We start from the raw sequence: 71840 nt of genomic DNA, 5'->3' as shown, positions 1-71840 counted from the left end.
GGAGTGTGATGGAATACTCTCCACTTGCCTGGATGAGTGCAGCTCCAACAACACTCAAGAAGCTCGACACCATCCAAGATAAAGCAGCCCGCTTGATTGGCACCCCATCCACCACCCTAAACATTCACTCCCTTCACCACCGGCGCACCGTGGCTGCAGTGTGTACCATCCACAGGATGCACTGCAGCAACTCGCCAAGGCTTCTTCGACAGCACCTCCCAGACCCGCGACCTCTACCACCTAGAAGGACAAGAGCAGCAGGCACATGGGAACAACACCACCTGCACGTTTCCCTCCAAGTCACACACCATCCCGACTTGGAAATATATCGCCGTTCCTTCATTGTCGCTGGGTCAAAATCCTGGAACTCCCTTCCTAACAGCACTGTGGGAGAACCTTCACCACATGGACTGCAGTGGTTCAAGAAGGCGGCTCACCACCACCTTCTCAAGGGCAATTAGGGATGGGCAATAAATGCTGGCCTCGCCAGCGACGCCCACATCCCGTGAATGAATAAAAAAAAAAATATGGTGGGTGGGTTATTGTTGCAGGATATGTGGGTGGATTATTGACGCAGTATATGTGGGTGTGTTATTCGTGCAGGATATGGGGGGTGGGTTATTGGTGCAAGAGTTGGGGGCTGGGTTATTGACGCAGCATAGAAGGGTGGGTTATTGCTGCAGGATAAACGGGGGTGGGTTATTGATGCAGGATATGGGGGTGGTTTATGTGTGCAGGATATGTGGGTGGGTTACTGGTGCAGGATATGGGGTTTGGGTGCTTAGTGCAGGATATGGGGGTGTGTTATTGGTGCAGGATATGGGCGGTGGGTTATTGACGCAGCATATAGGCGTGGGTTATTGGTACAGGGTATGGGGTTTGGGTTATTGTTGCAGGATATGGGTGTGGATTATTGACGCAGGATATGGGTGTGGATTATTGACGCAGGATATGGGGGTGGGTTATTGGTGCAGGATATGGGGGCGGATTTTTGACGCAGGATATTTGGGGTGGGTTATTGGTGTACGATATTGGGTGGGTTATTGTTGCAGGATACGGGGGGCGGGTTATTGACGCAGCATATGTGGGGGTGGGTTAATGGTGCAGAATATGTGGGTGGATTATTGACGCAGGATATGTGGGTGTGTTATTCGTGCAGGATATGGGGTGGTGGATTAATGGTGCACGATATGCGGGCGGGTTAATGGTGCAGGATATGGGGGGTGGGTTATTGGTGCAGGATATGGGGGTGGGTTATTTGTGCAGGGTATGGAGGTGGGTTATTGACGCAGTTTATAGGGGTGGGTTATTGGTGCAGGATATGCGGGTGGATTGATTACGCAGGATATGGAGGTGGGTTATTGGTGCAAGATTTGGGGGCTGGGTTATTGGTGCAGGATATGGGTGTGGATTATTGGTGCAGGATATGGGGGGTGGGTTATTGGTGCAGTATATGGGGGTGGATTATTGGTGGATGATATGGGGGTGGGTTATTGGTGGATGATATGGGGGTGGGTTATTGGTGCAGGATATGGAGGTGGGTAATTGCTGCAGGATATGCGGGTGGATTATTGACGTAGGATATGTGGGGTGGGTTATTGGTGCATCATATTGGGGTGGGTTTTTGTTGCAGGATATGGGGGGTGGGTTATTGCTGCATCATATTGGGGTGGGTTTTTGTTGCAGGATATGGGGGGTAGGTTATTCATGCAGCATATGGGGTGGGGGTGGGTTATTGGTGCAGGATATGGTGGTAGATTTTTGGTGCAGGAAATCCGGGTGTGTGTTATTGGTGCAGGGTATGGGGGTGGATTTTTGATGCAGGATATGGGGGCTGGGTTATTGACGCAGGATATGGGGGTGGGTTATTCGTGAATGATATGGGGAGTGGGTAATTGGTGCAGGATATCGGGGGTGGGTTATTGGTGCAGGATAGTGGGCTGGGTTATTGATGCAGGATATGGGGGTGGGTTATTTGTGCAGGACATGGGGGTGGATTATTGACGCAGCATATAGGGGTGGGTTATTGGTGCAGGATATGGGGCGTGTGGGTTATTGGTGCAGGATATGGCGATGGGTTATTGGTGCAAGATATGGGGGTTGGGTTATTGTTTCAGGATATGCGGGTGGGTTATTGGTGCAGGATATGGCTGTGGATTAATGGTGCAGGATAGTGGGGTTGGGTTATTGACGCAGGATATGGGGGTAGATTATTGGCGCAGGATATGGTGGGTGGGTTATTGGTGCAGGATATGGGGATGGGTTATTGGTGCAGGATAGTGGGGTGGTTTCTTGATGCAGGATATGGGGGTGGGTTATTGGTGCAGGATATGGGGGTGAGTTATTGGTGCAGGATATGGGTGTGGTTTATTGACGCAGCATATAGGGGTGGGTTATTGGTGCAGAATATGGGGGGTGTGGGAAATTGGTGCAGGATTTGGCGATGGGTTATTGGTGCAGGATATGGGGGTTGGGTTATTGACGCAGGATATGGGGTGGGTTATTGGCGCAGGATATGGGAGTGGATTATTAACGCAGGATATGGGGGTGGGTTATTCGTGAATGATATGGGGAGTGGGTAATTGGTGCAGGATATGAGGGGTGAGTTATTGGTGCAGGATAGTGGGGTGGGTTATTGATGCAGGATATGGGGGTGGGTTATTGGTGCAGGATATGGGGGGTTTGTTATTGGGGGTGGGTCATTGGTGCAGGATATGGGGGGTGGGATATTGGTGCAGGATATGGGGGATGGGTTATTGGTGCAGGATATGGGGGGAGAATTATTGGTGCAGGATTTTGGGGTGGGTTATTGGTGCTGGATATGGGGGTTGGATTATTGATGCAGCATATGGGGTGGGTTATTGGTGCAAGATGCGTGGGGGTGTGTCATTGATGCAGGATATAGGTGTGGGTTATTTATGCAGGATATGGGTGTGGTTTATTGACGCAGCATATAGGGGTGGGTTATTGGTGCAGAATATGGGGCTGGGTTATTGGTGCAGGATATGGGGGTTGGGTTATTGACGCAGGATATGGGGGTGGGTTATTGGAGCAGGATATGGGGGTTGGGTTATTGACGCAGGATATGGGGGTGGGTTATTGGTGCAGGATATGGGGGTTGGGTTATTGACGCAGGATATGGGGGTGGGTTATTGGAGCAGGATATGTGGGTGGATTATTGATGCAGGATTTTGGGGTGGGTTATTGGTGCAGGACAACACAGTGTGCTGAGAGTTCGGTACGTGTGGGAGTTGAAGGGTTAATCTCTTTAAATCTAGTGCATATTGCTTCAACTGTTTAAGGTCAATTTAAAAGTTTAAATTTCTAAGTTTCTGTCAGGCTTCAGCAGAGAGCTGCTGTGGTCAGTTAATTGGTTAGCGAGATTCAATTGGTCCCTGAAGGTGGGGCAGGCCTGACTCATCTGAGTCTCAACTGTAGAAATACAGGGGCCTGTCAGTGCGGACAGCACGGTGTGAGGACAACACAGTGTGCTGAGAGTTCGGTACGTGTGGGAGTTTGGTGAAGTGGGGGAAGGAGGTGCTGCTTTGCCTTGCTTTTCCTGCAGAGCGGTAGTGGACCTGAGAGCGGTGAGCGGCGGGAGAGAGCGAGACCAGAGCGGGGATAAAAACAGCGCGGAGAGAGCGAGAGTTCAGTCGGTGAGCGGCGGGAGAGAGCGAGACCAGAGCGGGGATAAAAACAGCGCGGAGAGAGCGAGAGTCCAGTCGGTGAGCGGCGGGAGAGAGCGAGAGCAGAGCGGAGATATAAACAGCGCGGAGAGAGCGAGAGTTCAGTCGGTGAGCGGCGGGAGAGAGCGAGACCAGAGCGGGGATATAAACAGCGCGGAGAGAGCGAGACCAGAGCGGGGATATAAACAGCGCGGAGAGAGCGAGACCAGAGCGGAGATATAAACAGCGCGGAGAGAGCGAGACCAGAGCGGGGATATAAACAGCGCGGAGAGAGCGAGACCAGAGCTTACTCTGAGAGCGAGACTCTGAGACCAGCGGCAGTTCGGGGTGACGTCACCTGTCAGAAAGTGACGCGGCACAGGGGAGGCAGCTGATTGGTGAGTAGGTTCAGGTGAGTATTTCTACCATTTTACTGTAAGTAAAGTAATAAGAAAGGGAAGATCTGCAGGTTTTATAGCAGATAGTGTTTTTTTTTTAGTGAATCTAGGTCCCTAGTATAGTTAACATTTTCTAATTTCAACGTAATTTAAAAGGGGTAACTCAGCTAAGGCAAGTCATGGCAGCAGACCTCGCACCCGTGATATGCTCCTCCTGCAAGATGTGGGAAGTCATGGACACTACCAGTGTCCCTGCCGACCATGTGTGCGGGAAGTGTGTCCACCTGCAGCTACTGACCGATCGTATCTCGGAGCTGGAGCTGCGGGTGGACTCACTGTGGAGCATCCGCGATGCAGAGAAACTCGTGGATAGCACGTTTAGCGAGTTGGTCACACCGCAGGTAAAGGGTATACAGGCAGGAAGTGAATGGGTGACCACCAGGAAGAGTAAGAGATGCAGGCAGGTAGTGCAGGGGTCCCCTGTGGCCATCCCCCTCTCAAACAGATATGCCACTTTGGATGCTGTTGGGGGGGATGACTTATCAGGGGAAGGCAGCAGCAGCCAACTTCCTGGCACCACGGGTAGCTCTGCTGCACAGGCTGGGAGGAAAAAGAGTGGCAGAGCTATAGTGATAGGGGACTCAATTGTAAGGGGAATAGACAGGCGTTTCTGCGGCCGCAACCGAGACTCCAGGATGGTGTGTTGCCTCCCTGGTGCAAGGATCAAGGACGTCTCGGAGCGGCTACAGAACATTTTGGAGGGGGAGGGCGAACAGCCAGCTGTCGTGGTGCACATAGGCACCAACGATATAGGTAAAAAAGGGGATGAGGTCCTAAAAGCAGAATATAGGGAGTTAGGAGGTAAATTAAAAAATAGGACCTCAAAGGTAGTAATCTCAGGATTGCTGCCAGTGCCACGTGCTAGTCAGAGTAGAAATAGGAGGATATTTCAAATGAATACGTGGCTAGAGGAATGGTGCAAGGGGGAGGGATTCAAATTCCTGGGACACTGGAAACGGTTCTGGGGGAGGTGGGACCAGTACAAACCAGACGGTCTGCACCTGGGCAGGGCCGGGACCGCTGTCCTAGGAGGAGTGTTTGCTAGTGCTGTTGGGGAGGGTTTAAACTAAAGTGGCAGGGGGTTGGGAACCTGAGCAGGGAGAGAGAGGAAAGCGTAACAGGAAGGGACAGAAGGTATGGAGTAATAGGTAAAGTGTTAAAAAAGGAAAAAGCAGGAACTAAGCGTCACAAAACAGATTTGAAAGTTCTTTATCTGAATGCACGTAGCATTCGTAATAAAATGGACGAGTTAACGGCACAAATAACTACGTATGGGTATGATCTTGTGGCCATTACAGAAACATGGCTGCAGGGTGACAACGACTGGGAATTAAATATGCCAGGGTATTTAACAATCAGGAAGGACAGGCAGGAAGGAAGGGGAGGTGGGGTGGCTATGTTAATAAAGGAAGGAATCACTGTAATACAGAGAAATGATATTGGGACAAAGCATCAAGATAATGAAACAGTTTGGGTGGAGATAAGGAATAATAAGGGAAAAAAAACATTAGTGGGCGTAGTATATAGGCCTCCTAATAGTTGCAACTCTGCTGGAAGAAGTATTAATCAGGAGATAGTCGGGGCATGTAATAAGGGAACAGCCATAATTATGGGGGATTTTAATTATCATATTAACTGGACAAATCAAATTGGGCAGAGCAGCCTTGAGGACGAGTTCATTGAATGCATCAGGGATGGATTTCTTGAGCAGTATGTAACTGATCCTACAAGGGGGCAGGCAACCTTGGACCTGGTCCTGTGTAATGAGTCAGGATTAATTAATAATGTCCTAGTTAAGGATCCCCTTGGAACGAGCGACCACAACATGGTTGAATTCCATATCCAATTAGAGGGTGAGAAGGTTGATTCTCAAACAAGCGTACTGAGCTTGAATAAAGGAGACTATGATGGTATGAGAGCGGAATTGATTAAAGTGGACTGGGAAAATAGATTAAAGGGTAAGACGGTACATGAGCAGTGGTGTTCATTTAGGGAGTTATTTTACAACTTTCAAAATAAATATATTCCACTGAGGAAAAAAGGGTGTAAAAGAAATGACAGCCATCCGTGGCTAAGTAAAGAAATCAAGGATAGTATCCGACTAAAAACAAGGACATATAAGGTAGCCAAACTTAGTGGGAGGATAGAAGATTGGGAATTCTTCAAAAGACAGCAAAAAGTAACTAAAGGATTGATTAAGAAAGGGAAGTTAGATTATGAAAAGAAATTAGCAAAAAATATAAAAACAGATAGCAAGAGTTTCTATAGTTATATAAAAAGAAAAAGGGTGGCTAAGGCAAACGTAGGTCCCTTAGAGGATGAGACCGGGAAATTAATGGTGGGAAACATGGAGATGGCAAAAATGCTGAACAAATATTTTGTTTCAGTCTTTACAGTAGAGGACACCAAGAATATCCCAACACTGGACAAACAGGGGACTCTCGGGGGGGAGGAGCTAAATACGATTAAAATCACTCAGGAGATGGTACTCAGTAAAATAATGGGACTCAAGGCGGATAAATCCCCTGGACCTGATGGCTTCCATCCTAGGGTCTTGAGGGAAGTGGCAGTAGGGATTGTGGATGCTTTGGTGATAGTTTTCCAAAATTCCCTGGACTCAGGAGAGGTCCCGGCAGATTGGAAAACTGCTAATGTAACACCGTTATTTAAAAAGGGTAGTAGGCAGAAGGCTGGAAATTATAGGCCAGTTAGCCTAACATCTGTGGTGGGTAAAATTTTGGAGTCTATTATTAAGGAGACAGTAACGGAACATTTAGATAAGCATAATTTAATAGGACAAAGTCAGCATGGCTTTATGAAGGGGAAGTCATGTCTGACAAACTTGCTTGAGTTCTTCGAGGATATAACGTATAGGGTGGATAAAGGGGAACCAGTGGACATAGTGTATTTAGACTTCCAGAAGGCATTCGACAAGGTGCCACATAAAAGATTATTACTTAAGATAAAAAATCACGGGATTGGGGGTAATATTCTGGCATGGGTGGAGGATTGGTTATCGAACAGGAAGCAGAGAGTTGGGATAAATGGTTCATTTTCGGACTGGCAACCAGTAACCAGTGGTGTTCCACAGGGGTCGGTGCTGGGTCCCCAACTCTTTACAATCTATATTAACGATTTGGAGGAGGGGACCGAGTGCAACATATCAAAATTTGCAGATGATACAAAGATGGGAGGGAAAGTAGAGAGTGAGGAGGACATAAAAAACCTGCAAGGGGATATAGACAGGCTGGGTGAGTGGGCGGAGATTTGGCAGATGCAATATAATATTGGAAAATGTGAGGTTATGCACTTTGGCAGGAAAAATCAGAGAGCAAGTTATTTTCTTAATGGCGAGAGACTGGAAAGTACTGCAGTACAAAGGGATCTGGGGGTCCTAGTGCAAGAAAATCAAAAAGTTGGTATGCAGGTGCAGCAGGTGATCAAGAAAGCCAACGGAATGTTGGCTTTTATTGCTAGGGGGATAGAATATAAAAACAAGGAGGTATTGCTGCAGTTATATAAGGTATTGGTGAGACCGCACCTGGAATACTGCATACAGTTTTGGTCTCCATACTTAAGAAAAGACATACTTGCTCTCGAGGCAGTACAAAGAAGGTTCACTCGGTTAATCCCGGGGATGAGGGGGCGGACATATGAGGAGAGGTTGAGTAGATTGGGACTCTACTCATTGGAGTTCAGAAGAATGAGAGGCGATCTTATTGAAACATATAAGATTGTGAAGGGTCTTGATCGGGTGGATGCAGTAAGGATGTTCCCAAAGATGGGTGAAACTAGAACTAGGGGGCATAATCTTAGAATAAGGGGCTGCTCTTTCAAAACTGAGATGAGGAGAAATTTCTTCACTCAGAGGGTGGTAGGTCTGTGGAATTTGCTGCCCCAGGAAGCTGTGGAAGCTACATCATTAGATAAATTTAAAACAGAAATAGACAGTTTCCTAGAAGTAAAGGGAATTAGGGGTTATGGGGAGCGGGCAGGAAATTGGACATGAAGCTGAGTTCGGATCGGTCAATGCCCTGTGGGTGGCGGAGAGGGCCCAGGGGCTATGTGGCCGGGTCCTGCTCCGACTTCTTGTGTTCTTTAGATTTGTGGTTGGGATCAGATCAGCCATGATCTTATTGAATGGCGGAGCAGGCTCGAGGGGCCGATTGGCCTACTCCTGCTCCAATTTCTTATGTTCTTATGTTCTTATGATAGTGGGGTGGATTATTGATGCAGGATATGGGGGTGGGTTATTGGTGCAGGATATGGGGGTTTGGTTATTGGTGCAGGATATGGGGGGTTTGTTATTGGTGCAGGATATTGGGGGTGGGTCATTGGTGCAGGATATGGGGGGTGGGATATTGGTGCAGGATATGGGGGAGGAGTGGAGTTTTGGTGCAAGATATGAGGGTGGGTTATTGGTGCAGGATATGGGGGGTGGGTTATTGATGCAGCATATAGGAGTGGGTTATTGGTACAGGATATGGGGGTGGGTTATTGGAGCAGGATATGGGGGTGGGTTATTGGAGCGGGATATGGGGGTGGATTATTGATGCAGGATATTGGGGGTGGCTTATTGTTGCAGGTTATCGGGGTGGATTATTGATGCAGGATATGGGGGATGGGTTATTGGTGCAGGATATGGGGGTGGCTTATTGTTGCAGGTTATCGGGGTGGATTATTGATGCAGGATATGGGGGATGGGCTATTGGTGCAGGATATGGGGGGAGAATTATTGGTGCAGGATTTTGGGGTGGGTTATTGGTGCAGGATATGGGGGATGGGTTATTGGTGCAGGATATGGGGGGGGGTGGGTTATTGTTGCAGGTTATGGGGTGGGTTATTGCTGCAGCAGATAAGTGTGGTTTATTGGTGCAGAATACGGGGGGTGGGTTATTGATGCAGGATATAGGGGGGTGGATTATTGACGCAGGATATTTGGGTGGTTTATTCATGCAGGATATGTGGGGGTGGGTTATTGTTGCAGGATATGGGGTGTGGGTTATTGAAGCAGGATATGGGGTGGGTTATTGACGCAGCTTAATGGGGTGGGTTATTGGTGCAGGATATGGGTGTGGATTGTTGACGCAGGATATGGGGGTGAGTTATTGTTGCAGGATATGGGGGTGGGTTATTGGTGCAGTATATGGGGGTAGATTATTGACGCAGGAAATGGGGGTGAGTTATTGCTGCAGGATATGGGGGTGGGTTATTGTTGCAGGTAATGGGGATGGGTTATTGGTGCAGGATATGGGGGTGGATTATTGTTGCAGGATACGGGGGGCGGGTTATTGACGCAGCATATGTGGGGGTGGGTTAATGGTGCAGAATATGTGGGTGGATTATTGACGCAGTATATGTGGGTGTGTTATTCGTGCAGGATATGGGGTGGTGGATTATTGGTGCACGATATGTGGGTGGGTTATTGGTGCAGGATATGGGGTGGGTTATTCACACAGCATATTGGGATGGGTTAATGGTGCAGGATATGGGGGGTGGGTTATTGGTGCAGGATATGGGGGTGGGTTATTTGTGCAGGGTATGGAGGTGAGTTATTGACGCAGTTTATAGGGGTGGGTTATTGGTGCAGGATATGCGGGTGGATTGATTACGCAGGATATGGAGGTGGGTTATTGGTGCAAGATTTGGGGGCTGGGTTATTGGTGCAGTATATGGGGGTGGATTATTGGTGCAGGATATGGGTGTGGATTATTGGTGCAGGATATGGGGGGTGGGTTATTGGTGCAGTATATGGGGGTGGATTATTGACGAAGGTTATGGGGGAGTGGGTTATTGGTGCAGGATATGGGGGTGGGTTATTGGTAGATGATATGGGGGTGGGTTATTGGTGCAGGATATGGAGGTGGGTAATTGCTGCAAGATATGCGGGTGGATTATTGACGTAGGATATGGGGGGTGGGTTATTGGTGCACCATATTGGGGTGGGTTTTTGTTGCAGGATATGGGGGGTGGGTTATTCATGCAGCATATGGGGTGGGGGTGGGTTATTGGTGCAGGATATGGTGGTAGATTTTTGGTGCAGGAAATCCGGGTGTGTGTTATTGGTGCAGGATATGGGGGTGGATTTTTGACGCAGGATATGGGGGCTGGGTTATTGACGCAGCATATAGGGGTGGGTTATGGGTGCAGCATATGGGGGTGAGTTATTGGTGCAGGATATGGGGGGTGTTTTATTGGTGCAGGATTTGGGCTGGGTTATTGGTGCAGGATATGGGGGGGTGGGTTATTGACGCAGCATATAGGGGTGGATTATTTGTGCAGGATATGGGAGTGAGTTATTGGTGCAGGATATCAGTTTGTGTTATTGTTGCAGGATATGGGGAGTGGGTTATTGGTGCAGGATAAGGGGGTGAATTATTGACGCAGGATATGGGGAGTGGGTTATTGGTGCAGGATATGGGACGGTAGGTTATTGACGCAGCATATAGTGTTGGGTTATTGGTGCAGGATACGGGGGGTGGGTCATTGACGCAGGATATGGGGATGGGATATTTGTGCGGGATATGGAGGTAGTTTATTGGCGCAGCATATATGGGTGGGTTATTAGTGCGGGATATGAGGGGTGGGTTATTGGTGCAGGATATGGGGGTGGGTTATTCGTGAATGATATGGGGGGTGGGTTATTGGTGCAGGATATGAGGGGTGGGTTATTGGTGCAGGATAGTGGGCTGGGTTATTGATGCAGAATATGGGGCTGGGTTATTGGTGCAGGATAAGGGGGGTGGGTTATTGGTGCAGGATATGGGAGTGGATTATTGATGCAGGATATGGGGGTGGGTTATTCGTGAATGATATGGGGAGTGGGTAATTGGTGCTGGATATGGGGGGTGGGTTATTGATGCAGAATATGGGGCTGGGTTATTGATGCAGAATATGGGGCTGGGTTGTTGGTGCAGGATATGGGGGGTGGGTTATTTGTGCAGGATATGGGGGTGGATTATTGACGCAGAATATTGGGTTGGGTTATTGGTGCAGGATACGGGGCGTGTGGGTAATTGGTGCAGGATATGGGGGTTGGGTTATTGTTTCAGGATTTGTGGGCTGTGTTATTGGTGCAGGATATGGCTGTGGATTAATGGTGCAGCATATGGGGTTGGGTTATTGACGCAGGATATGGGTGTGGTTTATTGACGCAGCATATGGGGGTAGATTATTGGCGCAGGATATGGTGGGTGGGTTATTGGTGCAGGATATGGGGGTTGGGTTATTGGTGCAGGACATGGGGGTGGGTTATTCATGAATGATATAGGGGGTGGGTTATTGGTGCAGGATATGGGGATGGGTTATTGGTGCAGGATTTTGGGGGATGTGTTATTGGTGCAGGATATGGTGGGTGGGTTATTGGTGCAGGATATGGGGTGGGTTATTGTTGCAGGATACGGGGGGTGGGTTATTGACGCAGCATATGTGGGGGTGGGTTAACGGTGCAGAATATGTGGGTGGATTATTGACGCAGGATATGTGGGTGTGTTATTCGTGCAGGAAATGGGGGTGGATTATTGGTGCACGATATGTGGGTGGGTTATTTGTGCAGGATATGGGGTGGGTTATTCACACAGCATATTGGGATGGGTTAATGGTGCAGGATATGGGGGGTGGGTTATTGGTGCAGGATATGGGGGTGGGTTATTTGTGCAGGATATGGGGGTGGGTTATTGACGCAGTATATGTGGGGGTGGGTTAATGGTGCAGAATATGTGGGTGGATTATTGACGCAGGATATGTGGGTGTGTTATTCGTGCAGGATATGGGGTGGTGGATTATTGGTGCACGATATGCGGGTGTGTTATTCGTGCAGGATATGGGGTGGGTTATTCACACAGCATATTGGGATGGGTTAATGGTGCAGGATATGGGGGGTGGGTTATTGGTGCAGGATATGGGGGTGGGTTATTTGTGCAGGGTATGGAGGTGGGTTATTGACGCAGTTTATAGGGGTGGGTTATTGGTGCAGGATATGCAAGTGGATTGATTACGCAGGATATGGAGCTGGGTTATTGGTGCAAGATTTGGGGGCTGGGTGATTGACGCAGCATAGAAGGGTGGGTTATTGATGCAGGATAAACGGGGGTGGGTTATGTGTGCAGGATATGTGGGTGGGTTACTGGTGCAGGATATGTCGGGGTGGGTTATTGGTGCAGGATATGGGGGTGGATTATTGACGCAGGATATGGGGGTGGGTTATTGACGCAGCATACAGGGGCGGGTTATTGGTGCAGGATATGGTGGTGAGTTATTGGTGCAGGATATGGGGGGTGTGTTATTGGTGCAGCATATAGGGGTGGGCTACTGGTGCAGGATATGGGGGATGGGCTATTGGTGCAGGATATGGGGGATGGGCTATTGGTGCAGGATTTGGGTGGTGGGTTATTGTTGCAGGATATGGGGGGTGGGTTATTGGTGCAGGATATGTGGGGTGGGTTACTGGTGCAGGATATGGGGTTTGGGTTATTGGTGCAGGATATGGGGGTGGGTTATTGGTGCAGGATATGTGGGGTGGGTTACTGGTGCAGGATATGGGGTTTGGGTTATTGGTGCAGGATATGGGGGTGGGTTATTGGTGCAGGATATGTGGGGTGGTTTCTTGGTGCAGGATATGGGGGTGGGTTATTGGTGCAGGATATGGGGGGGTGGATTATTTGTGCAGAATATGTGGGTGGGTTACTGGTGCAGGATATGGGGTTTGGGTGCTCAGTGCAGGATATGGGGGTGTGTTATTGGTGCAGGATATGGGCGGTGGGTTATTGACGCAGGATATGGGGGTGGATTATTGGTGCAGGATATGGGGGTGGATTATTGTTGCAGGATATGGGGGTGGGTTATGTGTGCAGGATATGTAGGTGGGTTGCTGGTGCAGGATATGGGGTTTGGGTGCTCAGTGCAGGATATGGGGGTGTGTTATTGGTGTAGGATATGGGCGGTGGGTTATTGACGCAGCATATAGGCGTGGGTTATTGGTACAGGGTATGGGGTTTGGGTTATTGTTGCAGGATATGGGTGTGGATTATTGACGCAGGATATGGGGGTGGATTAGTGGTGCAGGATATGGGGGATGGGCTATTGGTGCAGGATATGGGGGATGGGCTATTGGTGCAGGATATGGGGGTGGGTTATTGGTGCAGGATATGGGGGGTGGTTTATTGGTGCAGGATTTTGGGGGTGGGTTATTTGTGTAGGATATGGGGAGTGGGTTATTTGTGTAGGATATGGGGATGGGTTATTGGTGCAGGATATGGGGGATGGGCTATTGGTGCAGGATATGGGGGGGTGGGTTATTTGTGCAGGATTTTGGGGGATGTGTTATTGGTGCAGGATATGGTGGGTGGGTTATTGGTGCAGGATATGGGGGTGAGTTATTGGTGCAGGATATGGGGGTGGGTTATTGCTGCAGGATATGGGGGGTGGGTTATGTGTGCAGGATATGTGGGTGGGTTACTGGTGCAGGATATGGGGTTTGGGTGCTCAGTGCAGGATATGGGGGGGTGTTATTGGTGCAGGATATGGGCGGTGGGTTATTGACGCAGGATATGGGGGTGGATTATTGCTGCAGGATATCGGGGTGGATTATTGTTGCAGGATATGGGTGTGGATTATTGACGCAGGATATGGGGGATGGGCTATTGGTGCAGGATATGGGGGATGGGCTATTGGTGCAGGATATGGGGGGGGGGGTGGGTTATTTGTGCAGGATTTTGGGGGATGTGTTATTGGTGCAGGATATGGGCGGTGGGTTATTGACACAGCATATAGGCGTGGGTTATTGGTAAAGGGTATGGGGTTTGGGTTATTGTTGCAGGATATGGATGTGGATTATTGACGCAGGATATGGGGGTGGATTATTGGTGCAGGATATGGGGGATGGGCTATTGGTGCAGGATATGGGGGATGGGCTATTGGTGCAGGATATGGGGGTGGGTTATTGGTGCAGGATATGGGGGGTGGTTTATTGGTGCAGGATTTTGGGGGTGGGTTATTGCTGCAGGATATGGGGGTGGGTTATTGCTGCAGGATATGGGGGGTGGGTTATGTGTGCAGGATATGTGGGTGGGTTACTGGTGCAGGATATGGGGTTTGGGTGCTCAGTGCAGGATATGGGGGTGTGTTATTGGTGCAGGATATGGGGGTGGGTTATTGCTGCAGGATATGGGGGGTGGGTTATGTGTGCAGGATATGTGGGTGGGTTACTGGTGCAGGATATGGGGTTTGGGTGCTCAGTGCAGGATATGGGGGTGTGTTATTGGTGCAGGATATGGGCGGTGGGTTATTGACGCAGGATATGGGGGTGGATTATTGCTGCAGGATATGGGGGTGGATTATTGTTGCAGGATATGGGTGTGGATTATTGACGCAGGATATGGGGGATGGGCTCTTGGTGCAGGATATGGGGGTGGGTTATTGGTGCAGGATATGTGGGGTGGGTTACTGGTGCAGGATATGGGGTTTGGGTTATTGGTGCAGGATATGGGGGTGGGTTATTGGTGCAGGATATGTGGGGTGGTTTCTTGGTGCAGGATATGGGGGTGGGTTATTGGTGCAGGATATGGGGGGGTGGATTATTTGTGCAGAATATGTGGGTGGGTTACTGGTGCAGGATATGGGGTTTGGGTGCTCAGTGCAGGATATGGGGGTGTGTTATTGGTGCAGGATATGGGCGGTGGGTTATTGACGCAGGATATGGGGGTGGATTATTGGTGCAGGATATGGGGGTGGATTATTGTTGCAGGATATGGGGGTGGGTTATGTGTGCAGGATATGTAGGTGGGTTGCTGGTGCAGGATATGGGGTTTGGGTGCTCAGTGCAGGATATGGGGGTGTGTTATTGGTGTAGGATATGGGCGGTGGGTTATTGACGCAGCATATAGGCGTGGGTTATTGGTACAGGGTATGGGGTTTGGGTTATTGTTGCAGGATATGGGTGTGGATTATTGACGCAGGATATGGGGGTGGATTAGTGGTGCAGGATATGGGGGATGGGCTATTGGTGCAGGATATGGGGGATGGGCTATTGGTGCAGGATATGGGGGTGGGTTATTGGTGCAGGATATGGGGGGTGGTTTATTGGTGCAGGATTTTGGGGGTGGGTTATTTGTGTAGGATATGGGGAGTGGGTTATTTGTGTAGGATATGGGGATGGGTTATTGGTGCAGGATATGGGGGATGGGCTATTGGTGCAGGATATGGGGGGGTGGGTTATTTGTGCAGGATTTTGGGGGATGTGTTATTGGTGCAGGATATGGTGGGTGGGTTATTGGTGCAGGATATGGGGGTGAGTTATTGGTGCAGGATATGGGGGTGGGTTATTGCTGCAGGATATGGGGGGTGGGTTATGTGTGCAGGATATGTGGGTGGGTTACTGGTGCAGGATATGGGGTTTGGGTGCTCAGTGCAGGATATGGGGGGGTGTTATTGGTGCAGGATATGGGCGGTGGGTTATTGACGCAGGATATGGGGGTGGATTATTGCTGCAGGATATGGGGGTGGATTATTGTTGCAGGATATGGGTGTGGATTATTGACGCAGGATATGGGGGATGGGCTATTGGTGCAGGATATGGGGGATGGGCTATTGGTGCAGGATATGGGGGGGGGGGGGGTGGGTTATTTGTGCAGGATTTTGGGGGATGTGTTATTGGTGCAGGATATGGGCGGTGGGTTATTGACACAGCATATAGGCGTGGGTTATTGGTAAAGGGTATGGGGTTTGGGTTATTGTTGCAGGATATGGATGTGGATTATTGACGCAGGATATGGGGGTGGATTATTGGTGCAGGATATGGGGGATGGGCTATTGGTGCAGGATATGGGGGATGGGCTATTGGTGCAGGATATGGGGGTGGGTTATTGGTGCAGGATATGGGGGGTGGTTTATTGGTGCAGGATTTTGGGGGTGGGTTATTGCTGCAGGATATGGGGGTGGGTTATTGCTGCAGGATATGGGGGGTGGGTTATGTGTGCAGGATATGTGGGTGGGTTACTGGTGCAGGATATGGGGTTTGGGTGCTCAGTGCAGGATATGGGGGTGTGTTATTGGTGCAGGATATGGGCGGTGGGTTATTGACGCAGGATATGGGGGTGGATTATTGCTGCAGGATATGGGGGTGGATTATTGTTGCAGGATATGGGTGTGGATTATTGACGCAGGATATGGGGGATGGGCTCTTGGTGCAGGATATGGGGGTGGGTTATTGGTGCAGGATATGTGGGGTGGGTTACTGGTGCAGGATATGGGGTTTGGGTTATTGGTGCAGGATATGGGGGTGGGTTATTGGTGCAGGATATGTGGGGTGGTTTCTTGGTGCAGGATATGGGGGTGGGTTATTGGTGCAGGATATGGGGGGGTGGATTATTTGTGCAGAATATGTGGGTGGGTTACTGGTGCAGGATATGGGGTTTGGGTGCTCAGTGCAGGATATGGGGGTGTGTTATTGGTGCAGGATATGGGCGGTGGGTTATTGACGCAGGATATGGGGGTGGATTATTGGTGCAGGATATGGGGGTGGATTATTGTTGCAGGATATGGGGGTGGGTTATGTGTGCAGGATATGTAGGTGGGTTGCTGGTGCAGGATATGGGGTTTGGGTGCTCAGTGCAGGATATGGGGGTGTGTTATTGGTGTAGGATATGGGCGGTGGGTTATTGACGCAGCATATAGGCGTGGGTTATTGGTACAGGGTATGGGGTTTGGGTTATTGTTGCAGGATATGGGTGTGGATTATTGACGCAGGATATGGGGGTGGATTAGTGGTGCAGGATATGGGGGATGGGCTATTGGTGCAGGATATGGGGGATGGGCTATTGGTGCAGGATATGGGGGTGGGTTATTGGTGCAGGATATGGGGGGTGGTTTATTGGTGCAGGATTTTGGGGGTGGGTTATTTGTGTAGGATATGGGGAGTGGGTTATTTGTGTAGGATATGGGGATGGGTTATTGGTGCAGGATATGGGGGATGGGCTATTGGTGCAGGATATGGGGGGGTGGGTTATTTGTGCAGGATTTTGGGGGATGTGTTATTGGTGCAGGATATGGTGGGTGGGTTATTGGTGCAGGATATGGGGGTGAGTTATTGGTGCAGGATATGGGGGTGGGTTATTGCTGCAGGATATGGGGGGTGGGTTATGTGTGCAGGATATGTGGGTGGGTTACTGGTGCAGGATATGGGGTTTGGGTGCTCAGTGCAGGATATGGGGGGGTGTTATTGGTGCAGGATATGGGCGGTGGGTTATTGACGCAGGATATGGGGGTGGATTATTGCTGCAGGATATCGGGGTGGATTATTGTTGCAGGATATGGGTGTGGATTATTGACGCAGGATATGGGGGATGGGCTATTGGTGCAGGATATGGGGGATGGGCTATTGGTGCAGGATATGGGGGGGGGGGTGGGTTATTTGTGCAGGATTTTGGGGGATGTGTTATTGGTGCAGGATATGGGCGGTGGGTTATTGACACAGCATATAGGCGTGGGTTATTGGTAAAGGGTATGGGGTTTGGGTTATTGTTGCAGGATATGGATGTGGATTATTGACGCAGGATATGGGGGTGGATTATTGGTGCAGGATATGGGGGATGGGCTATTGGTGCAGGATATGGGGGATGGGCTATTGGTGCAGGATATGGGGGTGGGTTATTGGTGCAGGATATGGGGGGTGGTTTATTGGTGCAGGATTTTGGGGGTGGGTTATTGCTGCAGGATATGGGGGTGGGTTATTGCTGCAGGATATGGGGGGTGGGTTATGTGTGCAGGATATGTGGGTGGGTTACTGGTGCAGGATATGGGGTTTGGGTGCTCAGTGCAGGATATGGGGGTGTGTTATTGGTGCAGGATATGGGCGGTGGGTTATTGACGCAGGATATGGGGGTGGATTATTGCTGCAGGATATGGGGGTGGATTATTGTTGCAGGATATGGGTGTGGATTATTGACGCAGGATATGGGGGATGGGCTCTTGGTGCAGGATATGGGGGTGGGTTATTGGTGCAGGATATGTGGGGTGGGTTACTGGTGCAGGATATGGGGTTTGGGTTATTGGTGCAGGATATGGGGGTGGGTTATTGGTGCAGGATATGTGGGGTGGTTTCTTGGTGCAGGATATGGGGGTGGGTTATTGGTGCAGGATATGGGGGGGTGGATTATTTGTGCAGAATATGTGGGTGGGTTACTGGTGCAGGATATGGGGTTTGGGTGCTCAGTGCAGGATATGGGGGTGTGTTATTGGTGCAGGATATGGGCGGTGGGTTATTGACGCAGGATATGGGGGTGGATTATTGGTGCAGGATATGGGGGTGGATTATTGTTGCAGGATATGGGGGTGGGTTATGTGTGCAGGATATGTAGGTGGGTTGCTGGTGCAGGATATGGGGTTTGGGTGCTCAGTGCAGGATATGGGGGTGTGTTATTGGTGTAGGATATGGGCGGTGGGTTATTGACGCAGCATATAGGCGTGGGTTATTGGTACAGGGTATGGGGTTTGGGTTATTGTTGCAGGATATGGGTGTGGATTATTGACGCAGGATATGGGGGTGGATTAGTGGTGCAGGATATGTAGGTGGGTTGCTGGTGCAGGATATGGGGTTTGGGTGCTCAGTGCAGGATATGGGGGTGTGTTATTGGTGTAGGATATGGGCGGTGGGTTATTGACGCAGCATATAGGCGTGGGTTATTGGTACAGGGTATGGGGTTTGGGTTATTGTTGCAGGATATGGGTGTGGATTATTGACGCAGGATATGGGGGTGGATTAGTGGTGCAGGATATGGGGGATGGGCTATTGGTGCAGGATATGGGGGATGGGCTATTGGTGCAGGATATGGGGGTGGGTTATTGGTGCAGGATATGGGGGGTGGTTTATTGGTGCAGGATTTTGGGGGTGGGTTATTTGTGTAGGATATGGGGAGTGGGTTATTTGTGTAGGATATGGGGATGGGTTATTGGTGCAGGATATGGGGGATGGGCTATTGGTGCAGGATATGGGGGGGTGGGTTATTTGTGCAGGATTTTGGGGGATGTGTTATTGGTGCAGGATATGGTGGGTGGGTTATTGGTGCAGGATATGGGGGTGAGTTATTGGTGCAGGATATGGGGGTGGGTTATTGCTGCAGGATATGGGGGGTGGGTTATGTGTGCAGGATATGTGGGTGGGTTACTGGTGCAGGATATGGGGTTTGGGTGCTCAGTGCAGGATATGGGGGGGTGTTATTGGTGCAGGATATGGGCGGTGGGTTATTGACGCAGGATATGGGGGTGGATTATTGCTGCAGGATATCGGGGTGGATTATTGTTGCAGGATATGGGTGTGGATTATTGACGCAGGATATGGGGGATGGGCTATTGGTGCAGGATATGGGGGATGGGCTATTGGTGCAGGATATGGGGGGGGGTGGGTTATTTGTGCAGGATTTTGGGGGATGTGTTATTGGTGCAGGATATGGGCGGTGGGTTATTGACGCAGCATATAGGCGTGGGTTATTGGTAAAGGGTATGGGGTTTGGGTTATTGTTGCAGGATATGGATGTGGATTATTGACGCAGGATATGGGGGTGGATTATTGGTGCAGGATATGGGGGATGGGCTATTGGTGCAGGATATGGGGGATGGGCTATTGGTGCAGGATATGGGGGTGGGTTATTGGTGCAGGATATGGGGGGTGGTTTATTGGTGCAGGATTTTGGGGGTGGGTTATTGCTGCAGGATATGGGGGTGGGTTATTGCTGCAGGATATGGGGGGTGGGTTATGTGTGCAGGATATGTGGGTGGGTTACTGGTGCAGGATATGGGGTTTGGGTGCTCAGTGCAGGATATGGGGGTGTGTTATTGGTGCAGGATATGGGCGGTGGGTTATTGACGCAGGATATGGGGGTGGATTATTGCTGCAGGATATGGGGGTGGATTATTGTTGCAGGATATGGGTGTGGATTATTGACGCAGGATATGGGGGATGGGCTCTTGGTGCAGGATATGGGGGATGGGCTATTGGTGCACGATATGGGGGTGGGTTATTGCTGCAGGATATGGGGGGTGGGTTATTTGTGTAGGATATGGGGAGTGGGTTATTTGTGTCGGATATGGGGATGGGTTATTGGTGCAGGAGATGGGGGATGGGCTGTTGGTGCAGGATATGGGGGGGGGTGGGTTATTTGTGCAGGATTTTGGGGGATGTGTTATTGGTGCAGGATATGGTGGGTGGGTTATTGGTGCAGGATATGGGGGTGAGTTATTGGTGCAGGATATGGGGGTGGGTTATTGCTGCAGAATATAAGGGTGGGTTATTGCTGCAGGATAAACGGGGGTGGGTTATTGATGCAGGATATGGGGGTGGGTTATGTGTGCAGGATATGTAGGTGGGTTACTGGTGCAGGATATGGGGTTTGGGTGCTCAGTGCAGGATATGGGGGTGTGTTATTGGTGTAGGATAATGGCGGTGGGTTATTGACGCAGCATATAGGCGTGGGTTATTGGTACAGGGTATGGGGTTTGGGTTATTGTTGCAGGATATGGGTGTGGATTATTGACGCAGGATATGGGGGTGGATTATTGGTGCAGGATATGGGGGATGGGCTATTGGTGCAGTATATGGGGGATGGGCTATTGGTGCAGGATATGGGGGTGGGTTATTGGTGCAAGATATGGGGGGTGGTTTATTGGTGCAGGATTTTGGGGGTGGGTTATTGCTGCAGGATATGGGGGTGGGTTATTGCTGCAGGATATGGGGGGTGGGTTATGTGTGCAGGATATGTGGGTGGGTTACTGGTGCAGGATATGGGGTTTGGGTGCTCAGTGCAGGATATGGGGGTGTGTTTTTGGTGTAGGATATGGGCGGTGGGTTATTGACGCAGGATATGGGGGTGGATTATTGGTGCAGGATATGGGGGTGGATTATTGTTGCAGGATATGGGTGTGGATTATTGACGCAGGATATGGGGGTGGATTATTGGTGCAGGATATGGGGGATGGGCTATAGGTGCAGGATATGGGGGATGGGCTGTTGGTGCAGGATATGGGGGTGGGTTATTGGTGCAGGATATGGGGGGTGGGTTATTTGTGTAGGATATTGGGATGGGTTATTGGTGCAGGATATGGGGGATGGGCTATTTGTGCAGGATGTCGGGGGTGGGCTATTGGTGCAGGATATGGGTGGTGGGTTATTGTTGCAGGATATGGAGGGTGGGTTATTGGTGCAGGATATGGGGGGGTGGGTTATTTGTGCAGGATTTTGGGGGATGTGTTATTGGAGCAGGATATGGTGGGTAGGTTATTGGTGCAGGACATGGGGGTCGGTTATTGCTGCAGAATATAAGGGTGGGTTATTGGTGCAGGATATGGGTGGTGAGTTATTGGTGCAGGTTATGAGGGCTGGGTTATTAGTGCAGGATAGGGGGGTGGGTTATTGGTGCAGGATTGGGGGGTGGGTTATTGGTGCAGGATTGGGGGGTGGGTTATTGATACATGATATGGGGGTGAGTTATTGGTGCAGGATATGGGGGCTGGGTTATTGGTGCAGGATTGGGGGGTGGATTATTGATACATGATATGGGGGTGAGTTATTGGTGCAGGATATGGGGGCTGGGTTATTGGTGCAGGATAGGGGGGTGGGTTATTGGTGCAGGATTGGGGGGTGGGTTATTGATACATGATATGGGGGTGAGTTATTGGTGCAGGATATGGGGGCTGGGTTATTGGTGCAGGATAGGGGGGTGGGTTATTGGTGCAGGATTGGGGGGTGGGTTATTGGTGCAGGATTGGGGGGTGGGTTATTGATACATGATATGGGGGTGAGTTATTGGTGCAGGATATGGGGGCTGGGTTATTGGTGCAGGATTGGGGGTGTGTTATTGGTGCAGGATATGGGCGGTGGGTTATTGACGCAGCATATAGGGGTGGGTTATTGGTACAGGGTATGGGGTTTGGGTTATTATTGCAGGATATGGGTGTGGATTATTGACGCAGGATGTGGGGGCGGATTATTGACGCAGGATATGTGGGTGGGTTATTGTTGCAGGAGATGGGGGCGGGTTATTTATGCAGCATATGGGGAGGTGAGTTATTGGTGCAGGATATGTGGGGGTGGGTTATTTGTGCAGGATATGGGGGTGGATTATTGACACAGCATATGGGGGGTGGGTTATTGACGCAGCATATAGGGGTGGGTTATTGGTGCATGATATGGTGGTGAGTTATTGGTGCAGGATATGGGGGGTGTGTTATTGGTGCAGCATATAGGGGTGGGCTATTGGTGCAGGATATGGTGGATGGGCTATTGGTGCAGGATATGGGGGTGGGTTATTGGTGCAGGATATGGGGGTGGGCTATTGGTGCAGGATATGGTGGATGGGCTATTGGTGCAGGATATGGGGGTGGGTTATTGGTGCAGGATATGGGGGTGGGTTATTGGTGCAGGATATGGGGGGTGGTTTATTGGTGCAGCATATTGGGGTGGGCTATTGGTGCAGGATATGGTGGATGGGCTATTGGTGCAGGATATAGGGGGTGGGTTATTGGTGCAGGATATGGGGGGTGGGTTATTTGTGCAGGATATGGGGGTGTTTTATTGACGCAGCATATAGGGGTGGGTTATTGGTGCAGAATATGGGGGGGTGTGGGTAATTGGTGCAGGATTTGGCGATGGGTTATTGGTGCAAGATATGGGGGTTGGATTATTGACGCAGGATATGGGATATGGGGGTTGAGTTATTAGTGCAGGATAGGGGGGTGGGTTATTGGTGCAGGATAGGGGGGTGGGTTATTGATACATGATATGGGGGTGAGTTATTGGTGCAGGATATGGGGGCTGGGTTATTGGTGCAGGATATGGGGGTGGGTTATTGGTGCAGGATATGGGGGCTGGGTTATTGGTGCAGGATATGGGGGCTGGGTTATTAGTGCAGGATAGGGGGGTGGGTTATTGGTGCAGGATAGGGGGGTGGGTTATTGATACATGATATGGGGGTGAGTTATTGGTGCAGGATATGGGGGCTGGGTTATTGGTGCAGGATATGGGGGTGGGTTATTGGTGCAGGATATGGGGGCTGGGTTATTGGTGCAGGATATGGGGGCTGGGTTATTGGTGCAGGATATGGGGGTGAGTTATTGGTGCAGGATATGGGGGTGGGTTATTGGTGCAGGATATGGGGGTGAGTTATTGGTGCAGGATATGGGGGTGAGTTATTGGTGCAGGATATGGGGGTGGGTTATTGGTGCAGGATATGGGGGCTGGGTTATTGGTGCAGGATATGGGAGCTGGGTTATTGGTGCAGGATATGGGGGTGAGTTATTGGTGCAGGATATGGGGGTGGGTTATTGGTGCAGGATATGGGGGCTGGGTTATTGGTGCAGGATATGGGGGGTGGGTTATTGGTGCAGGATATGGGGGTGGGTTATTGGTGCAGGATATGGGGGTGGGTTATTGGTGCAGGATATGGGGGTAGGTTATTGGTGCAGGATATGGGGTAGGTCATTGGTTTAGTTTAAATTGATGTTGATAACATCGTTCCAGGTGCTGAGAATGTTAATCTCCCGGACACTTGAAATGGAGACTAAACAACGACTGTTTGTGAGTTTACGTTGAACATTTTGTACCAAATCTCAAACCATTCCTGGATTGGTCGAAGTTTTCGATCAAAAATGAATAGTTTTTAAGAGGATCTTAAACTCAGGTTCGTTCGAAGCTTTTAATTTTGTTACACTCTTTACCAAACGCTCTGATAGTCCAGTGCTGACCTCTCATCTCCCTTTTCACCTCCCCATTACATTCCCGAAAATTCTTTGTGATTATCTTCATCCTGAACTTTTATCAGATTTCTTCTTTTTCAGTTTCAATTTGGGTTTTTCACCTCTTTATTTATCCACAGGACGCTGATTTTCGAGATACCCCCCGTGCCTTTCAGGGTTATATTTATTTTGTTCTCTACCCATCTCATATTTGAAGATTCCCCACCACTAAGCCATCATTCCAATAAGACCATAAGAAATAGGAGCAGGAGTAGGCCATTCGGCCCCTCGAGCCTGCTCTGCCATTCAATCAGATCATGGCTGATCTTTCCCGCCCAATCCCCATATCCCTTGTCTGTTTCCTAACTTTTCTGCCCAGTTAGTTTGAGCCAAATCCCAACCTGTGTCTCCGACCTTTCTTTTTTCCAGTTCCTTATCTTTGACTCATCATTATCTTTTACATTCGCCCTAAGTTGTGTTGTAGTCGTTGTTTCCCATTGGTTTTCATACTCTCGCATCAGTTCATTTGCCAGAATAAATCAAGCAAGGCTGCTTTCTGTATTGGTCTAAAAACGGACTGATTTGGGAAATAGCCCTGTCTACTTTCGAAAGAGTGTTCCCCACTTTGACCCACAAACATGACCTTTAACCTCTGAACTGATTGACTCTCACTGTGGGGAGATCTGCAGTGTCTGTGGGACTGTACCCCAGTGAGAGTCAGTGTCTGTGGGACTGTACCCCAGTGAGAGTCAGTGTGTGTGGGACTGTACCCCAGTGAGAGTCAGTGTCTGTGGGACTGTACCCCAGTGAGAGTCAGTGTCTGTGGGACTGTACCCCAGTGAGAGTCAGTGTGTGTGGGACTGTACCCCAGTGAGAGTCAGTGTCTGTGGGACTGTACTCCAGTGAGAGTCAGTGTCTGTGGGACTGTACCCCAGTGAGAGTCAGTGTCTGTGGGACTGTACCCCAGTGAGAGTCAGTGTGTGTGGGACTGTACCCCAGTGAGAGTCAGTGTGTGTGGGACTGTACCCCAGTGAGAGTCAGTGTGTGTGGGACTGTACCCCAGTGAGAGTCAGTGTGTGTGGGACTGTATCCCAGTGAGAGTCAGTGTGTGTGGGACTGTACCCCAGTGAGAGTCAGTGTCTGTGGAACTGTACCCCAGTGAGAGTCAGTGCCTGTGGGACTGTACCCCAGTGAGAGTCAGTGTCTGTGGGACTGTACCCCAGTGAGAGTCAGTGTCTGTGGAACTGTACCCCAGTGAGAGTCAGTGTCTGTGGAACTGTACCCCAGTGAGAGTCAGTGTCTGTGGAACTGTACCCCAGTGAGAGTCAGTGTCTGTGGGACTGTCCCCCAGTGAGAGTCAGTGTCTGTGGAACTGTATCCCAGTGAGAGTCAGTGTCTGTGGAACTGTATCCCAGTGAGAGTCAGTGTCTGTGGGACTGTCCCCCAGTGAGAGTCAGTGTCTGTGGAACTGTACCCCAGTGAGAGTCAGTGTCTGTGGAACTGTACCCCAGTGAGAGTCAGTGTCTGTGGAACTGTACCCCAGTGAGAGTCAGTGTCTGTGGAACTGTACCCCAGTGAGAGTCAGTGTCTGTGGAACTGTCCCCCAGTGAGAGTCAGTGTCTGTGGAACTGTACCCCAGTGAGAGTCAGTGTCTGTGGGACTGTACCCCAGAGAGAGTCAGTGTCTGTGGGACTGTACCCCAGTGAGAGTCAGTGTCTGTGGAACTGTACCCCAGTGAGAGTCAGTGTCTATGGAACTGTATCCCAGTGAGAGTCAGTGTCTGTGGAACTGTACCCCAGTGAGAGTCAGTGCCTGTGGGACTGTACCCCAGTGAGAGTCAGTGTCTGTGGAACTGTACCCCAGTGAGAGTCAGTGTCTGTGGAACCCGTACCCCAGTGAGAGTCAGTGTCTGTGGAACTGTACCCCAGTGAGAGTCAGTGTCTGTGGAACCCGTACCCCAGTGAGAGTCAGTGTCTGTGGAACCCGTACCCCAGTGAGAGTCAGTGTGTGTGGGACTGTACCCCAGTGAGAGTCAGTGTCTGTGGAACCCGTACCCCAGTGAGAGTCAGTGTCTGTGGAACTGTCCCCCAGTGAGAGTCAGTGTGTGTGGAACTGTACCGCAGTGAGAGTCAGTGTGTGTGGAACTGTACCGCAGTGAGAGTCAGTGTGTGTGGAACTGTACCCCAGTGAGAGTCAGTGTGTGTGGGACTGTACCCCAGTGAGAGTCAGTGTCTGTGGGACTGTCCCCCAGTGAGAGTCAGTGTCTGTGGAACTGTACCGCAGTGAGAGTCAGTGTCTGTGGAACTGTCCCCCAGTGAGAGTCAGTGTCTGTGGAACTGTACCCCAGAGAGAGTCAGTGTGTGTGGAACTGTACCCCAGTGAGAGTCAGTGTCTGTGGAACTGTACCGCAGTGAGAGTCAGTGTGTGTGGAACTGTACCGCAGTGAGAGTCAGTGTCTGTGGAACTGTCCCCCAGTGAGAGTCAGTGTCTGTGGGACTGTCCCCCAGTGAGAGTCAGTGTCTGTGGAACTGTACCCCAGTGAGAGTCAGTGTCTGTGGGACTGTACCCCAGTGAGAGTCAGTGTCTGTGGGACTGTCCCCCAGTGAGAGTCAGTGTCTGTGGGACTGTCCCCCAGTGAGAGTCAGTGTCTGTGGAACTGTACCCCAGAGAGAGTCAGTGTCTGTGGAACCCGTACCCCAGTGAGAGTCAGTGTGTGTGGGACTGTACCCCAATGAGAGTCAGTGTGTGTGGAACTGTACCCCAGTGAGAGTCAGTGTCTGTGGGACTGTCCCCCAGTGAGAGTCAGTGTCTGTGGAACCCGTACCCCAGTGAGAGTCAGTGTCTGTGGAACTGTCCCCCAGTGAGAGTCAGTGTCTGTGGGACTGTACCCCAGAGAGAGTCAGTGTGTGTGGAACTGTACCCCAGAGAGAGTCAGTGTCTGTGGGACTGTACCCCAGAGAGAGTCAGTGTGTGTGGGACTGTACCCCAGAGAGAGTCAGTGTGTGTGGAACTGTCCCCCAGTGAGAGTCAGTGTCTGTGGGACTGTCCCCCAGTGAGAGTCAGTGTCTGTGGGACTGTCCCCCAGAGAGAGTCAGTGTCTGTGGGACTGTACCCCAGGGAGAGTCAGTGTCTGTGGGACTGTACCCCAGAGAGAGTCAGTGTCTGTGGAACTGTATCCCAGTGAGAGTCAGTGTGTGTGGGACTGTACCCCAGTGAGAGTCAGTGTCTGTGGGACTGTACCCCAGGGAGAGTCAGTGTCTGTGGGACTGTACCCCAGAGAGAGTCAGTGTCTGTGGAACTGTATCCCAGTGAGAGTCAGTGTCTGTGGAACTGTACCCCAGAGAGAGTCAGTGTCTGTGGGACTGTCCCCCAGTGAGAGTCAGTGTGTGTGGGACTGTCCCCCAGTGAGAGTCAGTGTGTGTGGGACTGTACCCCAGGGAGAGTCAGTGTCTGTGGGACTGTCCCCCAGTGAGAGTCAGTGTGTGTGGGACTGTACCCCAGTGAGAGTCAGTGTCTGTGGGACTGTACCCCAGGGAGAGTCAGTGTCTGTGGGACTGTACCCCAGAGAGAGTCAGTGTCTGTGGAACTGTCCCCCAGTGAGAGTCAGTGTCTGTGGAACTGTACCCCAGTGAGAGTCAGTGTCTGTGGAACTGTACCCCAGAGAGAGTCAGTGTCTGTGGGACTGTACCCCAGTGAGAGTCAGTGTCTGTGGGACTGTCCCCCAGAATGAACATTGAATGGAGAAGCTGACAAGAAGATCCCACTGATGTCTAAATGGCTGTAAGTGAGGGTGAGACTGCACCCCCCACGGACACTGACCCCCGACACCGACCCCCCCCCCAATGGACACCGACCCCCCCCACGGACACCGACCCCCCCCCCCCAATGGACACCGACCCCCCCCACGGACACCGACCCCCCCCCACGGACACCGACCCCCCCCCACGGACACCGACCCCCCCCCCATGGACACCGACCCCGACACCGACCCCCCCCACGGACACCGACCCCCCCCCACGGACACCGACCCCCCCCCACGGACACCGACCCCCCCCCACGGACACCGACCCCCCCCACGGACACCGACCCCCCACCACGGACACCGACCCCCCCCCACGGACACCGACCCCCCCCCACGGACACCGACCCCCCCCCACGGACACCGACCCCCCCCCCCACGGACACCGACCCCCCCCCACGGACACCGACCCCCCCCCACGGACACTGACCCCGACACCGACCGCCATAGAGAGGAGCCGGACACAGACTGGGACTGAAGGTTTATTGAGTTTATACAATGAGTGAACGATGTGCTGTGTCCCAGTGGAACATCAGACTCTGTCGCTCCGACATCAGCCAGTAATTATCATTAATCAGAATCAGGACAGGCCCCAGAAAGTTACCCCTTCCCCATGTACATTATACAGTGCGCCCCAATACAGAGCGCGCCCCGATTCAGAGCGCGCCCCGATACAGAGCGCGCCCCGATACAGAGCGCGCCCCGATTCAGAGCGCGCCCCGATTCAGAGCGCGCCCCGATTCAGAGCGCGCCCCGATACAGAGCGCGCCCCGATACAGAGCGCGCCCCGATACAGAGCGCGCCCCGATACAGAGCGCGCCCCGATACAGAGCGCGCCCCGATACAGAGCGCGCCCCGATACAGAGCGCGCCCCGATACAGAGCGCGCCCCGATACAGAGCGCGCCCCGATAAACACAGAGACCCCTCGATCTACACAGAACCCCCCCTCGATATACACAGAGTCCCCCACCGATATACACAGAGGCCTCCCCCCCCGATATACACAGTCCGTCCGACCGACCACTGAACCCCACGACAAGTTCCCTCTCGCTCACCCCTTACCCCAGCTGCAAATATCCCCACCAATTCACCACTGGTTAAAGTTCCAAACAATAAAGCCGGCCACAATCAATGGAGCCTGGGCCTGAGCCTGGGCCTGAGCCTGAGCCTGGGCCTTTCCCGCCGTGTGTGGGGCAAAGTCACACACCCGCTGGGATGAGCTCACTCAGCACAGGCCAGGGATGGGGCCTGGACCTTTCCTGAAGTACTCCCCGTCCTACTTACTGCCAGTATGTGTAGCTGAGAGGCCAGGTTATACATTTGGGGTCGAGAAGGGGCGCTTTCCCCCGGTGTCCTGGGCCAATATTTATCCCTCAACCAACATCACTAAAAACAGATTCTCTGGTCATTTATCCCATTGCTGTTTGTGGGATCTTGCTGTGCGCAAATTGGCTGCCTCATTTCCTACATTACAATTGTGACTACACTTCACAAAGTATTTCATTGGCTGTAAAGCACTTTGGGACTTCCTGAGATGGTGAAAGGCTCTTGAGAAATGCGAGTCTTTCTTTAAGACGTTACACGGTTACATAAACTGAGAAACTCAAAGGAAGCTTAAAAATTTCAAACCCCTCCCTTTTCTAGATGCAAAAATGTGAAACAATTTCACAAATCCGATCTGAGAAGCTTCACGATGGGAACGGAGAAATAATCAAATCCAAACCGAACTTTGTTCAAGGTTAGAACGGCCGGTGAGACACCCTCGATATTAGTGGCTGGAGACGGTCACAGGTTAGTGTGAAACTCACCACTGTCTGCCCGGGGGAATCGACACACTCGCGTCGAGCGGGGGAATCGACACACTCGCGTCGAGCGGGGGAATCGACACACTCGCGTCGAGCGGGGGAATCGACACACTCGCGTCGAGCGGGGGAATCGACACACTCGCGTGGAGCGGGGGAATCGACACACTCGCGTCGAGCGGGGGAATCGACACACTCGCGTCGAGCGGGGGAATCGACACACTCGCGTCGAGCGGGGGAATCGACACACTCGCGTCGAGCGGGGGAATCGACACACTCGCGTCGAGCGGGGGAATCGACACACCCGGAACAGCCCCAGAGTCACAAACGGCCCCTCGTCACCACTTTGAGTTATAAATCAAACAGGGAAACAAATCCTGAGGATGCTTCGCTGCTGTCGGCTGTGCATCCAACGGGAACAAATGGTCACCGGGAACCGTCACCGGGCACAGGGAAACCGTCACCGGGAAACGGGAAACCCTCACCGGGAAACGGGAAAACGTCACCGGGAAACGGGAAACCCTCACCGGGAAACGGGAAAACGTCACCGGGCAAACTCGCTGTCTCGGTCTGGGCTGACAAGTAACGTGTGGGTTTATGGAATGTGTGTGTGATCGAATGGTGGCCTGTTTCACACAGCCCCTCCCTCGAACTGTGACTTTAATCGAAACACATATTTCCCACACTAACACTCGGTGCAATTTAAAGGCAGCAATTCCTTCAATCACATCGATTTGTTTTTGGTTATTATTTCAGGGAAGAGATGTGCCTTCATCTCCCTCCCCAGCTACTGCCGGCCTTCAGCTGTTTGATGACCGTATGAGAGGGGAGACGGAGGCAGTGACTCCTGGTTTACAGCCCACTATCTCTGCTCAGCAGCTGAGTCCCCACTGACTGTTGGTGTGGTGTGGGGCCAATCTTTGGGCAAATGCCTGGTGACTCAGGTCTCTCTGCAGCATCAAACGCTGGACAGACCTGAAACTCAGCAGCTCCGTCCTTTTAAGCACCTGAGCCACAGCCAGAGACCCGGACACATCATCAACTAAAGTTTCAATTGTTTCTGTATGTCGACCGCGAGCCAGCTGTAAAACCTGAGACCCCCTTCCCACTCTGTCAGGCGTACGGTTACCCAGGGGGACACGGTCAGTACAGTTCACACTTCCAATCATCACACGGCCTGGGATCAGACGACCAGCTCCCGATATGTTGCCAGTGAATGGAACTCCAGCCCAGATGTGGCCCTGTTCCCCACACTAATTATTGTTGAATTATTTTCTTAAGTTTTCCTAAAAATATTTTTTTACGCAACAAAATAAATGCACAGAATCTGACTGAAGGCCCTGATCTAATGGGATCCATGAGGCAACAGTTAACATGATTGGCCAAGTGTGAGTTTGGTGCCACTCGAACCGACCCAGAAGGCAGGGAATACCTGGCATTTAAACTGTGCTTTGAAACTGAAGAGCAAACGCATGGCATCAGACACGGAATAGAAGGACACAGAGCCTGTCTCAAAGTCCACGTACACTCCCATCACCCGGGGCTGTGGAGCACTCACAATTACCTCCCGATCCCCGTGCCAGGCAGACAACTTCAGCCCAAAGCTCTCCACACACCAGGACAGCCCGTTCCTGCCCAGGCGACTCCTGGACCCGCTGCGATCCATCCCACTGCAGGCGATCCCCACCGCCCAGAAGCTGCTCCCGTTATTAGTCACCTCCCAGTAACGCCGGCCATTTGTAAACCACTGGAGGCCCAGCACCTGGGGACAATTGAAGAATCTCTCGGGCAGCTCCGGGTAGGACTGAGGCTGGTCTGTGACTGACAGGCTGGTGTAACGCTCACTCAGGACCAGCTTCTTGTGGGCTGTTCGCTGGTTGAAGCTCACCTTGCAGTTGTCTGCAGAATACAGAACAAATCACCATTAAGCAACAGCAGGGGTCCAGAGAGGTCCCAGCGACGGGAACGATCCAGTCACACGCCTGGCTCACACCGCACAGTTAGTAAACCCAGCGCCAGGTTAGACACAGAGTTATCACAGCTCCAATCACAGCTTTTTTTTTATTCGTTCATGGGATGTGGGCGTCGCTGGCGAGGCCGGCATTTATTGCCCATCCCTAATTGCCCTTGAGAAGGTGGTGGTGAGCCGCCATCTTGAACCGCTGCAGTCCGTGTGGTGAAGGTTCTCCCACAGTGCTGTTAGGAAGGGAGTTCCAGGATTTTGACCCAGCGACAATGAAGGAACGGCGATATATTTCCAAGTCGGGATGGTGTGTGACTTGGAGGGGAACGTGCAGGTGGTGTTGTCCCCATGTGCCTGCTGCTCTTGTCCTTCCAGGTGGTAGAGGTCGTGGGTTTGGGAGGTGCTGTCGAAGAAGCCTTGACGAGTTGCTGCAGTGCATCCTGTGGATGGTACACACTGCAGCCACTGTACGCCGGTGGTGAAGGGAGTGAATGTTTAGGGTGGTGGATGGGGGGCCAATCAAGCGGGCTGTTTTGTCCTGGATGGTGTCGAGCTTCTTGAGTGTTGTTGGAGCTGCACTCATCCGGGCAAGTGGAGAGTATTCCATCACACTCCTGACTTGTGCCTTGTAGATGGTGGAAAGGCTTTGGGGAGTCAGGAGGTGAGTCATTCACCACAGAATACCCAGCCTCTGACCTGCTCTCGTAGCCACAGTATTTATATGGCTGGTCCAGTTAAGTTTCTGGTCAATGGTGACCCCCAGGATGTTGATGGTGGGGGATTTGGCGATGGCAATGCCGTTGAATGTCAAGGGGAGGTGGTTAAGACTCTCTCTTGTTGGAGATGGTCATTGCCTAGCACTTGTCTGGCGCGAATTTTACATGCCACTTATCAGCCCAAGCCTGGATGTTGTCCAGGTCTTGCTGCATGCGGGCACGGACTGCTTCATTATCTGAGGGGTTGCGAATGGAACTGAACACTGTGCAATCTTCAGCGAACATCCCCATTTCTGACCTTATGATGGAGGGAAGGTCATTGATGAAGCAGCTGAAGATGGTTGGGCCTAGGACACTGCCCTGAGGAACTCCTGCAGCAATGTCCTGGGGCTGAGATGATTGGCCTCCAACAACCACTACCATCTTCCTTTGTGCTAGGTATGACTCCAGCCACTGGAGAGTTTTCCCCCTGATTCCCATTGACTTCAATTTTACTAGGGCTCCTTGGTGCCACACTCGGTCAAATGCTGCCTTGATGTCAAGGGCAGTCACTCTCACCTCACCTCTGGAATTCAGCTCTTTTGTCCATGTTTGGACCAAGGCTGGAATGAGGTCTGGAGCCGAGTGGTCCTGGTGGAACCCAAACTGAGCATCGGTGAGCAGGTTATTGGTGAGTAAGTGCCGCTTGATAGCACTGTCGACGACACCTTCCATCACTTTGCTGATGATTGAGAGTAGACTGATGGGGCGGTAATTGGCCGGATTGGATTTGTCCTGCATTTTGTGGACAGGACATACCTGGGCAATTTTCCACATTGTCGGGTAGATGCCAGTGTTGTAGCTGTACTGGAACAGTTTGGCTAGAGGCGAGGCTCGTTCTGGAGCACAAGTCTTCAGCACTACAGCCGGGATGTTGTCGGGGCCCGTAGCCTTTGCTGTATCCAGTGCACTCAGCCGTTTCTTGATATCACGTGGAGTGAATCGAATTGTGATGGTGGGGATATCGGGAGGAGGCCGAGATGGATCATCCACTTGGCACTTCTGGCTGAAGATGGTTGCAAACGCTTCAGCCTTGTCTTTTGTACTCATGTGCTGGACTCCGCCATCATTGAGGATGGAGATGTTTGCAGAGCCTCCTCCTCCCGTTAGTTGTTTAATTGTCCACCACCATTCACGACTGGATGTGGCAGGACTGCAGAGCTTTGATCTGATCCGTTGGTTGTGGAATCTCTTAGCTCTGTCTATAGCATGTTGCTTCCACTGTTTAGCATGCATGTAGTCCTGAGTTGTAGCTTCACCAGGTTGGCACCTCATTTTTAGGTACGCCTGGTGCTGCTCCTGGCATGCTCTTCTACACTCCTCATTGAACCAGGGTTGATCTCCTGGCTTGTTGGTAATGGTAGAGTGAGGAATATGCCGGGCCATGAGGTTACAGATTGTGCTGATCAGAGACCCCCTTTACTCTGTATCTAACCCTGTACCTGCCCTGGGAGTGTTTGATGGGACAGTGTAGAGGGAGCTTTACTCTGTATCTAACCCTGTACTTGCCCTGGGAGTGTTTGATGGGACAGTGTAGAGGGAGCTTTACTCTGTATCTAACCCTGTACTTGCCCTGGGAGTGTTTGATGGGACAGTGTAGAGGGAGCTTTACTCTGTATCTAACCCTGTACCTGTCATGTTGCTGACACTAGCTGCCTGTGATGGAGGATCTATTTCCCAGCCTGAACCTCACTTCCCATGTTATTAGAATTTAACATAATCCCCTCTCAGAATGAAGGATTTTGGACAAGTTCATGGCTTTTAATTCACATTAATCAGACGTTGGCCTGATTTTAAAGAGACCCAGAGCCTGAAATCTGCCTCAGCTCCTCGAGGATCTGGTGGGGGGAGGAGCAGGAAAAAAAATTCTAAGGTCTCCCGTCTGAAAATGGATTCGTGCCTTCGGGGGGGATAGAGCACAGCCCTCCCCCGCCACGGAGAATATCCAACAATCATCGGGTTCACACATGGAGAACAGGCATCAGAGCGAGGGACTGCGTGGCAGCCGATACGCACGGGGCCAGACCCCCGCGCCATTCAGCGCCTTGAGGGGGGCCACAGAGCGAGATTGTTCCCTGCTGATACTCACACTGCAGGAAGTCTTGTCTGTTGCGTGGGGGGGAGGCGTTCCGGACAAACGGATTACCTGCGACGGAGAAAAAGAGAAATCATTCAGTCTCACCGTCACTGGACGGGGGTCGCTCTCAGTCTCACCGTCACTGGACGGGGGTCGCTCTCAGTCTCACCGTCACTGGACGGGGGTCGCTCTCAGTCTCACCGTCACTGGACGGGGGTCGCTCTCAGTCTCACCGTCACGGGACGGGGGTCGCTCTCAGTCTCACCGTCACGGGACGGGGGTCGCTCTCAGTCTCACCGTCACTGGACGGGGGTCGCTCTCAGTCTCACCGTCACGGGACGGGGGTCGCTCTCAGTCTCACCCTCACTGGACGGGGGTCGCTCTCAGTCTCACCGTCACTGGACGGGGGTCGCTCTCAGTCTCACCGTCACTGGACGGGGGTCGCTCTCAGTCTCACCGTCACTGGACGGGGGTCGCTCTCAGTCCCACCCTCACTGGACGGGGGTCGCTCTCAGTCTCACCGTCACTGGACGGGGGTCGCTCTCAGTCTCACCGTCACTGGACGGGGGTCGCTCTCAGACCCACCGCCACTGGACGGGGGTCGCTCTCAGTCTCACCGTCACTGGACGGGGGTCGCTCTCAGTCTCACCCTCACTGGACGGGGGTCGCTCTCAGTCTCACCGTCACTGGACGGGGGTCGCTCTCAGTCTCACCGTCACTGGACGGGGGTCGCTCTCAGTCTCACCGTCACTGGACGGGGGTCGCTCTCAGTCTCACCGTCACTGGACGGGGGTCGCTCTCAGTCTCACCGTCACTGGACGGGGGTCGCTCTCAGTCCCACCGTCACTGGACGGGGGTCGCTCTCAGTCTCACCGTCACTGGACGGGGGTCGCTCTCAGTCTCACCCTCACTGGACGGGGGTCGCTCTCAGTCTCACCCTCACTGGACGGGGGTCGCTCTCAGTCTCACCCTCACTGGACGGGGGTCGCTCTCAGTCTCACCGTCACTGGACGGGGGTCGCTCTCAGTCTCACCCTCACTGGACGGGGGTCGCTCTCAGTCTCACCCTCACTGGACGGGGGTCGCTCTCAGTCTCACCGTCACTGGACGGGGGTCGCTCTCAGTCTCACCGTCACTGGACGGGGGTCGCTCTCAGTCTCACCGTCACTGGACGGGGGTCGCTCTCAGTCTCACCGTCACTGGACGGGGGTCGCTCTCAGTCTCACCCTCACTGGACGGGGGTCGCTCTCAGTCTCACCCTCACTGGACGGGGGTCGCTCTCAGTCTCACCCTCACTGGACGGGGGTCGCTCTCAGTCTCACCGACACTGGACGGGGGTCGCTCTCAGTCTCACCGACACTGGACGGGGGTCGCTCTCAGTCTCACCCTCACTGGACGGGGGTCGCTCTCAGTCTCACCCTCACTGGACGGGGGTCGCTCTCAGTCTCACCGTCACTGGACGGGGGTCGCTCTCAGTCCAACCGTCACTGGACGGGGGTCGCTCTCAGTCTCACCGTCACTGGACGGGGGTCGCTCTCAGTCCAACCGTCACTGGACGGGGGTCGCTCTCAGTCCAACCGTCACTGGACGGGGGTCGCTCTCAGTCCAACCGTCACTGGACGGGGGTCGCTCTCAGTCCAACCGTCACTGGACGGGGGTCGCTCTCAGTCCAACCGTCACTGGACGGGGGTCGCTCTCAGTCCAACCGTCACTGGACGGGGGTCGCTCTCAGTCCAACCGTCACTGGACGGGGGTCGCTCTCAGTCCAACCGTCACTGGACGGGGGTCGCTCTCAGTCCCACCCTCACTGGACGGGGGTCGCTCTCAGTCTCACCGTCACTGGACGGGGGTCACTCTCAGTCCCACCGCCACTGGACAGGGGTCACTCTCAGTCCCACGGCCACTGGACAGGGGTCACTCTCAGTCCCACGGCCACGGGACAGGGGTCACTCTCAGTCCCACGGCCACGGGACAGGGGTCACTCTCAGTCCCACGGCCACGGGACAGGGGTCACTCTCAGTCCCACGGCCACGGGACAGGGGTCACTCTCAGTCCCACGGCCACGGGACAGGGGTCACTCTCAGTCCCACGGCCACGGGACAGGGGTCACTCTCAGTCCCACGGCCACGGGACAGGGGTCACTCTCAGTCCCACGGCCACGGGACAGGGGTCACTCTCAGTCCCACGGCCACGGGACAGGGGTCACTCTCAGTCCCACGGCCACGGGACAGGGGTCACTCTCAGTCCCACGGCCACGGGACAGGGGTCACTCTCAGTCCCACGGCCACGGGACAGGGGTCACTCTCAGTCCCACGGCCACGGGACAGGGGTCACTCTCAGTCCCACGGCCACGGGACAGGGGTCACTCTCAGTCCCACGGCCACGGGACAGGGGTCACTCTCAGTCCCACGGCCACGGGACAGGGGTCACTCTCAGTCCCACGGCCACGGGACAGGGGTCACTCTCAGTCCCACGGCCACGGGACAGGGGTCACTCTCAGTCCCACGGCCACGGGACAGGGGTCACTCTCAGTCCCACGGCCACGGGACAGGGGTCACTCTCAGTCCCACGGCCACGGGACAGGGGTCACTCTCAGTCCCACGGCCACGGGACAGGGGTCACTCTCAGTCCCACGGCCACGGGACAGGGGTCACTCTCAGTCCCACGGCCACGGGACAGGGGTCACTCTCAGTCCCACGGCCACGGGACAGGGGTCACTCTCAGTCCCACGGCCACGGGACAGGGGTCACTCTCAGTCCCACGGCCACGGGACAGGGGTCACTCTCAGTCCCACGGCCACGGGACAGGGGTCACTCTCAGTCCCACGGCCACGGGACAGGGGTCACTCTCAGTCCCACGGCCACGGGACAGGGGTCACTCTCAGTCCCACGGCCACGGGACAGGGGTCACTCTCAGTCCCACGGCCACGGGACAGGGGTCACTCTCAGTCCCACGGCCACGGGACAGGGGTCACTCTCAGTCCCACGGCCACGGGACAGGGGTCACTCTCAGTCCCACGGCCACGGGACAGGGGTCACTCTCAGTCCCACGGCCACGGGACAGGGGTCACTCTCAGTCCCACGGCCACGGGACAGGGGTCACTCTCAGTCCCACGGCCACGGGACAGGGGTCACTCTCAGTCCCACGGCCACGGGACAGGGGTCACTCTCAGTCCCACGGCCACGGGACAGGGGTCACTCTCAGTCCCACGGCCACGGGACAGGGGTCACTCTCAGTCCCACGGCCACGGGACAGGGGTCACTCTCAGTCCCACGGCCACGGGACAGGGGTCACTCTCAGTCCCACGGCCACGGGACAGGGGTCACTCTCAGTCCCACGGCCACGGGACAGGGGTCACTCTCAGTCCCACGGCCACGGGACAGGGGTCACTCTCAGTCCCACGGCCACGGGACAGGGGTCACTCTCAGTCCCACGGCCACGGGACAGGGGTCACTCTCAGTCCCACGGCCACGGGACAGGGGTCACTCTCAGTCCCACGGCCACGGGACAGGGGTCACTCTCAGTCCCACGGCCACGGGACAGGGGTCACTCTCAGTCCCACGGCCACGGGACAGGGGTCACTCTCAGTCCCACGGCCACGGGACAGGGGTCACTCTCAGTCCCACGGCCACGGGACAGGGGTCACTCTCAGTCCCACGGCCACGGGACAGGGGTCACTCTCAGTCCCACGGCCACGGGACAGGGGTCACTCTCAGTCCCACGGCCACGGGACAGGGGTCACTCTCAGTCCCACGGCCACGGGACAGGGGTCACTCTCAGTCCCACGGCCACGGGACAGGGGTCACTCTCAGTCCCACGGCCACGGGACAGGGGTCACTCTCAGTCCCACGGCCACGGGACAGGGGTCACTCTCAGTCCCACGGCCACGGGACAGGGGTCACTCTCAGTCCCACGGCCACGGGACAGGGGTCACTCTCAGTCGCACGGCCACTGGACAGGGGTCACTCTCAGTCGCACGGCCACTGGACAGGGGTCACTCTCAGTCGCACGGCCACTGGACAGGGGTCACTCTCAGTCGCACGGCCACTGGACACGGGTCACTCTCAGTCGCACGGCCACTGGACACGGGTCACTCTCAGTCTCACCGTCACTGGACACGGGTCACTCTCAGTCTCACCATCACTGGACACGGGTCACTCTCCCGTCTCACCGTCACTGGACACGGGTCACTCGCAGTCTCCCTCTCACTGGACACGGGTCACTCTCAGTCTCACTCTCACTGGACACGGGTCACTCTCAGTCTCACTGGACACGGGTCACTCTCAATCTCACTCTCATTGGACACGGGTCACTCTCAGTCTCACTGGACACGGGTCACTCTCAATCTCACTCTCATTGGACACGGGTCACTCTCAGTCTCACCGTCACTGGACATGGGTCACTCTCAGTCTCACTCTCACTGGACACTCTCAGTCTCACCGTCACTGGACAAAGGGTCACTCTCAGTCTCACCGTCACTAGACACGGGTCACGCTCAGTCCAACCGTCACTGGACACGGGTCACTCTCAGTCTCACCGTCACTGGACATGAGTCACTCTCAGTCTCACCGTCAATGGACACGGGTCACTCTCAATCTCAGTCTCACTGGACACGGGTTACTCTCAGTATCACCATCACTGGACATGGGTCACTGTCAGTCTCACTGGACATGGGTCACTCTCAGTCTCACCGTCAATGGACACGGGTCACTCTCAGTCTCACTCTCACTGGACACGGGTCACTCTCAATCTCACCGTCACTGGACACGGGTCACTCTCAGTCTCACCGTCACTGGACACGGGTCACGCTCAGTCTCACCGTCACTGGACACGGGTCACTCTCAGTCTCACCGCCACTGGACACGGGTCACTCTCAGTCTCACCGCCACTGGACACGGGTCACTCTCAGTCTCAGTCTCACTGGGCATGGGTCACTCTCAGTCACACTCTCACTGGACATGGGTCACTCTCAGTCTCACCATCACTGGACACGGGTCACACTCAGTCTCACTGGGCATGGGTCACTCTCAGTCACACTCTAACTGGACACGGGTCACTCTCAATCTCTCTCTCACTGGACACGGGTCACTCTCAGTCTCACCGTCACTGGACAAGGGTCACTCTCAGTCTCAGTCTCACTGGGCATGGGTCACTCTCAGTCACACTCTCACTGGACATGGGTCACGCTCAGTCTGAACGTCACTGGACACGGGTCACTCTCAGTCTCAGTCTCACTGGGCATGGGTCACTCTCAGTCACACTCTCACTGGACATGGGTCACTCTCAGTCTCACCGTCACTGGACACGGGACACGCTCAGTCTCACTGGGCATGGGTCACTCTCAGTCTCACCGCCACTGGACAAGGGTCACTCTCAGTCTCACCGTCACTGGACACGGGTCACTCTCAGTCTCACTGGGCATGGGTCACTCTCAGTCTCACCGCCACTGGACACGGGTCACTCTCAATCTCACTCTCAATGGACTCGGGTCACTCTCAGTCTCACTCTCACTGGACAGGGGTCACTCTCAGTATCACCATCACTGGACACGGGTCACTCTCACTGGACACAGGTTACTCTCAGTCTCACCGTCACTGGACACGGGTCACTCTCAGTCTCACCGTCACTGGACACGGGTCACTCTCAGTCTCACTGGACATGGGTCACTCTCAGTCTCACCGTTACTGGACATGGGTCACACTCAGTCTCACCGTCAATGGACACGGGTCACTCTCAGTCTCACTCTCACTGGACACGGGTCACTCTCAGTCTCACTCTCACTGGACATGGGTCACTCTCAGTCTCACCGTTACTGGACATGGGTCACTCTCAGTCTCACCGTTACTGGACATGGGTCACTTTCAGTCTCACCGTTACTGGACACGGGCCACTCTCAGTCTCACTCTCACTGGACACGGGTCACTCTCACTGGACACAGGTTACTCTCACTGGACACAGGTTACTCTCAGTCTCACCGTCACTGGACACGGGTCACTCTCAGTCTCACAGTCAATGGACACGGGTCACTCTCAGTCTCACCGTCAATGGACACGGGTCACTCTCAGTCTCACCGTCACTGTTCACGTGTCACTCTCAGTCTCACTCTCACTGGACAGGGGTCACTCTCAGTATCACCGTCACTGGACACGGGTCACTCTCACTGGACACGGGTCACTCTCACTGGACACGGGTCACTCTCACTGGACACGGGTCACTCTCAGTCTCACTGGACATGGGTCACTCTCAGTCACACTCTCACTGGACACGGGTACGGTAGCATAGTGGTTATGTTACTGGGCTAGTAATCCAGAGGCCTAGACTAAAATCCGGAGTCATGAGTTCAAATCCCGCCACGGCAGCTGGCGAATTTAAATTTAATTAAGTAAAAATCTGGAATTAAAATACAAGTATCAGTAATGGTGCCCGTGAAACTACCAGATTGTCGTAAAAACCCATCTGGTTCACTAATGTCCTTTAGGGAAGGAAACCTGCCGTCCTTACCCAGTCTGGCCTATATGTGACTCCAGACCCACAGCAATGTGGTTGATTCTTAATTGCCCTCTGAAATGGCCTAGCAAGCCACTCAGTTGTAAAATCTCGCTACGAAAAGTCATAATAAGAATAAAACCGGACGGACCACCCGGCATCGGACCACTAGGCACCGGACACGACAACGGCAAAACACCAAGCCCAGTCGACCCTGCAAGGTCCTCCTTACTAACATCTGGGGACTTGTGCCAAAATTGGGAGAGCTGTCCCACAGACTAGTCAAGCAACAGCCTGACATAGCCATACTTACAGAATCATATCTTTTAGCCAACGTCCCAGACTCTTCCATCACCATCTCTGGGTATAGAGTCATAGAGTTATACAGCACGGATAGAGGCCCTTCGGCCCATCGTGTCCGCGCCGGCCATCAGCCCTGTCTACTCTAATCCCATATTCCAGCATTTGGTCCGTAGCCTTGATGGGCTGGGTGAAGGGCTGGGTGACGGGCTGGGTGAAGGGCTGGGTGACGGGCTGGGTGACGGGCTGGGTGAAGGGCTGGGTGAAGGGCTGGGTGATGGGCTGGGTGACGGGCTGGGTGACGGGCTGGGTGACGGGCTGGGTGACGGGCTGGGTGACGGGCTGGGTGACGGGCTGGGTGACGGGCTGGGTGACGGGCTGGGTGACGGGCTGGGTGACGGGCTGGGTGACGGGCTGGGTGACGGGCTGGGTGACGGGCTGGGTGACGGGCTGGGTGACGGGCTGGGTGACGGGCTGGGTGACGGGCTGGGTGACGGGCTGGGTGACGGGCTGGGTGAAGGGCTGGGTGACGGGCTGGGTGTGGAAACCATTTTTGTAAAACAATCTAAAAAGGAAAGTGTAGTTAAACACTCCAGCATCCTGAAACTATAAGGGACAATACTGATGGTCACTCAGCATTTAACAAACAGGGTGTAGGGTGTGAAATGCTCCCTCGGTTGGTACAGACTGTGCAGCTCAGTCCAGGGCCCCGGGACAGACAGACAGACAGACAGACTGACTGACTGACCCCAGCATACTGCCTGAGATTCCAGAGGGTACGACAAAGGCTGGCACACAATCCACCCCCTGCCCTGGTCTGAGAATCGATCCACTGCTCACTCACTTTCTCGCGGGCCCTCAAATGTTAACAGTGGCATCAGTGTGGGCAGGAGAGAGACATCAGAAGCTGGAAATACATCAAACAGGCCATCACCCCTTCTCGCAGGTTTCTCTGTAAACCACATGGGAGTTGTTAGCAAATTGGAACAGTTCAGAGCTCACAGAGCAGCAGAGCCAGAATCTCAAAGAAAGTACGAGTGAAAGGACTCGTCCAATCAAATATTCAACAGCGACCAATGACCATTCGTGTCTGGGTATTGGCTCGTATTCAGGCCCAGCAGGCCGCGGGCACGGTCCCCGCCAGAGGCAGTGGGCATGGGCCCTGCTGGAGGCAGTGGTAACGCCAATGTGGGCTGCGATTGCTAAATCTCTACCCGGCTTCAGTGGACACAAAACCCGAGGGGCGTGGGGAATATCAGAGCGTTGCAGTAAGGGGTGCAGTGTACATCGGTGAGTTACGGTGAGAGACGCAGTGCGTCACGGTGAGGGGTGCGGTTTATACCGGCGCGTCACGGTGAGGGGTGCGGTTTATACCGGCGCGTCACGGTGAGGGGTGCGGTTTATATCGGTGCGTTACGCTGAGGGGCGCGGTTTATATCGGTGCGTTACGCTGAGGGGCGCGGTTTATATCGGTGCGTTACGCTGAGGGGCGCGGTTTATATCGGTGCGTTACGCTGAGGGGCGCGGTTTATATCGGTGCGTTACGGTGAGGGGCGCGGTTTATATCGGTGCGTTACGGTGAGGGGCGCGGTTTATATGTTGGACTCACTCGGAATCTCTCTCTGTTCAGCAGTCGGTGACTGGCTCTGATTGGGCGGCGGCTTCGGCTTGAGTTTCTCTGTGGAACAAAAACAGAAAAAATATTAAACTCGGGGACAGTGAGAGACCCCTCCCCTCCCCCCTCCCCTCGCCCTCCCCCCTCCCCTCGCCCTCCCCCTCCCCCCGCACTCCTCTCCCCCTCCCCTCCTCTCCCCCTCCCCTCGCCCTCCCCCCTCCCCTCGCCCTCCCCCCTCCCCTCGCCCTCCCCCTCCCCCCGCACTCCTCTCCCCCTCCCCTCGCCCTCCCCCTCCCCTCGCCCTCCCCTCCCCTCGCCCTCCCCCCTCCCCTCGCCCTCCCCCTCCCCCCGCACTCCTCTCCCCTCGCCCTCCCCCCTCCCCTCGCCCTCCCCCCTCCCCGCACTCTCCCCCTCCCCTCCTCCCTCCCCTCCCCTCGCCCTCCCCTTCCCCTCCCCCTCCTCCCCTCGCACTCTCCCCCCTCCCCTCGCACTCTCCCCCCTCCCCTCGCACTCTCCCCCTCCCCTCGCACTCTCCCCCTCCCCCCTTCCCCTCCCCCTCTCCCCCTCCTCCCCTCGCACTCTCCCCCCTCCCCTCGCACTCTCCCCCCTCCCCTCGCACTCTCCCCCTCCCCTCGCACTCTCCCCCTCCCCTCGCCTCCCTCGCACTCTCCCCCCTCCCCCCGCCTCCCTCGCACTCTCCCCCCTCCCCTCGCCTCCCTCGCACTCTCCCCCCTCCCCTCGCCTCCCTCGCACTCTCCCCCCTCCCCTCGCCTCCCTCGCACTCTCCCCCCTCCCCTCGCCTCCCTCGCACTCTCCCCCCTCCCCTCGCCTCCCTCGCACTCTCCCCCCTCCCCTCGCCTCCCTCGCACTCTCCCCCCTCCCCTCGCCTCCCTCGCACTCTCCCCCCCTCCCCTCGCCTCCCTCGCACTCTCCCCCCTCCCCTCGCCTCCCTCGCACTCTCCCCCCTCCCCTCGCCTCCCTCGCACTCTCCCCCCTCCCCTCGCCTCCCTCGCACTCTCCCCCCTCCCCTCGCCTCCCTCGCACTCTCCCCCCTCCCATCCCCCTCCCCTCCCCTCCCCTTGTCCCCTCTCCTCCCACTCTCCCCCTCCCCTCCTCTCCCCTCGGACTCTCCCCCTCCCCTCCTCTCCCCTCGCACTCTCCCCCTCCCCTCCTCTCCCCTCGCACTCTCCCCCTCCCCTCCTCTTCCCTCGCACTCTCCCCCTCCCCTCCTCTCCCCTCGCACTCTCCTCCCTCCCCTCCCCTCGCACTTTCCCCCCTCCCCTCCTCTCCCCTCGCACTCTCCCCTCCCCCTCCCCTCGCACTCTCCCCCTCCCCTCCCCTCCCCTCGCACTCTCCCCCTCCCCTCCCCTCCCCTCGCACTTTCCCCCCTCCCCTCCTCTCCCCTCGCACTCTCCCCTCCCCCTCCCCTCGCACTCTCCCCCCTCCCCTCGCACTCTCCCCCCTCCCCTCGCACTCTCCCCCCTCCCCTCGCACTCTCCCCCCTTCCCCTCCCCTCCCCTCCCCTCGCACTCTCCCCCCTCCCCTCCCCTCGCACTCTCCCCCCTCCCCTCCCCTCGCACTCTCCCCCCTCCCCTCTCCCCGCACTCCCTCCATCCCCCATCTCCTCTCTCCACACTCCCCCTCTGTGCCCCGCACTCTCCCTCCCCCTCCCCCTCCGTGCCCCCGCTCTCTCCCCCCTCTCCATTCCTCACTCTATCCCTCTCCATTTCTCTGGCTGATTTCCTCTCTCTCTAACCCAGGGGTCACTGGGACTAACTGTACGACTCACTGCCAACCTGACTTTGGAGAGCAGAGGCCAGTGTTGGAATCTCCTGCTCTGCACGGTTCGGTACCTCTCAGGGTATTGGGGACGCACACCTCCTGATTCTGACCCCCACACTCTGACCCTCCCTGTGACCATTCCCTCACTCACTCTTTTTGCTTTGTTTGCCCTCGGGAGGATTGCTTGTTTGTGGTGTTTCCGAGTCACTGGCGGCAGGTGGTTCCTTCCGACCTGGGGCGGAGCCTGTGGACACATGAGGATATTACAGGCATTACAATCTCATTACAGGCATTACAATCTCATTACAGGCATTACAATCTCATTACAGGGATTACCATCAGGAGCAGGAACCCTGGCTGATTTCCCCTCTCTCTAACCCAGGGGTCACTGGACAGTGATCGGGAGCAGGAACCCTGGTACTAAATGAATATTTCACATCCGTCTTCACTAGAGAAGAGGATGCTGCCATTGTAGCAGTAAAGGAGGAGGTAGTAGTGATATTGGAGAGGATATAAATAGATAAAGAGGAGGTACTTGAGATTGTCAGTACTCAAAGTAGAAAAGTCACCCGGTCCAGATGGGAGGCATCCTGGGTTAGTGAGGGGAGTAAGGGTGGAAGTTGCGGAGACTCTGGCCACAATCTTCCAATCCTCATTAGATATGGGGGCAGTGCCGGAGGACTGGAGGATTGCAAATGTTACACCCCTGTTCAAAAAAGGGGAGGGGGATAAACCCGGCAATTACAGGCCAGTCAGCCTAACATCGGTGGTGGGGAAACTTTTAGACACAATAATCTAGGACAATATTAATTGTCACTTGGAAAAGTCTGGGCTAATAACTGCAAGTCAGCACGGATCTGTTTAAGAAATATCATGTTTGACTAACTTGATTGAGATCTTTGATGAAGTAACGGAGAGGGTTGATGAGGGGAGTGCGGTGGATGTTGTGTATATGGACGTTCAAAGGGCATTTGGTAAAGTACCACATAATAGACTTGTCAGCAAAATTAAAGCCCATTGGATTAAAGGGACAGTGACAGCGTGGATACAAAATTGGCTAAGGGACAGAAAGCAGAGAGAGTGGTGGTGAACGGTTGTTTTTCAGACTGGAGGGAAGTTTACAGTGGGTGTTCCCCAGGGGTCAGTATTAGGACCACTGCTCTTTTTGATATATATTAATGACCTGAACTTGGATATCGGGGGTACAGTTTCAAAGTTTGCAGATGACACGAAACTCGGAAATGCAGTAAACAACGTGGAGGATAGTAACAGACTTCAGGAGGACAGAGACAGACTGGTGAAATGGGCAGACACATGGCAGCTGAAATTTAATGCAGAGAAGTGTGAACATAGAAACATAGGAATATAGGAACAGGAGTAGGCCATTCAGCCCCTCGAGCCTGCTCCGCCGTTTGATAAGATCATGGCTGATCTGTGATCTAACTCCATATACCTGCCTTTGGCCCATATCCCTTAATACCTTTGGTTGCCAAAAAGCTATCTATCTCAGATTTAAATTTAGCAATTGAGCTAGTATCAATTGCCGTTTGCGGAAGAGAGTTCCAAACTTCTACCACCCTTTGTGTGTAGAAATGTTTTCTAATCTCACTCCTGAAAGGTCTGGCTCTAATTTTTAGACTGTGCCCCCTACTCCTAGAATCCCCAACCAGCGGAAATAGTTTCTCTCTATCCACCCTATCCGTTCCCCTTAATATCTTATAAACTTCGATCAGATCACCCCTTAACCTTCGAAACTCCAGAGAATACAACCCCAATTTGTGTAATCTCTCCTCGTAACTTAACCCTTGAAGTCCGGGTATCGTTCTAGTAAACCTACGCTGCACTCCCTCCAAGGCCAATATGTCCTTCCGAAGGTGCGGTGCCCAGAACTGCTCACAGTACTCCAGGTGCGGTCTAACCAGGGTTTTGTATAGCTGCAGCATAACTTCTGCCCCCTTGTACTGTAGTCCTCTAGATATAAAGGCCAGCATTCCATTAGCCTTCTTGATTATTTTCTGCACCTGTTCAAGACACTTCAATGATCGATGTACCTGAACCCCTAAGTCCCTTTGGACATCCACAGTTTTTAACTTTTTACCATTTAGAAAGTACCCTGTTCTATCCTTTTTTGATCCAAAGTGGATGACCTCACATTTGTCTACATTGAATTCCATTTGCCACAGTTTTGCCCATTCACCTAATCTATCAATATCGCTTTGTAATTTTATGTTTTCATCTACACTGCTTACAATGTCACCAATCTTTGTGTCATCGGCAAACTTAGATATGAGACTTTCTATGCCTTCATCTAAGTCGTTAATAAATATTGTGAATAATTGAGGCCCCAAGACAGATACCTGCGGGACTCCACTAGTCACATCCTGCCAATGTGAGTACCTTCCCATTATCCCTACTCTCTGTCGCCTTTCACTCAGCCAACTTCCTAACCAAGTCCGTACTTTTCCCTCGATTCCATGGGCTTCTATCTTAGCCAACAGTCTCTTATGTGGGACCTTATCAAATGCCTTCTGGAAGTCCATATAAATAACATCCATTGACATTCCCCTGTCCACTACTTTAGTCACCTCTTCAAAAAATTCAATCAGGTTTGTCAGGCACGACCTACCTTTCACAAATCCATGTTGGCTCTCTCTGATTAACTGAAAATTCTCGAGGTGTTCAGTCACCCTATCCTTAATTATAGACTCCAGCATTTTCCCCACAACAGATGTTAGGCTAACCGGTCTATAATTCCCTGGTTTCCCTCCCTGTCCTTTCTTAAAAAGCAGAGTGACATGTGCAATTTTCCAATCTAGAGGGATGGTTCCTGAATCTAGAGAACGTTGAAAGATTATAGTTAGGGCATCCGCAATGTGCTCACCTACTTCCTTTAAAACCCTGGGATGGAAACCATCTGGTCCTGGGGATTTGTCACTCTTTAGTGCTATTATTTTCTTCATTACTGTTGCTTTACTTATGTTAATTTTATCGAGTCCCTGTCCCAGATTCAATATTAGTTTTCTTGGGATTTCCGGCATGCTATCCTCTTTTTCTACTGATGCAAAGTAATTGTTCAACATGTCCGCCATTTCCCCATTGTCAATGACAATATCCCCACTTTCAGTTTTTAAGGGGCCAACACTGCTCCTGAACACCCTCTTTTTCCTAATATAACTATAAAAGTTCTTTGTATTGGTTTTGATATCCCTTGCAAGTTTCTTTTCATACTCTCTTTTTGTAGCTCTTACTATCTGTTTTGTGACCCTTTGTTGATCTTTGTATCTTTCCCATTCGCCAGGATCTGTGCCATTTTTTGCCTTTTTGTATGCCCTTTCCTTATGTCTTATACTGTCCCTTACCTCTTTAGTTGTCCATGGCTGGTTTTTTTGGTAAGTAGAGTTCTTGCCCCTCAGGGGTATAAACCGATTCTGTATCACGTTAAATGTTTCTTTAAAGATTTCCCACTGATCATCAGTTGTTTTACCCATTAACAGATTTGCCCAGTTTACTGTGGATAGTATCTGTCTCATCCCATTGAAGTCGGCCTTACCCAAGTCTAGAATCTTAGCAGCTTATTCACTTTTTTCCCTTTCAAACACTACCTTGAATTCGATCATGTTATGATCGCTATTGGATAGATGTTCACGCACAGTTAAGCTGTTAACTAAATCTGGTTCATTACTCATTACTAAATCTAGTATGGCTTGCCCCCTTGTTGCCTCCAGGACATACTGCTGTAGAAAACTATCCCGGACACACTCAAGAAATTCACTACCTTTCTGACAGTTGCTAGTCTGCTTTTCCCAATTTATGTGAAGGTTAAAGTCCCCCATTAAGACCACTATGCCTTTCTTACATGCTTGTCTAATCTCTGCATTTATACAATCTAGCACTTCATAGCTGCTGCCAGGGGTCCTATACACAACTCCCACTATAGTCTTAGATCCTTTCCTATTTCTCAATTCAACCCATAAGGTCTCTGTTGGCTGCTTACCTCTAGTTATAACCTCCTTTATCATTGAAGTGATTTCATCTCTAATCATTAAGGCTGCTCCTCCCCCTCTTCCATTTTCCCTATCTCTCCTGTAGACCTTCTAACCCGGTATATTTAGTTCCCAATCCTGACCATCCTGCAGCCAAGTCTCAGTAATAGCTATCATGTCATACCCTCCAATTTGAATTTGAACCTGTTGTTCATTTAATTTATTCCTTACACTCTGTGCGTTTGTCTATCGAACTCTTAGTTGGGCCATACACCCTAGCCTGACCTTCAGCTTTGATGCTGGGTTAATCGCCTTACGCCTTCTAGTTTTTATTTTATCTGTCGTGCCTAAAGTACACTTTCTTTCCGCTGCTCTACGCTTTTCCCTTTCACTGTTCTTGAACAACTGTTTGTACTATTTGTATTGTAGATTTCCCCTGGGTCTTCCCCTCTCTTGCTGCTCTCAACTTTACTCCCTTCTGTCTCCCCGCTCAGGTTCCCATATCCCTGCCATTCTCGTTTAAACCTTCCCCAACAGCACTAGCAAACACCCCCGCGAGGACATTGGTCCCGGTCCTGCTCAGGTGTAACCCGTCTCGCTTGTACAGGTCCCACCTTCCCCAGAACCGGTCCCAATGTCCCAGGAATCTAAATCCCTCCCTCCTGCACCATCCCTGCAGCCACGCATTCATCCGGTTTATTCTCCTGTTCCTCTCCTCACTAACACGTGGCACTGGGAGTAATCCTGAGATTACTACCCTTGAAGTTATGCATTTTGGTAGAAAGAATTGGTAGATAGATTTCTCAGCACAAAAGGCATCAAGGGGTATGGGGAGAGAGCGGGAATATGGTATTGAGATAGAGGATCAGCCATGATCATACTGAATGGCAGAGCAGGCTCGAAGGGCCAAATGGCCTACTCCTGCTCCTATTTTCTATGTCTATGTTTCTAGAATGAGGAGAGGCAATATAAACCACATGGTACAATTTTAAAGGGGATGCAGGAACAGAGACACCTGGGGGTGCACATACACAAATCTTTGAAGGTGGCAGGACAAAGTTGGGAAGGTTGTTAAAAAAGCCTAAGGGGTCCTGGGCTTTATAAACAGAGGCACAGAGTACAAAAGCAAGGAAGTTATGCTAAACCTTTATAAATCACCAGTTAGGCCTCAGCTGGAGTATTGTGTTCAATTCTGGACACCACACTTTAGGAAGGATGTCAAGGCCTTAGAGAGGGTGCAGAGGAGATTTACTAGAATGTTCCAGGGATGAGGGACTTCAGTTATTTGGAGAGACTGGAGAAGCTGGGATTGTTCTCCTTTAGAGTAGAGAAAGTTAAGGGGAGATTTGATTGAGGTGTTCAAAATCATGAAGGGTTTTGAGAGAGTAAATAAGGAGAAACTGTTTCCAGTGGCGGAGGGTCGGTGACCAGAGGACACAGAGTTAATGTGATCGGCAAAAGAGCCAGAGACGACATGAGGAAACATTTTTTTACGCAGTGAGTTGTTCTGATCTGGAATGCGCTGCCTGAAAGGGCGGTGGAAGCAGATTCAAAAATAACTTTCAAAAGGGAATTGGATAAATACTTGGAAGGAAAAAATTTACAGGGCAATGGGGAAAGAGGATAAGAGTGGGACTATTTTTTACACAGCGAGTGGTTAGGATCTGGAATGCACTGCCTGAGGGGGTGGTGGAGGCAGATTCAATCATGGACTTCAAAAGGGAACTGGATAAGTACCCGAAAGGAAAAAATTTGCAGGGCTCGGGGAAAGGGCGGGGGAGTGGGACTAGCTGGATTGCTCTTGCATAGAGCCGGCACGGACTCGATGGGCCAAATGGCCTCCTTCAGTGCTGTACCTACTATGATACCTCTCTCTAACCCAGGGGTCACTGGACAGTGATCAGGAGCAGGAACCCTGGCTGATTTCCCCTCTCTCTAACCCAGGGGTCACTGGACAGTGATCAGGAGCAGGAACCCTGGCTGATTTCCCCCTCTCTCTAACCCGGGGGTCACTGGACAGTGATCGGGAGCAGGAACCCTGGCTGATTTCCCCTCTCTCTAACCCAGGGGTCACTGGACAGTGATCAGGAGCAGGAACCCTGGCTGATTTCCCCCTCTCTCTAACCCGGGGGTCACTGGACAGTGATCAGGAGCAGGAACCCTGGCTGATTTCCCCCTCTCTCTAACCCGGGGGTCACTGGACAGTGATCAGGAGCAGGAACCCTGGCTGATTTCCGTCTCTCTCTGACCCAGGGGTCACTGGACAGTGATCAGGAGCAGGAACCCTGGCTGATTTCCTCTCTCTCTAACCCAGGGGTCACTGGACAGTGATCAGGAGCAGGAACCCTGGCTGATTTCCTCTCTCTCTAACCCAGGGGTCACTGGGACTAACTGTACGACTCACTGCCAACCTGACTTTGGAGAGCAGAGGCCAGTGTTGGAATCTCCTGCTCTGCACGGTTCGGTACCTCTCAGGGTATTGGGGACGCACACCTCCTGATTCTGACCCCCACACTCTGACCCTCCCTGTGACCATTCCCTCACTCACTCTTTTTGCTTTGTTTGCCCTCGGGAGGATTGCTTGTTTGTGGTGTTTCCGAGTCACTGGCGGCAGGTGGTTCCTTCCGACCTGGGGCGGAGCCTGTGGACACATGAGGATATTACAGGCATTACAATCTCATTACAGGCATTACCATCTCACTACAGGCATTACCATCTCACTACAGGCATTACCATCTCACTACAGACACTGTAACCGCTGACACTGCCATTATATTGCAGATATGGCCACTGTGTCGCAGACATTGTCCCTCATTCCCCACCCGCCCGCAAATCTGGCTCACATTCAGTGTTGTGCTGTCACTCCTGTGCCTTTAACATAGTAAAACGTCCCAAAGCACTTCACAGGAGTGTAATCTGACAGGACAGAGGGTTGTAGGGCTGGGGGAGATTACAGAGATAGGGAGGGACGAGGCCATGGAGGGATTTGAACACAAGGATGAGAATTTTAAAATCGAGGCGTTCCCGGACCGGGAGCCAATGTAGGTCAGCAAGCATAAGAACATAAGAACATAAGAAATTGGAGCAGGAGTAGGCCAATCGGCCCCTCGAGCCTGCTCCGCCATTCAATAAGATCATGGCTGATCTGATCCCAACCACAAATCTAAAGAACACAAGAAGTCGGAGCAGGACCCGGCCACATAGCCCCTGGGCCCTCTCCGCCACTCACAGGGCATTGACCGATCCGAACTCAGCTTCATGTCCAATTTCCTGCCCGCTCCCCATAACCCCTAATTCCCTTTACTTCTAGGAAACTGTCTATTTCTGTTTTAAATTTATCTAATGATGTAGCTTCCACAGCTTCCTGGGGCAGCAAATTCCACAGACCTACCACCCTCTGAGTGAAGAAGTTTCTCCTCATCTCAGTTTTGAAAGAGCAGCCCCTTATTCTAAGATTATGCCCCCTAGTTCTAGTTTCACCCATCTTTGGGAACATCCTTACTGCATCCACCCGATCAAGACCCTTCACAATCTTATATGTTTCAATAAGATCGCCTCTCATTCTTCTGAACTCCAATGAGTAGAGTCCCAATCTACTCAACCTCTCCTCATATGTCCGCCCCCTCATCCCCGGGATTAACCGAGTGAACCTTCTTTGTACTGCCTCGAGAGCAAGTATGTCTTTTCTTAAGTATGGAGACCAAAACTGTATGCAGTATTCCAGGTGCGGTCTCACCAATACCTTATATAACTGCAGCAATACCTCCCTGTTTTTATATTCTATCCCCCTAGCAATAAAAGCCAACATTCCGTTGGCTTTCTTGATCACCTGCTGCACCTGCATACTAACTCTTTGATTTTCTTGCACTAGGACCCCCAGATCCCTTTGTACTGCAGTACTTTCCAGTCTCTCGCCATTAAGAAAATAACTTGCTCTCTGATTTTTCCTGCCAAAGTGCATAACCTCACATTTTCCAATATTATATTGCATCTGCCAAATCTCCGCCCACTCACCCAGCCTGTCTATATCCCCTTGCAGGTTTTTTATGTCCTCCTCACTCTCTACTTTCCCTCCCATCTTTGTATCATCTGCAAATTTTGATATGTTGCACTCGGTCCCCTCCTCCAAATCGTTAATATAGATTGTAAAGAGTTGGGGACCCAGCACCGACCCCTGTGGAACACCGGGGTGATGGGTGAACGGACATAGTGCAAGTTAGGATACGGGGCAGCAGAGTTTTGGATGAGCTGAAGTTTATGGAGGGTGAAAGATGGGACCCCAAGTAAGAGGCAGCTTCAGTAACTATGTTAACACAGTGTCTCTCAAGCTCCTGGTCTGATTCTGGAGTAACTCCCACTCACCTTTCTGCTCCAGTAGACAGACTCTCTGCTCCAGTGAAAACTTTAGCTGCCGCATCAGATTCTGTTTCAATGCAGAAACCGCTTTCCCGATGAGTTCCACCTTCCTGCTGTCCAGCTCAATTTGTTGGGGAGGCGTGTGAGATTCCAGAGAGATTACAGGCAGCTCGGAGACATTCTGAAACCAAAATATCGGCAGTAACCCTTAAAGCAGAATTCGCCAGTGGAAGACTGGGAGACGATTGGCCACATTTCAAGGCCGTCCCTAGTGGGCGAATCATTTCAACCAACTTGGGAAATACCGTCAATTAATTGTTAAACCGTTTACTGAGGAGAGTGCACAGCTTCATGATCAATGTCCAATAGGCACAGTCCGAATATCCCACCGTGTACAAAACGCAGGATAACACAGTCCGAATATCCCACCGTGTACAAAACACAGGATAACACAGTCCGAATATCCCACCGTGTACAAAACACAGGATAACACAGTCCGAATATCCCACCGTGTACAAAACGCAGGATAGCACAGTCCGAATAACCCATAGTGTATAAAACGCAAGATAACACAGTCCGAATATCGCACAGTGTATAAAACACAAGATAACACAGTCCAAATATCGCACAGTGTATAAAACACAAGATAACACAGTCCGAATAACCCAGTGTATAAAACACAAGATAACACAGTCTGAATAACCCATAGTGTATAAAACGCAAGGTAACACAGCTTGAATATCCCACAGTGTATAAAATGCAGGATAACACAGCCCGAATATCCCACAGTGTATAAAACGCAGGATAACACAGCCCGAATATCCCACAGTATATAAAACGCAGGATAACACAGCCTGAATATCCCAGTGTACAAAACGCAGGATAACACAGCCTGAATATCCCAGTGTATAAAACACATGGTAACACAGTCTGTGGTGTATTATGCAGGATTACACAGTCTGTGGCGTAACATCGCATCAGAGATTTATCTATCTATGAAACTTTGGTCTTTGTGTGAACAGATGTACTTACCCATTTACAGTGGGTAAGGAAATAAAGATTTATTATCCAGGAAGCAAATCAGAATCACTTGCTACACCACCCCAGAGACCTCGTACAAATATCTTTCAAAATCCTGTCAGTAGAGCTATGGTCTTGTCCCCACATCCCCACCCAGGTCCATGCCCCCTGGAACACAGTAATCTCTGATTCACCATCATAATGCTGCCAGGATGCGATAAACTGGATAGGAATTATGTTGTAAAACATGCCGTACCTTCCAGAACACCATGCCCTCGGTGTGGGCCAGCACAGTGTCCAGCTGATCCTTGTACTCCTTTAGCTGACCCAGTTGGCTGGTAATCTGGTCGAGGACATCGTCTACCTTCAAATTCGCTTTGTTTTCTTCATCTTCAATCAGTTTGGCTGCAATTTTCTCCTCTTCCTCGATCATAGTTTTCATCTCATTATAATCATATGAAAGTGAAGACTGCTGCCTCACCGAGGACTCCTGAGCGGGAGGAAGCAGTTCCACAGATGTAGTCTACATGGATTTTAGCGAGGCTTTTGACAAGGTCCCACATGGCAGACTGGTCAAAAAAGTAAATGCCCATGGGATCCAAGGGAATGTGGCAAATTGGATCCAAAATTGGCTCAGTGGCAGGAAGCAAAGGGTAATGGTCGACGGGTGTTTTTGTGACTGGAAGGCTGTTTCCAGTGGGATTCCGCAGGCTCAGTACTAGGTCCTTTGCTTTTTGTGGTATACATTAACGATTTGGACTTAAATGTAGGGGACATGATTAAGAAATTTGCTGATGACACAAAGATAGGCCGTGTGGTTGATAGTGAGGAGGAAAGCTGTAGAGTGTAGGAAGATATCAATGGACTGGTCAGGTGGGCAGAAAAGTGGCAAATGGAATTCAATCCGGAGAAGTGTGAGGTAATGCATTTGGGGAGAGCAAACAAGGCAAGGGAATACACAATAAATGGGAGGATACTGAGAGGTGTAGAGGAACAGAGGGACCTTGGAGTGCATGTCCACAGATCCCTGAAGGTAGTAGGACAGGGAGATAAGGTGGTTAAGAAGGCATATGGAATACTTTCCTTTATTAGCCGAGGCATAGAATATAAGAGCAGGGAGGTTATGCTGGAACTGTATAAAACACTAGTTAGGCCACAGCTTGAATACTGCGTACAGTTCTGGTCACCACATTACAGGAAAGATGTGATTGCACTAGACGGGGTACAGAGGAGATTTACGAGGATGTTGCCAGGACTGGAGAATTTTAGCTATGAGGAAAGATTGGATAGGCTGGGGTTGTTTTCCTTGGAACAGAGGAGGCTGAGGGGAGATTTAATTAAGATGTATAAAATTATGAGGGGCCTCGATCGAGTGGATAGGGAGGACCTATTTCCCTTAGCAGAGGGGTCAGTGACCAGGGGGCATGGATTTAAAGTGATTGGGAGAAGGATTAGAGGGGAGCTGAGGACAATTTTTTCCACCCAGAGGGTGGTGGGGGTCTGGAACTCACTGCCTGAGAGGGTGGGAGAGGCAGAAACCCTCAACTCATTTAAAAAGTACCTGGATGTGCACCTGAAGAGCCGTGACCCACAGGGCTACGGACCAAGTGCTGGAAAGTGAGATTAGGCTGAGGGCTCGTTTCTCAGCCAGCGCGGACACGATGGGCCGAATGGCCTCCTTCTATGCCGTAAATTTTCTATGATTCTATGACAGTTCAGTATTTCAGAAATAGTCTCAAAGTTTAACTTGTAACAGGCAGCAGCAACGAGGCCTGTGACAGAGTCTGGACAGTACTGTAATCGGCAAATACCCAGTTCCATCACAAAGAAGAGGCTTATAATGTTGTGAAGAAGAGTGGTGAGCCTCAGGATTGGGAGAGTTTTAGAAACCTGCAAAGGATGACCAAAAAATTGATAAAAAGGGAGAAAATAGAATGAGAGTAAACTAGCAAGAAATATAAAACAGATTGTAAGAGCTTCTACAAGTACGTAAAAAGGGAAAGAGTAGCAAAAGTAAACGTTGGTCCCTTCGAGGCTGAAACAGGAGAAATTATAATGGGGAATCAGGAAATGGCAGAGATGTTAAACAAATATTTTGTATCTGTTCACAGTAGAAGAAACAAAAAGCATTTCAAACATAGTGGGGAACCAAGGGTCTAATGAGTGTGAGGAATTTAAAGTAATTAATATCAGTAGAGAAAAAGTACTGGAGAAATTAATGGGACTAAAAGCCGATAAATCCCCTGGACCTGATGTCCTACATCCGAGGGTTCTAAAAGAGGTGGCTGCAGAGATAGTGGATGCATTGGTTGTGATCTTCCAAAATTCCCTAGATTCTAGAACAGTCCCAGTGGATTGGAAGGTAACAAATGTAACCCCGTTATTCAAGAAAGGAGGGAGAGAGAAAACAGGGAACGACAGGCCAGTTAGCCTGACATCAGTCATCAGGAAAATGCTGGAATCCATTATTTTTTTATTATTCATTCATGGGATGTAGGCGTCGCTGGCGAGGCCGGCATTTATGGCCCATCCCTAATTGCCCTTGAGAAGGTGGTGGTGAGCCGCCTTCTTGAACCGCTGCAGTCCGTGTGGTGACGGTTCTCCCACAGTGCTGTTAGGGAGGGAGTTCCAGGATTTTGACCCAGCGACGATGAAGGAACGGCGATATATTTCCAAGTCGGGATGGTGTGTGACTTGGAGGGGAACGTGCAGGTGGTGTTGTTCCCATGTGCCTGCTGCCCTTGTCCTTCTAGGTGGTAGAGGTCGCGGGTTTGGGAGGTGCTGTCGAAGAAGCCTTGGCGAGTTAAGGACGTGGTAACAGGGCACTTAGAAAATCATAATATGATTGGGCAGAGTCAACACAGTTTTGTGAAAGGGAAATCGTATTTGACAAATTTATGAGAGTTTTTTGAGGGTGTAACTAGCAGGGTGGATAAAGGGGAACCAGTGGATGTAGCATATTTGGATTTTCAAAAGGCATTCGATAAGGTGCCACATAAAAGGTTGTTACACAAGATAAGGGCTCATGGGGTTGGGGGTAATATATTATCATGGATAGAGGATTGGTTAAAGGACAGAAAACAGAGAGTAGGGATAAACGGGTCATTTTCAGGTTGTCAGGCTGTAACTAGTGGGGTGCCACAAGGATCAGTGCTTGGGCCTCAGCTATTTACAATCTCTATTAATGACTTAGATGAAGGGACCGAGTGTAAAGTATCCAAGTTTGCTGATGATACAAAGCTAGGTGGGAAAGTAAGCTGTGAGGAGGACACAGAGTCTGCAAAGGGATATAGACACATTAAGTGAATGGGCAAGAAGGTGACAGATGAGTATAATGTGGGGAAATGTGAGGTTATTCACTTTGGTAGGAAAAATAGAAAAACAGAATATTTTTTAAATGGTGAGAAACTATTAAATGTTGGTATTCAGAGAGATTTGGGTGTCTTTGTACAAGAAACACAAAAAGTTAGTATGCAGGTACAGCAAGCAATTAGGAAAGCAAATGGGATGTTGGCCTTTATTGCAAGGGGGTTGGAGTACAAGAGTAAGGAAGTTTTACTACAATTATACAGGGCTTTGGTGAGACCTCACCTGGAGTACTGTGTACAGTTTTGGTCTCCTTATCTAAGGAAGGATATACTTGCCTTAGAGGCGGTGCAACGAAGGTTCACTAGATTAATTCCTGGGATGAGAGGGTTGTCCTATGAGGAGAGATTGAGTAGAATGGGCCTATACTCTGGAGTTTAGAAGAATGAGAGGTGATCTCATTGAAACGTATAAGATTCTGAGGGGGCTTGAAAGGGTAGATGCTGAGAGGCTGTTTCCCCTGGCTGGAGAATCTAGAACTAGGGGGCATAGTCTCAGGATAAGGGGTCGGCCATTTAAGACTGAGATGAGGAGGAATTTCTTCACTCAGAGGGTTGTGAATCTTTGGAATTCTCTACCCCAGAGGGCTGTGGATGCTGAGTCGTTGAATATATTCAAGACTGAGATCGATGGATTTTTGGACTCTGGGGGAATCAAGGGACATGGGGATCGGGCGGGAAAGTGGAGTTCAGGTCGAAGATCAGCCATGATCTTATTGAATGGCGGAGCATCCAGTCCTGTACTAATTATGATATCCCACTATATCGCCCGAACACACAATGTACCCCTGAACACACGGTGATATCCCGTGTACCCCTGAACACACGGTGATATCCCGTGTACCCCTGAACACACGGTGGTATCCCGTGTACCCCTGAACGCGCGGTGGTATCCCGTGTACCCCTGAACGCACGGTGATATCCCGTGTACCCCTGAACGCACCGTGATATCCCGTGTACCCCTGAACGCGCGGTGATACCCCGTGTACCCCTGAATGCACGGTGATATCCCGTGTACCCCTGAACGCGCGGTGATACCCCGTGTACCCCTGAACGCGCGGTGATACCCCGTGTACCCCTGAACGCACGGTGATATCCCGTGTACCCCTGAACGCACGGTGATATCCCGTGTACCCCTGAACGCGCGGTGATACCCCGTGTACCCCTGAACGCGCGGTGATATCCCGTGTACCCCTGAACACACGGTGATATCCCGTGTACCCCTGAACACACGGTGATATCCCGTGTACCTCTGAACGCACGGTGATATCCCGTGTACCCCTGAACGCACGGTGATATCCCATGTACCCCTGAACGCACGGTGATATCCCGTGTACCCCTGAACGCACGGTGATATCCCGTGTACCCCTGAACGCACGGTGATATCCCGTGTACCCCTGAACGCACGGTGATATCCCGTGTACCCCTGAACGCACGGTGATATCCCGTGTACCCCTGAACGCACGGTGATATCCCGTGTACCCCTGAACGCACGGTGATATCCCGTGTACCCCTGAACGCACGGTGATATCCCGTGTACCCCTGAACGCACGGTGATACCCGTGTACCCCTGAACGCGCGGTGATACCCCGTGTACCCCTGAACGCACGGTGATACCCCGTGTACCCTCTCCCCCGCCCCACTTACCTTTATGTGCTGTTTCTGGTACTGCGCCAGCTCCAGGCTATGCTGAGTTTGGATGATTTGATATCCCACATTGGTCCGCAGAGCCTTCAGTTCCTCCTAGGAGCAGAGGGTTCGCTCTGGTCAGGGAGTCATATCATTGGGACCATCCGCCAGTTACTCAAACACAACAACAACAACTTGCATTTATATAGCGCCTTTAACGTCCCAGGGTGCTTCACAGAAGTGATCATCAGACAAAATTTGACACTGAGCCACATAGAGATATTAGGACAGGGGAACAAAGCTTGGTTAGAGGGAGGTTTTAAGGAGCGTCTTAAAGGAGGAGAGAGGTAGGGAGACGGAGGGGTTTATGGAGGGAATCCCAGAGCTTAGGGCCCAGGCAGCTGAAGGCGTGGCCACCAATGGTGGAGCAATTAAAATCGGGGATGGGCAAGAGGCAAGAATTGGAGGAGCGCAGAGATCTGGGAGGGTTGTAGGGCTGGGGGAGATTACAGAGATAGGGAGGGACGAGGCCATGGAGGGATTTGAAAACAAGGATGAGAATTTTAAAATCGAGGTGTTCCCGGACCGGGAGCCAATGTAGGTCAGCGAGCACAGGGGTGATGGGAGAACGGGACTTCGTGCAAGTTAGGATATGGGCAGCAGAGTTTTGGATGAGCTCAAGTTTATGGAGGGTGGAAGATGGGAGGTGGGAGGCTGGCCAGGGGAATATTGGAATAGTCAAGTCTGGAGGTAACAAAGGCATGGACGAGGGTTTCAGCAGATGAACTGAGGTGCGGGCGGAGATGGACGATGTTACGGAGGTGGAAGTAGGTGGATGGAGCGGAGATGGAGCGGAGATGGGGCCAGGAGCTCATCTCAGGGTCAAATAGGAAGCCAAGGCTGCGAACGGTCGGGTTCAGCCTCAGACAGTGGTCAGGGAGAGGGATGGAGTCGGTGGCCCAGGGAACAGAGTTTGTGGCGGGGCCAAAGACAATGGCTTTGGTCATTCCAATATTTAGTTGGAGGAAATGTTTGCTCATCCAGTCGGAGAAGCAATGTGAGAAATGAGAGACAGTGGAGGGGTCGAGGGAGGTGGTGGTGAGGGTGAGCTGGGTGTGGTCAGAGTACATGTGGAATCTGACGTCGTGTTTTCGGATGATGTCACCGAGGGGCAGAGTGTAGATGAAAAATAGGAGGGGCCAAGGATAGATCCTTGGGGAGACTCCAGGGGTAACGGTGAGGGAGTGGGAAGAGAAGCCATTGCAGGAGATTCTCTGGCTATGACTGGATGGATAAGAATGGAACCAGACGAGGGCAGTCCCTCCCCGCTGGACGACGGAGGAGAGGGTTGGGGGAGGATGGTGTGGTCAAACATGTCAAAGGCTGCAGACAGGTGGAGAAGGATGAGGAGGGAGAGTTTCCCACGGTCACTGTCACACAGGAGGTCATTTGTGACTTTGATAAGATCCATTTCCAAATGGCCAAAGAACCAAAGGTGACATGAGGAAAAACTTCTTTACACAGCGAGTGGTTGGGATCTGGAATGCACTGCCCGAGGGGGTGGTGGAGGCAGATTCAATCATGGCCTTCAAAAGGGAACTGGATAAGTACTTGAAAGGAAAAAACTTGCAGGACTACGGGGAAAGGGCAGAGGAGTGGGACTAGCTGGATTGCTCTTGCGATAGAGCTGGCACGATGGGCCGCATGGCCTCCTTCCGTGCTGTAACCTTTCTACGATTTCAGTACTGTGGCAGGGGCGGAAACCTAATTGAAGGGATTCAAACGTAGGAAAGATGGACATGGATTTGGGAGGTGACAACACGTTTAAGGACTTTGGAGAGGAAAGGGAGGTTGGAGATGGGACGTTAGCTTGCAAAGACAGAGGGGCTACGGGTGGGTTTTTTGAGGAGGGTGATGACGCCAGATTGGAAAGGGAGGTGGACAGTACCTGAGGAGAGGGAACCCATAAACAGTATTAGCTAACATGGGGGCCAGGAAGGGAAGTTGGGTGGTCAGCAGTTTGGTGGGAATAGGGTGGAGGGAGCAGGAGGTGGGTCTCATGGTCAAGATGAGGACATGAGAGGAGAGAGGAGAGGAGATAGGAGAGAAACTAGAGAAAGATGTGAGTTCAGGGCTAGGGCAGGGGGGAACCGTCTGGGAAGTTTGTCTCGGTGGGCTAGGGGAGGGGAGGGGAGGGAAGTGGCAGAGGCAGCTGAACGGATGGTCTCAATCTTAGTGACAAAGAAATCCATGAGCTCCTCGCACTTGTTGTTGGAAGTGAGGGTGGAGGGGGCAGGGGAGAGGGGTTTACGGAGATGGTTTGCAGTGGAGAGAAGCTGGGGTCATCTTTTCATTCCAGGAATAGTGAGCAGTTTTGGGAGAGGAGAGCACGACCTGATAGTGCTTTATGTGGTGCAGCCCGATCTGGCGATGAATGGCTAAACCAGTTGACAGACATAAACGTTAAAGTCTGGGTCCCTTGGACTTAAGGGAGTGGAGATGAGGGCCGTGACAGAGGGAATGACCAGGGTGAGAGAGAGTAATGGTTTTAAAGGGGACATGAGCATCAAAGGTGGAGGTGAGGGAGTGATTGAGCAGATCGATAGCTGCAGAAATGTTATGGGGGAATAACACTGCACACATTAGAACCTTGACTGCCCCCACAAAGGGCCGGCCAGTGTTGGGGCACAGCTCCGGGGCGCCCCCGCCAGTGTTGGGGCACAGTTCTGGGGTCCTTGCACATTACCCAATGCCAGTCAGGGACAGGGGTTACAATTGCCCTGGGTTAGGGAAAGGAACGATTCCCAGGGTTCCTGCGGGGGGGAATGTGTGATTGTTTGGACATGGGGTGAAGGCAGGGTCAGACACTGGTGTGATTTTCTTCTGGACTCAGTTGGTGAGGAGAGCAGGATATATTCTAGTGGGGGCAAAACGGGAAAAAAATCACTGCAAATGCTGGAAATCTGTTCAGACACAGACGGTCAGTCCGAGCTGCCAGGCAGGGCCTGAGACTGCTCCAGTTATGCTCCAGTCGTATAGAGCTCTGGTTAGACTGTATCTGGAGTATTTAGTTCAGTTCTGAGCACTGCACCTCAGGAAGGATATATTGGCCTTGGAGGGAGTGCAGTGCAGATTCACCAGAATGATACCAGCACTCAAAGGGTTAAATTATGAGGCCAGATTGCAGAAACTTGGTTTGTATTCCCTGGAGTTGCATAGACTAGGCTTGTATTCCCTCGAGGATAGAAGATTAAGGGGTGATCTAATTGAGGTGTTTAAGATGATTGAAGGATTTGATAGGATAGGTGGAGAGAAACTGTTTCCTCTGATGGGGAAGTCCAGAACAAGGGGACATAACCTTAAAATTAAAGCCAGGCTATTCAGGGGTGATTTCAGGAAGCAGTTCTTCATGCAAAGGATAGTGGAAATCTGGAACTCTCTCCCTCAAAAAGTTGTGGATGCTGGGGGTCAATTGGAACTTTCAAGACTGAGATCGATAGATTTTTGTTGGGTGAGGGGATTGAGGGATATGGAACCAAGGCGGGTAAATGGAGTTAAAATACAGATCAGCTGTGATCTAATTAAATGGCAGAACAGGCTCGAGGGGCTGAATGGCCTCCTCCTGTTCCTTCCTATGAATCAACCAAATGCAGAAAAATAACACCCGAGCCTGGGATTGGTCAGCCTGGCACACTGCCCACACCGGGGACTGGTCAGCCTGGCACACTGCCCACACCGGGGACTGGTCAGCCTGGCACACTGACCACACCGGGGACTGGTCAGCCTGGCACACTGACCACACCGGGGACTGGTCAGCCTGGCACACTGACCACACCGGGGACTGGTCAGCCTGGCACACTGACCACACCGGGGACTGGTCAGCCTGGCACACTGACCACACTGGGGAATGGTCAGCCTGGCACACTGCCCATATGTGACTGGTCAGCCTGGCACACTGCCCACACTGGGGAACTGGTCATCCTGAACTGGTCAGTCACAGCCCCTTATTATATTCTTTTGCTAAACTTATTTTGTGCAGTTCCAAATCTTGAGGGTCAGTGGATGTTGAATGGATTGTGCGTCTCTCAGTGTGACGTGATTATCAATCGATCGACTGAGAGTCTGGAGAATGAGGCTGTGTCACAACAGGCCCTGTGTTTGCCATGTGCGTGTGACCGGTCTGCGTGTGACCGGTCTGCGTGGCAGCACATTGATCAAACACAGCTTATCAGGCAAAGAGCAAACAGCAGCCACTCAGCAAACTTCCCGAGTCCAACAACAACATTGGAGAAATACTTGAGAAGGAAAAATTTACGGGGTTATGGGGAAAGAACAGGGGAGTGGGACTAATTGAATAGCTCTTTCAAAGAGCCGGCACAGGCACGATGGGCCAAATGGCCTCCTTCTGTGCTGTATCATTGTAACGCCCCTCAGAGGGAGAGTGGCCAGTTTATTCTCTGCTGTAACCCCATGTCTGGGATGTCCTTAATCTGAGGGAATCTCTCCGCCTCTCTCGCTCGTTATTGTTTTTTGCAGTGGTTAAACTGGACCCTGTCCCCGAACCATCACTCCAGTCCCTGTCCCCGAACCATCACTCCAGTCCCTGTCCCCGAACCATCACTCCAGTCCCTGTCCCCGAACCATCACTCCAGTCCCCGTCCCGAAACATCACTCCAGTCCCTGTCCCCGAAACATCACTCCAGTCCCCGTCCCGAACCATCACTCCAGTCCCTGTCCCCGAACCATCACTCCAGTCCCCGTCCCGAAACATCACTCCAGTCCCCGTCTCGAAACATCACTCCAGTCCCCGTCCCGAAACATCACTCCAGTCCCCGCCCCGAAACATCACTCCAGTCCCCGCCCCGAAACATCACTCCAGTCCCCGTCTCGAAACATCACTCCAGTCCCCGCCCCGAAACATCACTCCAGTCCCCGCCCCGAAACATCACTCCAGTCCCCGTCCCGAAACATCACTCCAGTCCCTGTCCCCGAAACATCACTCCAGTCCCCGCCCCGAAACATCACTCCAGTCCCCGCCCCGAAACATCACTCCAGTCCCCGTCTCGAAACATCACTCCAGTCCCCGCCCCGAAACATCACTCCAGTCCCCGCCCCGAAACATCACTCCAGTCCCCGTCCCGAAACATCACTCCAGTCCCTGTCCCGAAACATCACTCCAGTCCCCACCCCGAAACATCACTCCAGTCCCCGCCCCGAAACATCACTCCAGTCCCCGTCCCGAAACATCACTCCAGTCCCTGTCCCCGAAACATCACTCCAGTCCCCGCCCCGAAACATCACTCCAGTCCCCGCCCCGAACCATCACTCCAGTCCCCGCCCCGAACCATCACTCCAGTCCCCGCCCCGAACCATCACTCCAGTCCCCGCCCCGAAACATCACTCCAGTCCCTGTCCCCGAACCATCACTCCAGTCCCCGCCCCGAACCATCACTCCAGTCCCCGCCCCGAAACATCACTCCAGTCCCCGCCCCGAACCATCACTCCAGTCCCTGTCCCGAAACATCACTCCAGTCCCTGTCCCCGAACCATCACTCCAGTCCCTGTCCCCGAACCATCACTCCAGTCCCCGCCCCGAACCATCACTCCAGTCCCCGCCCCGAAACATCACTCCAGTCCCTGTCCCCGAACCATCACTCCAGTCCCCGCCCCGAACCATCACTCCAGTCCCCGCCCCGAACCATCACTCCAGTCCCCGCCCCGAACCATCACTCCAGTCCCTGTCCCCGAAACATCACTCCAGTCCCTGTCCCCGAACCATCACTCCAGTCCCCGCCCCGAAACATCACTCCAGTCCCCGCCCCGAACCATCACTCCAGTCCCCGCCCCGAAACATCACTCCAGTCCCCGCCCCGAAACATCACTCCAGTCCCCGCCCCGAACCATCACTCCAGTCCCCGCCCCGAAACATCACTCCAGTCCCTGTCCCCGAAACATCACTCCAGTCCCCGCCCCGAAACATCACTCCAGTCCCTGTCCCCGAAACATCACTCCAGTCCCCACCCCGAACCATCACTCCAGTCCCTGTCCCCGAAACATCACTCCAGTCCCCGCCCCGAACCATCACTCCAGTCCCCGCCCCGAACCATCACTCCAGTCCCCGCCCCGAACCATCACTCCAGTCCCCGCCCCGAACCATCACTCCAGTCCCTGTCCCCGAAACATCACTCCAGTCCCCGTCCCGAACCATCACTCCAGTCCCCGCCCCGAAACATCACTCCAGTCCCCGCCCCGAACCATCACTCCAGTCCCCGCCCCGAAACATCACTCCAGTCCCCGCCCCGAAACATCACTCCAGTCCCCGCCCCGAAACATCACTCCAGTCCCCGCCCCGAACCATCACTCCAGTCCCCGCCCCGAACCATCACTCCAGTCCCCGCCCCGAAACATCACTCCAGTCCCCGCCCCGAAACATCACTCCAGTCCCCGTCCCGAAACATCACTCCAGTCCCCGCCCCGAAACATCACTCCAGTCCCCGCCCCGAAACATCACTCCAGTCCCCGCCCCGAAACATCACTCCAGTCCCCGCCCCGAAACATCACTCCAGTCCCCGCCCCGAAACATCACTCCAGTCCCCGCCCCGAAACATCACTCCAGTCCCCGCCCCGAAACATCACTCCAGTCCCTGTCCCCGAAACATCACTCCAGTCCCTGTCCCCGAAACATCACTCCAGTCCCCGCCCCGAAACATCACTCCAGTCCCCGCCCCGAAACATCACTCCAGTCCCCGCCCCGAACCATCACTCCAGTCCCCGTCCCGAAACATCACTCCAGTCCCCGCCCCGAAACATCACTCCAGTCCCCGCCCCGAAACATTACTCCAGTCCCCGCCCCGAAACATCACTCCAGTCCCCGTCCCGAACCATCACTCCAGTCCCCGCCCCGAACCATCACTCCAGTCCCCGCCCCGAAACATCACTCCAGTCCCCGCCCCGAAACATCACTCCAGTCCCCGCCCCGAAACATCACTCCAGTCCCCGCCCCGAACCATCACTCCAGTCCCCGCCCCGAAACATCACTCCAGTCCCCGCCCCGAAACATCACTCCAGTCCCTGTCCCCGAAACATCACTCCAGTCCCTGTCCCCGAAACATCACTCCAGTCCCCGCCCCGAAACATCACTCCAGTCCCTGTCCCCGAAACATCACTCCAGTCCCCGCCCCGAAACATCACTCCAGTCCCCGCCCCGAAACATCACTCCAGTCCCCGCCCCGAAACATCACTCCAGTCCCCGCCCCGAAACATCACTCCAGTCCCCGCCCCGAAACATCACTCCAGTCCCCGCCCCGAAACATCACTCCAGTCCCCGCCCCGAAACATCACTCCAGTCCCCGCCCCGAAACATCACTCCAGTCCCCGCCCCGAAACATCACTCCAGTCCCCGCCCCGAAACATCACTCCAGTCCCTGTCCCCGAAACATCACTCCAGTCCCTGTCCCCGAAACATCACTCCAGTCCCCGCCCCGAAACATCACTCCAGTCCCCGCCCCGAAACATCACTCCAGTCCCTGTCCCCGAAACATCACTCCAGTCCCCGCCCCGAACCATCACTCCAGTCCCCGCCCCGAACCATCACTCCAGTCCCCGCCCCGAACCATCACTCCAGTCCCTGTCCCCGAAACATCACTCCAGTCCCCGCCCCGAAACATCACTCCAGTCCCCGCCCCGAACCATCACTCCAGTCCCTGTCCCCGAAACATCACTCCAGTCCCCGTCTCGAAACATCACTCCAGTCCCCGCCCCGAACCATCACTCCAGTCCCTGTCCCCGAACCATCACTCCAGTCCCCGCCCCGAAACATCACTCCAGTCCCCGCCCCGAAACATCACTCCAGTCCCCGTCTCGAAACATCACTCCAGTCCCCGCCCCGAAACATCACTCCAGTCCCCGCCCCGAAACATCACTCCAGTCCCCGCCCCGAAACATCACTCCAGTCCCCGCCCCGAAACATCACTCCAGTCCCCGTCTCGAAACATCACTCCAGTCCCCGCCCCGAAACATCACTCCAGTCCCCGTCCCGAAACATCACTCCAGTCCCCGCCCCGAACCATCACTCCAGTCCCCGCTCCGAAACATCACTCCAGTCCCCGCCCCGAAACATCACTCCAGTCCCCGCCCCGAAACATCACTCCAGTCCCCGCCCCGAAACATCACTCCAGTCCCCGCCCCGAAACATCACTCCAGTCCCCGCCCCGAACCATCACTCCAGTCCCTGTCCCCGAACCATCACTCCAGTCCCCGCCCCGAACCATCACTCCAGTCCCCGCCCCGAAACATCACTCCAGTCCCCGCCCCGAAACATCACTCCAGTCCCCGCCCCGAAACATCACTCCAGTCCCCGCCCCGAAACATCACTCCAGTCCCCGCCCCGAACCATCACTCCAGTCCCCGCCCCGAAACATCACTCCAGTCCCCGCCCCGAAACATCACTCCAGTCCCTGTCCCCGAAACATCACTCCAGTCCCCGCCCCGAAACATCACTCCAGTCCCCGCCCCGAACCATCACTCCAGTCCCCGCCCCGAAACATCACTCCAGTCCCTGTCCCCGAACCATCACTCCAGTCCCCATCCCGAAACATCACTCCAGTCCCCGCCCCGAACCATCACTCCAGTCCCCGTCCCGAAACATCACTCCAGTCCCCGTCCCGAAACATCACTCCAGTCCCTGTCCCCGAAACATCACTCCAGTCCCCGTCCCGAAACATCACTCCAGTCCCCGCCCCGAAACATCACTCCAGTCCCCGCCCCGAAACATCACTCCAGTCCCCGCCCCGAACCATCACTCCAGTCCCCGCCCCGAAACATCACTCCAGTCCCTGTCCCCGAACCATCACTCCAGTCCCTGTCCCCGAAACATCACTCCAGTCCCCGCCCCGAAACATCACTCCAGTCCCCGCCCCGAACCATCACTCCAGTCCCCGCCCCGAAACATCACTCCAGTCCCTGTCCCCGAACCATCACTCCAGTCCCTGTCCCCGAAACATCACTCCAGTCCCCGCCCCGAAACATCACTCCAGTCCCTGTCCCCGAACCATCACTCCAGTCCCTGTCCCCGAAACATCACTCCAGTCCCCGCCCCGAAACATCACTCCAGTCCCTGTCCCCGAAACATCACTCCAGTCCCCGCCCCGAAACATCACTCCAGTCCCTGTCCCCGAAACATCACTCCAGTCCCTGTCCCCGAAACATCACTCCAGTCCCCGTCCCGAAACATCACTCCAGTCCCTGTCCCCGAAACATCACTCCAGTCCCCGCCCCGAAACATCACTCCAGTCCCTGTCCCCGAACCATCACTCCAGTCCCCGCCCCGAAACATCACTCCAGTCCCTGTCCCCGAACCATCACTCCAGTCCCTGTCCCCGAAACATCACTCCAGTCCCTGTCCCCGAAACATCACTCCAGTCCCTGTCCCCGAAACATCACTCCAGTCCCCGCCCCGAAACATCACTCCAGTCCCTGTCCCCGAACCATCACTCCAGTCCCCGTCCCGAAACATCACTCCAGTCCCCGCCCCGAAACATCACTCCAGTCCCCGCCCCGAAACATCACTCCAGTCCCCGCCCCGAAACATCACTCCAGTCCCCGCCCCGAAACATCACTCCAGTCCCCGCCCCGAAACATCACTCCAGTCCCTGTCCCCGAACCATCACTCCAGTCCCTGTCCCCGAACCATCACTCCAGTCCCCGTCCCGAAACATCACTCCAGTCCCCGCCCCGAAACATCACTCCAGTCCCCGTCTCGAAACATCACTCCAGTCCCCGCCCCGAAACATCACTCCAGTCCCTGTCCCCGAAACATCACTCCAGTCCCCGCCCCGAAACATCACTCCAGTCCCTGTCCCCGAAACATCACTCCAGTCCCCGCCCCGAAACATCACTCCAGTCCCCGCCCCGAAACATCACTCCAGTCCCCGCCCCGAAACATCACTCCAGTCCCTGTCCCCGAACCATCACTCCAGTCCCTGTCCCCGAACCATCACTCCAGTCCCCGTCCCGAAACATCACTCCAGTCCCCGCCCCGAAACATCACTCCAGTCCCCGCCCCGAAACATCACTCCAGTCCCCGCCCCGAAACATCACTCCAGTCCCCGCCCCGAAACATCACTCCAGTCCCCGCCCCGAAACATCACTCCAGTCCCCGCCCCGAAACATCACTCCAGTCCCCGTCTCGAAACATCACTCCAGTCCCCGCCCCGAAACATCACTCCAGTCCCTGTCCCCGAAACATCACTCCAGTCCCCGCCCCGAAACATCACTCCAGTCCCTGTCCCCGAAACATCACTCCAGTCCCCGCCCCGAAACATCACTCCAGTCCCCGCCCCGAAACATCACTCCAGTCCCCGCCCCGAAACATCACTCCAGTCCCTGTCCCGAAACATCACTCCAGTCCCCGCCCCGAAACATCACTCCAGTCCCCGCCCCGAAACATCACTCCAGTCCCCGCCCCGAAACATCACTCCAGTCCCTGTCCCGAAACATCACTCCAGTCCCCGCCCCGAACCATCACTCCAGTCCCCGCCCCGAACCATCACTCCAGTCCCTGTCCCCGAACCATCACTCCAGTCCCCGCCCCGAAACATCACTCCAGTCCCCGCCCCGAAACATCACTCCAGTCCCCGCCCCGAAACATCACTCCAGTCCCTGTCCCGAAATATCACTCCAGTCCCCGCCCCGAAACATCACTCCAGTCCCTGTCCCCGAACCATCACTCCAGTCCCCGTCCCGAAACATCACTATGGCCCAGCCCGCCCTCCCTCCCAAAACAGTCCGCCGAGCAAGTTGGGCAGGTTTGGGCTGAGTGTTAGTTTAGTTACGTTAAACAGGGCTCCACTGCTCAGTGAAGCTGGTCTCTGATCAGCTGTTTGCTGGAGTGGAGCCGGAGTGACCTCAATACTGAGCAACATAACCGGGCAAAGGCCCCTGAGCCAATCTCCTTCAAACACCGTTACCAGCCCAGGGTTTGCTGAGTGACAGGGTCGGTAAACACAAGGGATCAACACATAAAGCTCGGGAAACTTGGGGAGCAGGCGTTTGGACCCCGGACCCCGGACCCCGGACCCCTCATTAATACACTCCGCTCCTCATTACCGCCCGGCTAAAAGTTAGAAATTCAACAGAATCTTCCTCTGCGGCAAAAAAGGGGAAAAAACTGAAAATAAATCACACTGGGAGTCACAACTGACAAGGAGCCGACCCCCACCCCCCTCACCCCCTGTCCCCACCCCCCTCTCCCCCGTCCCTACCCCCCTCACCCGTCCCCACCCCCCCTCTCCCCCCCCCTCACCCCCCGTCCCCACCCCTCTCACCCCCCGTCCCCACCCCTCTCACCCCCCGTCCCCACCCCCACCCCCCTCGTCCCCACCCCCACCCCCCTCTCCCCCTGTCCCTACCCCCTCCCCCCGTCCCTACCCCCTCCCCCCTCACCCGTCCCCACCCCCCCCACCCCCCTCCCCCACCCCCCTCACCCCCCGTCCCCACCCCCCTCACCCCCCGTCCCGTCCTCACCACCACCCCCCTTACACCCCGTCCCCACCCCCACCCCCCTCTCCCCCTGTCCCTACCCCCTCCCCCCGTCCCTACCCCCTCCCCCCTCACCCGTCCCCACCCCCCCCACCCCCCTCCCCCACCCGTCCCCACCCCCCCCACCCCCCTCCCCCACCCCCCTCACCCCCCCCACCCCCCTCCCCCACCCCCCTCACCCCCCGTCCCGTCCTCACCACCACCCCCCTTACACCCCGTCCCCACCCCCCTCACCCCGTCCCCACCCCCTGTCCCCACCCCCAACCCCCCTCACCCCCCGTCCCCACCCCCCCCACCCCCCGTCCCCACCCCCTCACCCCCTGTCCCCACCCCCAACCCCCCTCACCCCCCGTCCCCACCCCCCTCACCCCCCGTCCCGACCACCACCCCCCCCACCCCCTGTCCCCACCCCCTCCCCTCACCCCCTGTCCCCACCCCCTCTCCCTCTCACCTCCCGCTGATCCCGGGCCTCCTCGGCGGTCTGGGTGGCGCAGGCCCGGTGTTCGAGTAGGCAGACGGCGCAGATGCAGGCGGCGTGCGGGCGGCAGTAGAACTCGAGCAGCTTTCCGTGCCGGGGGCAGCGGCGCTGGGCCAGGTCGGCCAGCGGGAGGCTGAGGCGGTGCGAGGCGAAGGCCGCGCTCTGGCGGTGCGGCTCCAGGTGCTCGGGGCAGAAGGAGGCCAAGCAGGTCAGGCAGGTCCGCGAGGCCGAGGCCCCGCCGGGCGGGCAGGAGTCGCAGGGGACGTCGGGGACCGGGGCCTGGTCGGGGGCCGGGTCCGGGGGCTCGGGTTTGAGCCTCCCCCGCTCGAAGCCCTCCACCACGGCGCACAGCACCCGGTTGGGGTGGAGCTCGGGCCGGTCGGGGAAGTGGGCCCGGCATTGCGGGCAGGTGAAGCCCAGGAGGACGCGCCGGTCCCCGGCCCAGAATTGCGCCAGGCAGCCCCGGCAGAAGTTGTGGCCGCACGGCGCCGTCACCGGCTCCCGGAACAGGTCCAGGCAAACGGCGCACGTCAGCTCGGCCTCCAGCCCGGGGAGCGCCGCCGCCTCGGCCATCGGGCTACCGCACCGGACCGAAAGTGAAACCGAGCTCCGAGGCCCCGCCCGGCCTCCGATAAACAGCCTCCGCCCCCCCGGGCCCAGAGAGAGGGAGAGAGGGGTGTGTGAGTGAGGGTGGGTGAGAGGGTGAGTGAGTGAGTGAGGGTGGGTGAGTGAGGGTGGGTGAGTGAGGGAGGGTGAGTGAGTGAGTGAGGGTGGGTGGGTGAGGGAGGGTGAGTGAGTGAGGGTGGGTGGGTGAGGGAGGGTGAGTGAGTGAGTGAGGGTGGGTGAGAGGGTGAGTGAGTGAGTGAGGGTGGGTGAGTGAGGGAGGGTGAGTGAGTGAGTGAGGGTGGGTGGGTGAGTGAGAGGGTGAGTGTGAGTGAGGGAGGGTGAGTGAGGGAGGGTGAGTGAGGGTGGGTGAGTGAGGGAGGGTGAGTGTGAGTGAGGGAGGGTGAGTGTGAGTGAGGGAGGGTGAGTGAGGGAGGGTGAGTG

The 71840-nt window shown here is 53.6% G+C and overlaps 1 protein-coding gene across 2 annotated transcripts; it reads right to left on the bottom strand.

Moving 5' to 3' along the window:
* Nucleotides 1–28113: 28113 nt before the first annotated feature.
* Nucleotides 28114–71460, bottom strand: trim25 (tripartite motif containing 25). 2 transcript variants are annotated; one of them, XM_068003786.1, is made up of 10 exons: nucleotides 70767–71460; nucleotides 58796–58891; nucleotides 54040–54273; nucleotides 52770–52944; nucleotides 50956–51048; nucleotides 44576–44668; nucleotides 42637–42705; nucleotides 41872–41979; nucleotides 34255–34311; nucleotides 28114–31346 (listed from the first exon to the last, which is right to left on the bottom strand). In XM_068003786.1, the coding sequence occupies exons 1-10, from the start codon at nucleotides 71364–71366 to the stop codon at nucleotides 30817–30819; spliced, it is 2055 nt and encodes a 684-aa protein (XP_067859887.1). In that variant the 5' UTR covers nucleotides 71367–71460; the 3' UTR covers nucleotides 28114–30816. The 2 variants fall into 2 exon arrangements, with proteins under 2 accessions (XP_067859887.1, XP_067859889.1); XM_068003788.1 differs by lacking the exon at nucleotides 41872–41979 and having other exon boundaries at nucleotides 70767–71458.
* Nucleotides 71461–71840: the final 380 nt, after the last annotated feature.

Source organism: Heptranchias perlo, chromosome 23 (genome assembly GCF_035084215.1).
Source record: "Heptranchias perlo isolate sHepPer1 chromosome 23, sHepPer1.hap1, whole genome shotgun sequence".
Taxonomy (NCBI): domain Eukaryota; kingdom Metazoa; phylum Chordata; class Chondrichthyes; order Hexanchiformes; family Hexanchidae; genus Heptranchias; species Heptranchias perlo.
The sequence above is the reverse complement of the archived record's forward strand: the minus strand, read 5'-3'. Positions and strand labels throughout refer to the sequence as shown.

Coding starts and splice junctions, on each gene's coding strand:
- trim25 (XM_068003786.1), bottom strand. CDS start 71,366: ATGGCCGAGGCGGCGGCGCTCCCCGGGCTGGAGGCCGAGCTGACGTGC. Junction 42,706..44,575: donor GGGCAAACAAAGCAAAAAGA/GTGAGTGAGGGA, acceptor TTTGTTCCACAG/AGAAACTCAAGCCGAAGCCG. Junction 34,312..41,871: donor ATTTGAGGGCCCGCGAGAAA/GTGAGTGAGCAG, acceptor TCTCCGTCGCAG/GTAATCCGTTTGTCCGGAAC.